This window comes from Ammodytes marinus (assembly GCF_949987685.1).
Source record: "Ammodytes marinus genome assembly, chromosome: 17".
Lineage (NCBI taxonomy): Eukaryota > Metazoa > Chordata > Actinopteri > Uranoscopiformes > Ammodytidae > Ammodytes > Ammodytes marinus.
Window position 1 is genome coordinate 24,386,636 of NC_137221.1, and position 60,528 is coordinate 24,447,163.

At 40.7% G+C, this 60,528-nt stretch overlaps 3 protein-coding genes and 1 pseudogene across 4 annotated transcripts; 1 reads left to right on the forward strand and 3 right to left on the reverse strand.

The window, feature by feature from the left end:
• Window positions 1-15,929: 15,929 nt before the first annotated feature.
• Window positions 15,930-31,235, forward strand: LOC307264284 (hippocalcin-like protein 1; the record flags this gene model as incomplete). Its single annotated transcript, XM_080045662.1, has 4 exons — window positions 15,930-16,025; window positions 26,723-27,004; window positions 29,795-29,900; window positions 31,138-31,235. The coding sequence occupies 4 exons, from the start codon at window positions 15,930-15,932 to the stop codon at window positions 31,233-31,235; spliced, it is 582 nt and encodes a 193-aa protein (XP_079901788.1).
• A 4,033-nt stretch (window positions 31,236-35,268) lies between these two features.
• On the reverse strand, window positions 35,269-43,556 carry tmem54b (transmembrane protein 54b). Its single transcript, XM_080045730.1, has 6 exons — window positions 43,435-43,556; window positions 41,701-41,897; window positions 40,617-40,676; window positions 38,647-38,838; window positions 36,409-36,555; window positions 35,269-36,121 (listed from the first exon to the last, which is right to left on the reverse strand). Exons 1-6 carry the CDS (start codon window positions 43,445-43,447, stop codon window positions 35,777-35,779), a joined length of 954 nt encoding a protein of 317 aa, XP_079901856.1. The 5' UTR covers window positions 43,448-43,556; the 3' UTR covers window positions 35,269-35,776.
• An 8,783-nt stretch (window positions 43,557-52,339) lies between these two features.
• On the reverse strand, window positions 52,340-53,065 carry LOC307264494 (gap junction beta-3 protein-like; the record flags this gene model as incomplete). Its single annotated transcript, XM_080045906.1, has 1 exon — window positions 52,340-53,065. One exon carries the CDS (start codon window positions 53,063-53,065, stop codon window positions 52,340-52,342), a length of 726 nt encoding a protein of 241 aa, XP_079902032.1.
• Window positions 53,066-55,187: 2,122 nt separating this feature from the next.
• Window positions 55,188-56,797, reverse strand: LOC307264495 (gap junction beta-3 protein-like; annotated as a pseudogene). Its single transcript has 2 exons — window positions 56,049-56,797; window positions 55,188-55,476 (listed from the first exon to the last, which is right to left on the reverse strand). The product of its transcript is annotated as a gap junction beta-3 protein-like (transcript).
• Window positions 56,798-60,528: the final 3,731 nt, after the last annotated feature.

A 60,528-nucleotide genomic window follows, 5' to 3' on the forward strand; every position in this document is an offset into this window, starting at 1 on the left:
CTATATCAGGATTCACCTTCACCTCAGCGGCAGGAATATCCACACTTGTGAACCCCGTGGGGAAATCTGTGGATGCTATAGATCTGTTTAGGGGTCAGTTTGACTGACACAATGTCAGCTAAATGACATTAATTATAACCTATGTATTATAAACCAACACATGTCCACATCACGTTTCCTGTGAAAGCAGAAACCATTGTAGCGCTGAAATAGAGATGTACGATGTATATGCTTGTTCACTATAGGCTACTTAAGAGACCCTGATCGATGACAATCTTTTTCCATTCATTAACATTATGACTAAGTACCCTATGCAGCAGTCACAGGTTAAGTTAGCTGGACTGTGGTGTGTGAAATCACCTATATCTCCAAGAGCTTTGCCCTAATCAACCAATAATCAAAGAAACACAAATAGCTAAAGCACAGTAATAATTGGATGAGTTCTCAGTTAATGTAGGACTCCACCGCTCATAGTGAAAAAGTTCTTTTGAGAGGGTTTTCAGGTCCTTTAAACTTTTTCATTTGTAGTACAAAATTGATAGAGAGCCTCTACTTCATATGCATGTCATATCAATGGTACAAACCGCTTCAATAATCCTCATATAATCCTGAGTTCATCCACAGGATTACCCTGGTAGCTGTGTGGCAGCTAAGCATTAGCATGTTAGCTATGGGAGAGGAGGGTTCTGATTATGACTCCATTGCATTTATAACTACTATACGTCTGATTGGTAATCATTTGGCGTGTTAAGCTACCACACCTTTCACTTTGTTACAGGAGATCCTTTCAGTGTAACATCTTGTATGTGTTCATTCATGTTTGTACCAATGTGAGCACTGTATTTCCTCAGTACAGCCCACTGGGGGGGGGGGGGGAAGGCATTGTTACATGGGAGTGAAGCCTGGCTGTGGAGCCTGGAGCTAAGCTGCTGAGGTCAAGTCTCCAAGAGGAAGACGAGCTAACTTGTGGCCGCATGTCCCCCCCCTGGGAGCCCTGCACGCTGCGCTCATAATAGGCTGTCTGGGTGGAGGGCCATGCACGGCCGGGCCCCGGCAGCAGCCCTGCCTCCTGGCTTGGCTTTGCTCAGCTGTGTGCGGCAGACACTATGGATTTTCATATATTGTTATGCTCAGGCTCGCTGCTAGAATTACGAACTCACTAAAGGTCATCATGGCGCTGCATGGGGCAGACACGGAGACGCAATCAGGCGGAGGAAGTGAGAGAAATATTGGCATCAGTTATCTATCAGTCTTCCTCATCTATTCTTTAATCTGTTCTTAATCTGCTCTTGTCCTCCTACCTCTGTCCTTTTTTTCTCTCTCTCTCTCAGTCCTCCATCTTTACTTAAAGGTCAGTGATTCTGGAAAACGCTTGTTGTCAGTGAATATCTCCTCACAATCTGCTACCTGTTTGTAGGCTACTGTGTGCGCGCTGGAGAAAAAAAACATTGTTGATACACAGCCTATGGCTCTGTTAACTGGTATGTTATCAAAGGGAATGTAAAAAAGGGGGTCCCAGCAATTTGCCACCAGATTAATTTTCCAGCCCACACACACAATCCGCTACCTACACGTACTGTGCAGGTAGCGGATTATTAGGCAAAATTCACTGATTTTGTCAAAAAGTGATTTTGACGACCTCCATTCTCAAGAAGAATTGGTGACTCCATCTTTACTACAACCTAACCTACCAAACATTTTCCACCCATGCTCACTCTTGGACTCGCACATTGTTTTGTTTTTAATCATCTAATGCTTTAGCTCAACTCTCCTCTGAGGCACCAACTGTGCAGGCGCTGGGCTGGTGGCCCTCTATATCCCACGCTAACACTTGGCACGCTCCAGTGGGGATGTGCCAGCTCCCCCCCCCTCCCCCCCCCCTCCCCCCCGGCCCCCCCTCTTGCTTTGACTGCAAGGACAGATGCAGCGCTGACCTCAGCCGTATGCTGCCCCAACACAAGTCTGCCTCGGAGCAACAGCTTTCAGTGTTCACAGCAGCGGACCAAATGCTTGATTTACTGCCCAACATCCAACGTGTTGTAGATTATTAAACAGCCGTGTCTTTTCCCCACTAACCGGAAGAAAGACAAAAACATATAGGGCCGCAATAGCATGTCCACGTTTTCTTTTTTCTAAGTGGATGCTCACCTAGCTCTATTACTGTGCACCTGAATTATATAAGCAGGGATTTCTCTGGTTGTGTTGTGTACGGGCATGGAACATTTGTAACAGCACATGTCTTGATTGCTTATTGCTCTTGTCTGAGCTGCACACGTTTAACTCATGTATGTGTCCATGGTCTGCATTTGCTATTATTATTATACACCAACTGTTTTGTGTTTGTTAGCATTTATTAGCAATGATAATGCTTCTAAAATGTAGAGAAGGAAACAGGGGAGCAGCTACGGGACTGAATCGGTTGAAAGAAGTGGTGTGCTGCTTCCGAATGCGTCAGAATGTGATGTGCTTCCTAGTATAAATATTTCATAAGGAATTGCAGCAGGGAGGGTTTTTCACATGTGCCTCTTTTTGAAAAATATATATAAATAAATATCATATAAATGAATGTATTTCCTTGTGGTGGTATCAGCTGGCTTACCCTGGAAAGGGTTGGAAAAAAAATATACATGTAGGTGCAGGTATTCCTGTATTTCAGCACATTTTTGCATGTGCGCCTTTTATTTCTGATTAATAATTAAACGGCTACAGAGGATTTTGTGGTGGAGAATGTACAAAGAATAAGGTTGTAATGCTTTGGATGATCTGAACGTTGTGATCGCATGTTTTCAAGAGTAAGCATGGCTTTGTGATTGAACAGGAATAGAGATGAGGGTGTCTGCGTTTACATGCACAGCATATTCTGATTAAGGTCCATATTCCGGTTAAGACAATATAGTCCAAATAAGGTGTTAACACGTGCAGCAGCTACATGTCACTCAGCATATTCTGAATAAACCAGTGACGTAAGCGCCATGATGCCTGTAGTCAGCACATTTTTTTCCCGTTCCATCCATGGAAAATGAAGTCACTTTATGTCATTATCCGTGTGTATCAGGATGTGTACACACTTTAGATAACAGCCGTAAACCAGGGCATGCGCCACAAACTGCGGCAAATGCCGAAAGATGCAGCAAAAACACTCATCGGAATATTTATTCTGATTAAAGTGTATACATGTCACAATATTGAGATTAAGATGGAAATACTCCAGGTGTCTTTACCTGTTTATGGCCTATTCTGAATATGAGCACATTCTGTTTAAGGGGAGCAAGAACTGCTATTTACATGACCATGTCTTATCCTGAATATGAGCTACAAACATCGGAGTATTACTGTGCATGTAAACATAGTCAGTGTTTCTTGAAAATAAAAATCACTGTCCAGTGTCAAGAAGGCTATTCTCTCAAGACATGGCACTATTGAGTTGTGGGGTCAGGCTCACCAGCACGATTTGATTTTCTTTTTTTAAATAGTGCCACATTTCAAAGCAGGGGAATTGATCTGTTACTTGCTTTGATCGGAGCCCAAGTAATGGGTTTCGAGGAGGCTTGAAGTTTTTCAGTCACACAAACCTGATTGCTACTTCTAGATGGAGGCCATTATTTCTTGTCTTTGTGTGACCCAGATGGAAATAGCCTTGCCCTCCAATGGACGTGTTATAAATGAGGTCAGCGCGCTCCCAGATAGGAGTGTGAGTTTCCTGAAAAGAGGCCTGCCGCTGTCACCCCGCGAGACCAGAGGGAAGTGTGTGTGTGTTAAACCTCCAAACAGAAAAGTTTGGCATGCTGGTGCTGCCGTCAGGTGGAATATACACTGTTGCCAAATCTATTAGTCATTTATATATGACATTGCGTTGGTTGACTTCTACTATCGCTTCCGCCGGTCATATAAGGCACATTTTGTTAGCTAAACTTCCACTAGGCAACGTGCTAAGTATAGCACCTACACGTCATGCAAGTAAATTCAATCTTAGGTGGTAGGATAGGAATGTTCTCTTCTATGTTGTGCTCCCTAATGTCATTTTGGACTAGTGTATTTTGTGTATTTCTACACAAATCTGTCTTTTTATACTCATGTGATATGTTGAGAAGATAAAATATATTTAACTTTGCATCTTATAATCAAAAAAAATTCTTAAAACAAGCTCAAATGATGCAGATTGAGTGGGATAGATGCACTAGTTTCAGACGTGCATTCACATTACTTTTGCTCATACTTGATAAATATGTGAATCATTGTCCATTAAAGCTGCAACCATTAAACCACAAAACTAATCTCCAACTATTTTGATCACTCACCGTTTAAGGTGTTATTTGAAAAGTGGAAAATGACAAATATTGGAAGGTTCCAGGTTCTACAAGATGAATGAGCTGAATATCATTGGGTATTTTGGTCGTTGGTCGGATAAAACAGTGGGTATATCCAGTATTCAACATGTTCATAAAATTCATATCTAGGGCAAGCCGGCAGGGTTAATCCTTTTTTGTCAGCTCTCTGAAAGAATTTGATTATGATAATATCTGGAGTGTGATATTTTTCCACAAGTCGTTATTCCACCACGAGTTCCATCACAAAAAAGATATGCGTGATTCACCTCACCTCTCATTCCTATCTATCAGTCGTTCTGTGTTGTTCTGTCCGTCTCTCATCCCCTCTCTAAAGTGAATACCACATAAGCCTTTTAAGCCTTTGCCTCCTGCACTTATGTGACCTTAAATTATACTTCATCACATTCTCCTCTCCTCTCCTGGCGTTCAGGCCTTGTCCAGTCATAGCTGGCTGTATGTTTAATACATTAGTTTTAAGGTGAGACACTGCATGAACTTATAGAAAGCATCGTGAAACTTTGTCAGCCGATTACTTACGTTAAAAAATATATTCTTTGTATTACAATAGTTTCAGAAATGTTGGAATAAATATGCAAATGTGGCAATACTTCACTTATTATTTGTAATTTTGCAACTCTTTAAACATTAAAAATCTACATGTTGGAGAAAGAGTCCAAATCTTTAGAGACAAAAAAATAAATTTTTAGAGTAGGCCTACAAAGTTTTGACAGATACAGACTTTTTTCATTTTATAAATTAAAAAAAATACTTAAAGAATAATTGTCTGTGTGTTTTTAAGATGGAAGAGTATTATCAATATGAACTAGTTCTTCGGTAATAACCTTCAGAATATAGCTAGGAATAATTATGGAAAGTTCACTTGATGCAAGTGCTTTATCAGTTGAGATTTTTTGTCCAGAGTATTGAAACAAACTAATGTTGAGATAATGGCCGTTAAAGATGGTTGTATAGGAGCAAGCAAACAGACAATGTTTAGTAGAATAGACACTTTAATTTACATGTTGGACCTTTTATTTGTACTTCTATGAAGGAAGACATGTTGTGGAAGCAAAAATACAAAAATATAACAACGCCTTGAATCATAGCGTGCTATATAGTCTTGTCTATGTGTGGCTGAAAACACGTGCATGTACTGTATGTGCTCCTTCTTAATGCGGAGGTCTTTTTATCTTGATTTGGATATGCTCTGAAAACTCTGAGTGCAGAGAGAGAGGGAGAGAGAGAGAGAGAGGAAGAGAGAGAGAGAGAGAGGAAGAGAGAGAGCTCCACACCGAGGACCAGTCCTCATTCTTATTTTTATCCACTCCATTAACTCCCTTCTTCTCCTGTCCCTGCTCTCCCTCTGCACATCAGTGTCTCCTTTTATCTGGCTGTCCCTGTAAGACATAAACACATGGCCATGGGAGACTTTGTATCGATCAGCTGCTTGTACCAGTCTGGCGCTGGCAGTGAGGACAAGGGGGTAGATGGGAAACGTAGTCTTTTAAGGATCACATCCTCCTAATCCATTATTTATACTTTGACTAACACTTAACAGCTTTTTAAAGTGAGTGTTGGGTCAATGTCTTGAAGTGAAACTGTAATCAATATTTCTGTATGAGCAGTGGCAACGGCTGCATTTCCTGTGAAAGGAGTCACGCATAGTGACAAAACCTGCAGAGACCCATCACCCCATTCTGTAGTTCCCCCCCAGCTACACAGACCCTGCGTTCCAAATCACGTACTTTTTATTTTTTCTACACTACATACTAAAGTACAGAAGAGTTTACGGGCCACGGGAGGGATCAAGAAATCAGATAAGGAAGTTTTTTTTTCATGGAGTTGGAGTTAGTGGAACATTTATGTATTTTCAGCATACTGCAATTGACGTGCATGTATTGGGACATCCTAAATCTTTTTCTATCATATTAAATAGTAGGGAAGTATGGGGATTGGAACACAGGGAGAGTCACCTCTGATTGTGGGAACTTGCGATGGACATTTAAAAGCTGTCATTAGACATTGAATTGATAACACAGATAATTGTGAGATGCAGCGTGAGTCGGCCATGTGTCGATTGATTTGATTTCCTGGAATTGCAGTTGCGTTGGGGTGGAGTGAAGATGGATCTGCAGGAGAGACATAGAGAGAGCTGGATATGATCAGCGTATAGAAGTGGAAGTGGAGGCCATGACAACACAAGATGGTTGTTGTGGTTTCCCAGAAGGAAATTGCTCAACACTTAAGAGCTTCCTGCCTGTCCCTGAATGCACCATCGCAGAACGTTTTGATCAAAATGTCTGGGAAACTACAAAGTGGACAATGCAGCCAGGGCTATATCCCATCTCGCTGGTGTCATGAAGAGAATGCTATAGGGTCACTCCAGATGGGAGGTTCCAGGGAGAAAGAAAAGCAAATTGCTGGGGACACGTTATGGGAAACTGCAGAGATGAGAACAATAAAGAGCGAGATGGGGGGGGGGGGAAATAGAGAGAAAATAAATATGGATGGAAGGTACGAGCTGCCGAGTGTCTCAGGTGGCCCCCCCTCAGATTGCAGCGCTTTGAAAGGAGGCAGAATACTCCAGTGAAGAGCAGAGAAATCAATGGTGCCTGTCAAGTTTCTTTTGATGGGTAGCTTTTTCTCACCAGGCCCCACAGCTCTGCAAGGCTTTATTCGTGTGCTACATAGCACTTGAGCAAACCCCTCCCTTTGTTGTCTAATCTTCCCCTCTTCCTCTCCTAATGACTGAGCCGTTTGGCAAGGCGACACCAAGGCGGCGTTCTCCCGTCTTACGAGCACATAAAAAAAAAAGACCGGCTCTCTGAAAATGATAAAATTGGAATCTGGACTTTCTCTTTTCTCCCTCTGTCCCCCTTTTCCTGTCCCCCTCTCCCCATCTCGTGTGTGTGTGTGTGTGTGTGTGTGTGTGTGTGTGTGTGTGTGTGTGTGTGTGTGTGTGTGTGTGTGTGTGTGTGTGTGTGTGTGTGTGTGTGTGTGTGTGTGTGTGTGTGTGTGTATGTGTGTGTGTGTGTATTTTTTAATGCATGTACGGGTACAGAGTATATATATAGTATACAGTTGTATGTGAGAAAGTATGCAAATATACTGTATAGTGACCTAGGCTATTTACTTAAAGTCTTTTTTGCTTTGGCGGTTTGTTTGTGTTTATTGGTTGTTGAAATGTTCTGATTTTCTTCCCTCTTCGGTTGCATAATGGATCATTGGGTGGATATGGTATCATTTGAGAGAGAGTATGAAATGTTTTTAAAATAGAAGTAATACATTTTTATTTAAAAGAAAACTGATATTGGCTGGCCAGCGTCACTAGCATAACCTAGCTCTGTAATGATGACAGTGCCTCCCTGACCACAGCTAGTAAGTATGCTTTTAATATGTGTAATGTCCAGGGAAATTATTCCAGACTGGTGCGGGATGATAGTCGTTAAAACCTGCAGTGAAACCTTAAGGGGGCAGCTAACCCGAATCACAGATTTCAATTACTTTTGGCATGTCCACTGATGTGTTATAACGTGCCTTTGAGGGCTTTCTGGGCAATAAAATGGCATTGTACAAAGAAATCCCAGTATAATGTTGGCCCACAATATCAAAATGAAAAAATAAAATTCACATGGGCCTTCAAAGAGCCATGGATTTGTATGAAATGTATTCATGTAAATGCCGGCAAAGTGTTTGGCAAGTTACTTGAAAAATGGAAAAGTGTAATTGTTATGTCAAAAGAATTTTGCTCAGATGAGTGCACCCAGAAGTCCCGTCCTAAAAGTCACTGGTCCAGGATTCCTACTGCTTCTAACTCAGAGTTAAGTCAGTTGTATTTGTGTTCTAGCGTTAGGAGAGAGAGATGTATGGCTTTATTTTTGAATGGACCATACCTTGGTTGTTTCTGTAACAAAGCCACATGGTTTGCAAGTCAAAGTACATGTACATATTAAGGTAAGAAACACCTCAGATATTGTGTATTTTCGGTATAACAGACCGTCGGACCATGGCCTTTCGATCGGGTGGGAAATACTGTTTGTCGGACTGTCAGAATAATGGCCATCGGAATTATGGGCGGTCCCCCTGGTCAAGACTCGAGCAAATCATTTACAGCATGTAGTGTTAAAACTATAGTGCGTATAGTCGCCATTATGTGGAATTCTGAGTAATTACAACAACACTGTCGGTGCATCTACATGAGGTAAGCCTTAGATTATGCCGCATGGATTTTATACCTTCTGCTGTACGTCCAAGGTTTTTTCTTAGCAGCAGAATCAACCACTGAAACATTTCCTGGGCGCTTCTTGGGATTTTGTTGACGCTGCCATTCTGAGAAATACAGAGAGAGTGTTGTGGAGCTGATAGGTTTAATCAACTTTGTGTCAACCTGTTCGGCAATTGCTTGAATGTAATCGAAATGTATTCATACAAAAAAAAGTTACACACTATAGCTTTAAGGCTTGTTCATTTTATATATTTTTTTTTAATCTCAACGATTTATCTTTTACATCATTATTACTTCCTTTCTTATCTTTGGCATCCTGTCGTTGGCCTGCATGTCTTTGTCTCTCCTCCTGTGTGTGAGGATCATCAGCCCATAGGCCGCTGACCTGCTTAGTAACACTGCAACAGATGTTCAAGGGTTCAAGAGTCTGAGTATGTGTGTGTGTGTGTGCGTGTGTGCGTGTGTGCGTGTGTGCGTGTGTGCCTGTGTGCCTGTGTGTGTGTGTGCGTGCGTGCGTGCGTACAGTGAGTGTGTGTGTGTTTGTGTGCGTACAGTGTATGTCGTGTGCATACAGTGTGTGAGGGCTGGACAACAATAACAACAACGACTGGCAAGCACTGGTCACTTGGACTGGAGGGCTGGATTAGTGATTGATGCTCCAGCAGGATGGAGGGATGAACGGAGGGATTGTATGGAGGGGTTTGGGTTTTTGAGGGGTTGCAAGGAGATTAAAACAACTTTTATTATTATTCTGCGATTCTCAGTACGACAGGCATTGAGCTTTCACGGGTCAGAGTCGGGGTGAAGACAGGAATAAGTAAAGGCTGGGGGGGGGAAGAGAGGGAGGGAGCGGGCACATGGGAAAGGTCAGTGTGTTACAATAGGATTGGGTGTGTAGTTGTAGAGACCGCTGCTGGAAGCTTGAATGTCAGGGCACACTTCTTACTGGATACTCATGTTTTCTTTTACTGTCTAAGTTACCAATATCGTACCTGCACTCTAAGAACAAATGCTTTGGCTCAACGCGACCATTAGCATGAATCTTTTTTGAAGTTAGGACAACTTCTTATTTTCAAGCAGTGAACTATATTGAGTTCGGGGAATAAGCTTTTCCACTATAATCAAAATGTTTAATTAACACCTTTTTAATAAGTGGTAGCATGAACACACGTTTATAAGTTGGTTACATTTTAATATTAAAATTGTTCCAACTCGTTTTTTTCACATTATTTGAATGGAATCGGTAAGTGACAGCCATTACAAATATTGAATTGCTCTAAATAGATTTGTTTTGTTAGTTCAAATAGCTTTTAAGAAATGAATGAATTCAGGCAATTCAGACCTGGCGCCAGACAAATCTATACAGGGGGCACGCAGTTTTTGTGGGAGGGCCCGCATATCAATATTATGACAGACAGGTGTAGCCTACAAAAAACTCAATTGCAACAGTCCACAGCAGCGCAAACACATCAGCATGGCCAACAGCATTGCCTTAAGACGCACGCAGCTCGCAAATAATACACATTAACACACACAAACAGCCAAATACAAAACACATTTGCATTGTGTGCACGGCGGCACATTAAATATCACAGTATGACGCTAACAGCAATATGCCGCGCCACGCAGTCCAGCAAATAAACATAAACATACAAAACATTCACAACATTGCATCATGTGCATGGCGGCACAAATACCAGTGACAGCATCACCACAAAAAAAAATTCACAACAGCTCTGCTTAGGCCTCAACGTTATACACTTGTCCAACCAAGCTGACCACAGCAAGTATACGCAACAACCCCATTCTCTGCAACACTGACTGAACAGCGTGAGACTTGATCATAATGAAAATAGTTAACTCACCGATAGATGCTAATAAAGCTGGAGTAGTGGAATAGAACCTCGTCCGCAAATGTTCCTTCCACTGCTCCCTGCATTTTTTAGTCAAAGTCATTTTCAAAACTGAGCTGATTGAATGAGGTGGGCTTTGTGTGGATACAGCATACTTTATTTGGTTTAATAGTTATTTTTTGAGATTTGACATAGTATCTGACATCATAGATCTTAGCATGAAAAAAAAAAGTAAAATACATTTTATTTTTACAAGGGCAAAGACATCCAATGGGCGGGCCAGCCGGGCATGAGGCAATTTACTTTTGTATTTGTAAACATGGTAAAGTTACCATTACAAACTTTCACATAGAAACTGTAAAGAAGGTTATGTGCATTTAGGATCAGTCTAAAGTGGAACCACATTTCCAGGTCCATAGGTCTTTAGCGTATAATTCAAACACATTTTTGATGAGCAGTGCTCAAGCAGCTGGGTCAGATCCCTACATGTTACAACAACTCGGGTTGCGTTCCAAATCGCATACTTTTTTCTATTCTACATACTACATCCGACGATAAAAATAATCTAGTTAGGATGCAGTAGGCATACTATTGGGACATACTTTACTCTCTTATTTCATCATAACAATGCGCCTTGATCTAGCCTCTTGCTTTTATATCCGTCGCATCCCCGTTTGTTTTCATATGGAGGCTTCGTTGATGTTACGTCACTTCACGTGCGCACTGGATTGTGGGTCAGAATCGCCCAAATAGGATGCACTTTTCAACACTAACAATCTTGGCCGCATGAAGTAGGACATCCAGGTACTTCTAACCATCCTAAATCTGGCCATAAGAATCGGGACATCCTAAATCTTTTTTCTACATACTATATAGTAGAAAGTATGCGATTCGGAACGCAACCTAATTGATTTCTGTGGGATCTCTAGACCAAATAATGTCTAGGAACTCTCTTACACAGTTTTAAGAGGACCCTGAATGCATCGTGTGTCCCGTATATGCAGTCAGATTTGTTGTGTATAAAATACGACTTACGTTTTTCTTTTAATTTGCTTACTGTTCACTTCTGCTGTGGTTAAAGCCAATTAAAGTGATGTCTCGCTGTGTATGTGTCTACATGTCTTCTGGAAGCATTAGTCTTTTTAATTAGCAAATCTTTTTCTCTCCAATTAAATTTCAACTTCTCATCCTCGCATACACCCACAGCCCAACCAACCCACACTTCCGCACACACACACACACACACACACACACACACACACACACACACACACACACACACACACACACACACACACACACACACACACACACACAGGTACAGACTGTGATTTGTAGCCGTGTTCTCCAAATGACATTTTGGACCGCATGGGCCGCTATTATTAATTTCTACAGGTAGTAAAAAGCCTTGGCGTGTGCTTTCTCCAGACACTCATCTCAGGCGCAGCGGTCTGGGCAGTCTGTTCCCTGTCCGCTCGACTAACACACACAAATTGCTGGTTTGTAGCGAGGCCTGCTGATTTCACATGTAGGCTTCAGCGCTGCAAAGGACACTCAATTATTCCCCCAGGAGATATTCTTTTGTGTATGCCTTTAGATGGCGGGTAGGACCAGAACACCAACTGAGCTGTGCTTGAACGGCTTTGTGGTGTGAACATAGACATAAAAAAAAGGCACTTGCAGATAGTTGAAACCAATTGTGTCACATTAGCAGTAACACATGAGGAAAATATGTCCAATTCCTTCCACTTCAGAAGAGGTAATCATTCCACAAAAAAAGACATACTCAGTGCGGTTACATGGCACAACTAGATTGGATTATCACATATATCGAACAAGACACTCGAACGGGCCGTGTCACTTGTCTGAGTATACATGGCCTTTCAGAAATCGGATAAATGTCCGATGCATGGCTGTCTCCACTATGCTAGGTGGCGCTGTAGCCCTTTCAACCATGCTTTCAACAAGTGGTTTTAGAGCCACGTCCGTTTCTCTTCCGTCAATAACCCATGGTGTAGCCTATCACGCGCAGGCACACAAGCGCAGAACGAGAAGTCCGATATGCGATGTCCGATCCCTGTATACATGCAGAGAGAAAGCCGACAATGAACGAATTATCTAGGTGTTCTTATCCGACTTCTCTTGTCCGTTATTGTGCCGATTTGTGTCCGAAGTAGATCGGATAAAGGTGTTTACATGCAGGTTAAAAGTCCTGTTGAGGTCTTATTCGTTTAGTTATCCGATTATGAGTCTGCATGTAAACGCACTGAGTGTCATACACAACGAGATACTGTGTGTGCAATCAATTTAACAGGACAGAATATATTGATAGGAACTGATATTTCCGTAGAAGAAAAACAATAGGGAAATGTCATCAATGTTTTTCTTAATTAGAGGAAGGGCGATCCTGCATATCATACCTAGACAATAAGCTGCATCTTTAAATACCAAATGGCAAAGGGCCCATTGTACTGTTTCCCTATGCTCCATACGGAGAGGAGGGAGTCGTAAACGGATGGCAACTCTCCCTTCAGTGGCCTGGGAATTGGCATCAAGCATTACTGTCAGTGTACGGGCATTTAATGCAACGCCTTCAAGATGATGGACTTAATTTGAGTCTAATTTTATTAACTGAGCGAAGGCAGCGATTACAGACCTGCAAACACCCACAGCGTCCACCTCATGTGAACCACACATACGGCTGAGCCCCCTCGGGTTCACATAAACACAAACAGACCTGTGCTTCCACTCCCTCACAAACAGATACACACACAAAGTCCAGTTTATTGGTGTCATTACCCAGCGTGACTGAGGAGAGATTGGAGGTCGGCAGGGTCATCCAAGTCTCATCGGGGGTTTTCAAGTCCCAGTGATACTGTCAGTTGAATCACCAAACACACACACACACACACACACACACACACACACACACACTCACACACACAATCACACACACAGAGACACACACACACACACACAAACATGCAGAAGAAGCTACTTTGATGGTTGGACACAGGATAATTAGCCGTCTGGTATATGGTCGCAAAGTTAGTGAGTGTTAAAGGGAACGAATAACATCGCTCACCTACAAAGAAAAAGTTGAACCTACACACCTTATTCAATTCAATACACTCAGTGGTTTACTGCTTCAGCCATAGTTGGTCTGGTTTGACCAGTAGCTTAGGCTGGCTAATGTTAGCAAACCTATACTAGGGTTGCTGACTTGTGCTTTTGCCCCAGTTACCTGTAAATTAGTTTTTACACTGCGTCACATTTCACTAGTATTAAACATTTGCCATTATCCTGTAATCCTGTCAGCATAACATGTATAGTCTAACTTTAAGATGATTTAAAAGGGGAAGAAAATTTAACTAAAGATCTTCAATTTAGGTGCAAATTGAAGCATTCACACCAAAAGTTGTTATTGTGGTATTTCGTATTTGTAACCGTTTTAAGGATTATTAAAGGGTAAAACACCTTCTTATATACTTTCAATGACAAACCCCTTAAAACCTGCTTAAGTCACAGGGAAATTGAGATGAAAAGACCTTTCCCTGAAGTTTAACCTTAAGTAAAATACAATTAAATAAATGTTATTTTTTTCATGATTTTCAATTTATAAAAAATGCATGTACTCCAGTTAAAATGACGTAATGTTTCGCCACAAAATCTGATTCCTATTAAATCATGTAAATAGGTACATTTTTTCAACCAAAAAACCATCAATGAATTTCCCCTTTAAGCAAGGCTTTCTATTATTTAACATTTAAAGGTTACCCCTATTAGTCCATCAAAATAAGTTTATATAACACACTTGCTTACCCGATTAAAATCCCACTCAAACTACTTGAATGACGTTGTGGTTAGTGGGTGAATGAATGGAATTTAAGGCTAAAAATAATTAAAGGATTTGGTTTTATAATGAAGGTTTAATTATGTAGCTGCATCACTGAAATCGTGTTTTGTCAGACAGGTTGAGCTGAGAGGAAGATTAGGACATCTGGACCACTCACACACACACACTCACACACACACACACACACACACACACACACACACACACTCACACACACACAGCTTGTTTGACCCACAAACACACAGCTGGCCAGATAAACCCAGAAATCTGATCAGTGGGTTAGCGCTTGACGTCACAGGGGTGCGTTTGGGATTATTTAATGTTTTGCGGATGTGATGCAGCAGTTTTTTCTTTGTTTTTTTTCTTGTGACGTTGTGTAACATTCTGTGTCAAGGGGATGGGGACACAGCGCCGTGACAGCACTCGCTTTGATTGCATTAAACGTTTCAAAAAGTCATTGTGTGGCTGGACAAAGTCATGCTGTCAATTTGTCAAAGTCTTGGAGGGGAAGCTGCCTTGTGTTATTTTTACATTGTCAATGTATCTGCATGAAGCTGGCTAATGGCTGCAGCATCTTCTTTTAACCAGCCTCTACTTTTAAAGGTTGACTATGTAGTATATTCCATAAAAGGCTCAAATGTAACACGCAAAGTAGCAGGGAGGAGCTAGGGTGGAGCTAAGTCAGAATCTTCTTTACAAAAACACAACCAACAATGGTTACCCATGCAGACTACAGCCATAAGGGGGGACTCCGCAGATAAACACACCACTACACATTCTAGTCGGGCATAATTGAACATTAAAGAGGACCTATGCTACTTTTCGACTTTTATGACCTATAAACGTTCTTATAATGATTTATAGTCATGTTTAACCATACTAGAGTATCAAATAATTACGTACATGCATTTCGACGTATTCCCTGCTGACCGTCTGGGGTGGCAGAGCACTAAACACTAGGGCAGCCGGTCGAGAAATAACTTGTTCAAATTTCCGGGTAGTTTCTGTCACGCTCCCGGATGTTTCCATGTATGGTAATGCTGCTCAGGCAAGCTCCGGCTGCATGCCCCCACCTTCCTGAAAATCTCCCGCTGCTGGAAGGAAGGTAACCAATCACAACGGAGTGGGGTTTGCAGCAGGGGGGGGAGGGGCGGAGAAGCTCAAAGCAGTGTGTAGAGAGAGACTGCTGTGCTCGCTAGGGTAAGAGGAAGAGTGTCCCGAAAATCTACATAGTTTTTTGTGATGTGATTCGTGTCAGGTTGCTCTATAGCAGTTTTTAACAAGAAATTAAGACCAGAAAAGTAGTATAATAGGATCTCTTTAAGAATATTTTTGTGTGACTGAAGGAATATACTGCAAAGTCAACTTTTAACAGTAGCTGACGTCACCTGCCTCTAGCCTTGCTTGCGTAATCCTTCCCATCCTTCATATATATATATATATATATTCTCTCTGTTGGCGTGCGGCCCCGGTGACGTGCCTCTGTTTGCTGACCAACTGTACTTCACTTCTCATTTGTCACAGCGAGGTCATCCTGGTGGTTCTGCCTAATTGTTGCTGACCTTTCCGTTTCTTTATGTGTGATTGACAGGTGTGAGAAGCGGGCCTGGCTAAGTGCTAGAGTCACTGTTTTCGTCCAAGGAACGCCGTAGTCCCGTCCCGTTGCCATGGGGAAACAGAACAGCAAGCTGCGACCAGAGATGCTCACCGACCTCCGGGAGAATACAGAGTTCTCCGACCACGAACTGCAGGAGTGGTACAAGGTAGGCTCATACACACACACACACACACACACACAGTAAAGAGTGGTACAAGGTAGGCTCACACACACACTGTAAAGAGTGGTACAAGGTAGGCTGATACACACACACACTGTAAAGAGTGGTACAAGGTAGGCTGATACACACACACACTGTAAAGAGTGGTACAAGGTAGGCTCATACACACACTACACTGTAAAGAGTGGTACAAGGTAAGCTGATACACACACACACACACTGTAAAGAGTGGTACAAGGTAAGCTGGTACACACACACACACACACACACACTGTAAAGAGTGGTAGAAGGTAGGCTGGTACACACACACTGTAAAGAGTGGTACAAGGTAGGCTGATACACACACTACACTGTAAAGAGTGGTACAAGGTAGGCTGATACACACACACTGTAAAGAGTGGTACAAGGTAGGCTGATACACACACACTGTAAAGAGTGGTACAAGGTAGGCTGATACACACACTGTAAAGAGTGGTACAAGGTAGGCTGATACACACACACTGTAAAGAGTGGTACAAGATAGGCTGATACACACACTGTAAAGAGTGGTACAAGGTAGGCTGATACACACACACTGTAAAGAGTTGTACAAGGTAGGCTGATACACACACACTGTAAAGAGTGGTACAAGGTAGGCTGATACACACACACTGTAAAGAGTGGTACAAGGTAGGCTGATACACACACACTGTAAAGAGTGGTACAAGGTAGGCTGATACACACACTACACTGTAAAGAGTTGTACAAGGTAGGCTGATACACACACTACACTGTAAAGAGTGGTACAAGGTAGGCTGATACACACACTACACTGTAAAGAGTGGTACAAGGTAGGCTGATACACACACACTGTAAAGAGTTGTACAAGGTAGGCTGATACACACACACTGTAAAGAGTGGTACAAGGTAGGCTGATACACACACTGTAAAGAGTGGTACAAGGTAGGCTGATACACACACACTGTAAAGAGTGGTACAAGGTAGGCTGATACACACACACTGTAAAGAGTTGTACAAGGTAGGCTGATACACACACTGTAAAGAGTGGTACAAGGTAGGCTGATACACACACACTGTAAAGAGTGGTACAAGGTAGGCTGATACACACACTACACTGTAAAGAGTTGTACAAGGTAGGCTGATACACACACTACACTGTAAAGAGTGGTACAAGGTAGGCTGATACACACACTACACTGTAAAGAGTGGTACAAGGTAGGCTGATACACACACACTGTAAAGAGTTGTACAAGGTAGGCTGATACACACACACTGTAAAGAGTGGTACAAGGTAGGCTGATACACACACACTGTAAAGAGTGGTACAAGGTAGGCTGATACACACACTACACTGTAAAGAGTTGTACAAGGTAGGCTGATACACACACTACACTGTAAAGAGTGGTACAAGGTAGGCTGATACACACTACACTGTAAAGAGTGGTACAAGGTAGGCTGATACACACACACTGTAAAGAGTGGTACAAGGTAGGCTGATACACACACACTGTAAAGAGTGGTACAAGGTAGGCTGATACACACACACTGTAAAGAGTGGTACAAGGTAGGCTGATACACACACTACACTGTAAAGAGTTGTACAAGGTAGGCTGATACACACACTACACTGTAAAGAGTGGTACAAGGTAGGCTGATACACACACTACACTGTAAAGAGTGGTAAAAGGTAGGCTGATACACACACACTGTAAAGAGTGGTACAAGGTAGGCTGATACACACACACTGTAAAGAGTTGTACAAGGTAGGCTGATACACACACACACTGTAAAGAGTGGTACAAGGTAGGCTCATACACACACACTGTAAAGAGTTGTACAAGGTAGGCTCATACACACACACTGTAAAGAGTGGTACAAGGTAGGCTCATACACACACACTGTAAAGAGTGGTACAAGGTAGGCTGATACACACACACTGTAAAGAGTGGTACAAGGTAGGCTGATACACACACACTGTAAAGAGTGGTACAAGGTAGGCTCATACACACACACTGTAAAGAGTGGTACAAGGTAGGCTGATACACACACACACTGTAAAGAATGGTACAAGGTAGGGCTGGGTATCGTCAAGGACTTCGCGATATGATACGTATCACGATACACTGGTCACGATACGATATATCACGATATTGCGTATTGTGATGTATCACGATATATTGCGATATTCCACGTACAAGTTGCCTTGTCAAACATAACAGCAAAATATATTTATAGTTGCACAGACAAATGTAGTCAAATCTATTTCATTCAACACTTCCTTTACTATTTTTGGGGGGTTTTGTCAAATGATCAAACACTGCTGCAGTTGCCATAACATCAAAATAACAAATGCAATTCACTCTTGCACTAACTGGACAGGACACACTGAAAATGAAAACACATCAGTGTGCTTTTGTGTCACTGAACATATGTAAATAAGGAGCATATGCACAACAAGTACTATTCCTTATTGTCAGTGAATACAAGGAACAGAAATGTATGAAGACACAGTGAATCTTAAGTATTCTTACACTCAAAATTAATCTAACTTCAAAAGTCAGTATCCTAGAGGCTCAGACCTGGGTTTGAATCCGACCCGTGGTTGTTCTCTGCATTTAATTCCCTTTCTGCCCGATTTCATCTCTGCCTCTTGCATATACAGCTCCGGAAAAAATTAGGAGACCACTCCAAATGTTCAGTGTCTCTTGTTTTACTCTTTAGAGGCAGATGTTTGTGTAGAATGAACATTTAGATTTTATAATATAAACTACTGACAACATTTCTGCCAAATTCACAATAAAAATATTGTAATTTTGAACATTTCCATTAAAGCGGCTACGAGTAACATTCAAATATCTTTTAAACAGCCTCATGTTTCCTCTCATAATCATAAATTACCTTTAACAGCAAACGAGACCATCAGTGCAAAGAAAGACGTTTTTATATAGTTTTTATTACTGCATTTGATCTGGTCGTACACCCAGTCCGATTTTCGGTTCGCTCGTGCATGCTCTATGGTCACATATCCGTATTGGTCGCAGATTTCAGTATGGCGCAGGAACGCGATTTGAGGAGCCTATCACTCCAGGTGAGGGAAGGGGATAGGGAGACCAGATCCCAATTCACCAGATGTGGGACAAAGACTACGTTTGTGCGGGACAAAGTGCCGTTTTTTTAGCAAAATAAACTCGTGTCACCACCGGTAATGCCAGAGACACGGCTTTCTATATTAAAAAACACTATCTTTAGATCAGCGCGCAGCAGTTAAGTTAGCTACTGTTAAACAAAGAGCATTAAGGCTGCGGCTTCACATTAAAAGCATTTCACTGGCTTCACATTAGCATTTCACTTGACAAACGTGAGTTGGCTTTTATTTTGAAGTAACAGGAAAGTGAACGCTGAAGCACTGCAGCACCTCCACAGAGCCACTGAGCCCAGCAGCCCGATACACACACACAGACAAACACACACACAGACAAACGGAGACTGCTGTCTCCTCACAGCTATCGGATAAATGCCAGATTATAAAACACGCATTTAAAAAGGGGGGCTCACTTTCAATAACAATGCGGGACAACGTCTCAATTTGCGGGACGTGTGAAAAGTAATGGAAATGCGATCTGGTCACCCTAGAAGGGGAGCGGGAGCCTTGTTTGAGACAGTTAGGCTATTTGTCGTCATAATGACTGATAACGGGGCTGAACCATCAAAGAAAAAAAAAGAAAATGCAATGAAGAAAAGCTAAATGGGAGAGTGATAGGCGGGCGGGAGGGCGTTGCCAAGCAACGTATACACAATTTCACGGAGCGAAACTAGACTGCAGTGTTTACTCCTAAATGAATGAGCGGTAGCCTACTAAAACAAAGTTTACTTTGCCTCACCAGCATCATCAGATGACCATTATTCATCTGAAATAGTCATTATTTACAACAACATAAACACATTACCTCATCGTGATCCATAACTAACTGCCGTCTCTGGTTCATTCGCTTTGTGTGGGGACACATACTCGTTCAGCTCCGTGAGAGGTGACAATGGATCAACTCATTGCAATCAGGTGTAGTTGATGCTGTGTCACTAACGACTAACCACTCTCACCGAGCCGAAAAGAGTCCGGTGCCCTCACACTTTCAACACACGGACACGCACTATATTGCTTCCTGATTATTTGAATCTTGAGGCCCTGCACGAGCTAGAAAACAGCTTCACGACAGCTGGCGTCGTAAAAATACTACCGCTTTTGTTCAAAGGTGTCGCCAACGTGCCGACTTACTCGTAGTGCCTTTAAGTAATGTAGAGATGAAGATTGAAGAAAAATCCAGACTGGTCTCACTTCCGCTGCGCACTGGATTGTAGGTCAGAGCCGCCTAAAAAGCTTGCCAATTTCAAAACTGAAAATCTCAACCGGATGTAGTAGGCATCCAGTTATTTTTTGAGCATGCCAAATCTGACCAAAATAATTGGGAGATCCGAAATCTTTTTTCTACCAAACTAAATAGCAGCAGGAAAGTATGGGTATTAGAACACATGGCCAGTTTCTCGGGGATTATTCTGTTTTTGTGTGCACTGTTTTCATGTTTAATTTGGTTGGCTCCGGAGGTAATTGGCCAGGGATTTAATATGGCCTGTGGTGCAGAGTGTGGAGCCTGGTTCCTTAATGGTAGCTCGGAGCAGCTAGGTTTATTTTTCCCTCTGGCCAATCAGGGTGTGACCAAACCCTTTTTGAAGGCATAAAAGAGGCGGGACAAGGGACACTCAGGTGGCACCATTCTGAAAATAAACCCCGTTCTGAACTGGCCAAAGTCCAGAGCAGACCTGAAAGTCACTACTCCTCGAACATTACAGAAGTAGTCTGGGGGGAAATAGCGTTGTCTACCACTGGATTTTGAGGGAGTTCAAGGTTGGGTTACCTGCTATAAGGGGACAGCTCGTTAGGTTGAGCTAGAAATCACCTGCCTCACAATCTCCAAGCACCTGCAGGCTTTATTATGTAAGCTACTTTGATTTCCCCACACAAGCATTTTCTTTTGCATCTAGGAACCTGGGGAAACATTTAATTTGGAGAAAACTATAAAGAGGCAGTTGTTTGTTAACCCTTATGCCCCGTTAAAAAAAAGTTACACTGGGACCGCTTCGTACATTTTGTGTATTTTGACCTTTAAACTGCATTAAAATGATGAAAGATCAATATTTTTTCACAATTTTTTTTTCTATTTTTTTCATGAAGGGGTTGTTATTCAATTCATGTTGTGATTTAATAAATCACAAATAAAAATTAACCCTTTAGATGCCATTTTTGATCATATACCACTAACCGCTTTTTTGAAAAATACACATAAATTCAATATTCAAATCATTTTTTTAACTTTGATTATTATTAGTATCACCGGCTCACCCATCTGAATGATAGGTGAGAAAATTATATTTGGTGCATTATTACTTTTTGTTTAATGTCAGATTTAATAAAAAAGTTACACTGGGACCGCTTCGTACATTTTGTGTATTTTGACCTTTAAACTGCATTAAAATGATGAAAGATCAATATTTTTTCACCATTTTTTTTCCCATATTTTTCATGTAGGGGTTGTTGTTCAATCTATGTCATGATTTAATTAATCACAATTAAAAATTAACCCTTTAGATGCCAGTTTCGATCATATACCACCAACAGCTTTTTTGAAAAATACACTAAAATTCAATATTCAAATATTTTTTTTAACTTTGATTATTATTAGTATCACCGGCTTACCCATCTGAACAATAGGTGAGACAATTGAATTTGGGGCATTATTACTTTTTGAATAATGTCAAATTGAATAAAAAAAGTTAGATTTCTACCATTGACTTGCATTATAAGAAAACTTTTTGGCAACCCGCCTTTAAATTAAAGTGAAACATTTTTTTTGCCTCTGATTTCCCATATTACTGCAGAAAACACAATGCAATTGGGTAAAATGAAAGAGAATAGTAAAATTTACCCATTTTATCACCTCTTTTATCATCAAAATATGAATTTTTATGATGAAAACCACTCACTAAAACTACAAAATAACAGCTTTTTTTTTTTTTTTTAGTGTGTGAGTGTGTGTGTATGTGTCTGTTTGTGTGTGTGTGTGTGCATGTGTAAGTGCATGTGTGTGTGTGAAAGTGTGCTTGTGTGTGTGTATGAGAGGAGAGAAATTACAAGGGGTACAGATTTGCAGCCCTAATATCGTATGACACATGCAAACACACACACCCCCCCACACACACACACATACACACACAATCTTATTTTGTCATGGACATGCAGACAACAGTCCCCCCCATCCATATCCAAACACATTTGACATTTTTCTTTAGATTTGTTGTTGCAGTGGCCAGTATTCCTGAAATTTTTTAAAATTATGAAAAATCCAATTTTTTTTCAGGTTTGTGTCATGAGGCAAGTTTTCCCCCAGTAATACACCATATGAAATTCATAAATCAACTAGATAATAGTTAAAACCTAAAATGTGATGCCTTACCTTCAAAATGAATGCACAACATTATATAAATTCTGATTTTATCTTGGCATGGCCAAGGAATCAAAAATACTGGTTTTATGGCTTTCTATGAGTTTACGAAATGGCATCTTTTTAGACAAGGATTTCAGTGTATTTGATTTGAGTACACACAGACACACTCCTGGATTTTTTTTTTTAACTTCAACCATTCTGACTAAAAGATGTGTTCACTAACTACACATCAAAACTATTTTATTGTATTTTTTAATTTTTTTAACTGGTTTGCAGCCATGAATTACACAAGGATGCCAATTTGTTGTAAAGGGTCACCATAGAGGTCAGGGGGGGGGGGCTAAAACGGGGCATTTTTTTTATTGACCTTATTTTTACATAACCTTATCAAGTTTACTACAGAGAAATGGGAAATTACAGTCAAAAATATTTTTCACTTTAATTTTAAGGGGGGTGTCAAAAAATGTCGTTATAATGGAAGTCAATGGTACAAATCGTGTAGTTAGCGGTCCCAGTGTAACAAAAACATCTCACACAGTCAAAATGAAGTGGAAATGGATGAAACTCAGAATATCAAAACTTCATTGTAAAACACACCTCCTTACCAAATTTTATGGATAGGGGACAATCACAGCCAAAATTATCTCAAAAATGCAACCCCAGATACACAGAATTCCACCAACGGGGCATAAGGGTTAAAAGTAAATAGGCATGTTGTCCATCCATTTATTGTTGTATTTTTATTTTTGCTGGGAAGGATTCTGGAGTCTGGAGCACCATAACACTGTGCACACAATCTGTTGGTTCCAAGTCAGAGCAATGGTGTCACTGCAACAAAAAAATACCTGAGTGTCACAATTTTATACTTTTATATGACAGATGTCAGAGGGAAATAGTCTACTTGTTCTGCCAGCAATGGTAAATAGTTACTTTGAAGATTAAAAAAACAACATGTCAACACTATTATCGTCTTATAAAATATGATCCATCATTTTAGATTTGGCTACCCACCAGTTTATAAAGTGTGTCAACATCAAGTAGGTGCTTACACATTATTGCCTCTGTATTATTGTCTAATTATAAAATATTTCAAATGATTTAAGACTGGCCATAATACGGATTACCTTTTACCTTTGATGATACAATTTGCAAATAATACCTGTACCTTTACTTACGTACATTGCACATTATTCAGGCATTAATTATTAGTCATTATTCTGTTCCCTAAACATGCATTTATTGCCTTATAAAGTTGATGGTGAACATGCTCACAAACAGTTATCCATTCAGTAGACATGGAGCAACATTCCTTTGGAGACATGTTTTTGACCGACCCTCCAGTAATGGCTCTTCTTTTAGCTCTGTTTCCAGCTAGTTGCTAACTTTGTAGGTTATCTTCTAAGGTCTCTGGCAGCATACAGAGCTTTTGTTAGAGCTTGGTTGATGGGTATATAGATGGACCAGACAAAGATGTCCATGAGCCAAGAGTGAACTTAGAAAGAAAAATATGATCCGTGCAGTTTGGAATCTTCTCTTTGTCAGTCTTCCAAAATCAGAATGTGACATTGTCTTCCAGCGCTGCATGCTCTAGGGCTACACTATATCAGATATCATTTCCAAATATTCTGACAATACACTCATTTGTATCAAAGTGATAGTCATTCACAGGACACACACAGTCATTTGGAACACATTTACACCAGTCAATAGATCTTTTAAAGTTTCGCTCACCTCTGAGCTAGGACAAATAAGAATAGAAACTACTAAGAATCGTATCGGGAATAAATTGAACACAAATGTGTCATTCCAACTTGTGTAATGTCACATAGTACAATTATATTTGAGCTTAGATTTTTTTTAGAGTAAGTGTTCCAACATGAATGAATCCTCCCAGAGAGCCTCCTCTTCTATACCGCCATGTATCAAAAGTGATCGATATAAAACTGACAGCAGCTTTGAACGAGACAAAGTCTGTCTCTGTCCAAACCGACCCAGTCTTGGAATAATGATGGACATGCCCTATTGACCTGATCCAATGACTTATCTCATTTAGTGCACATAGTGAGTGTGTGTGTGTGTGTGTGTGTGTGTGTGTGTGTGTGTGTGTGTGTGTGTGTGTGTGTGTGTGTGTGTGTGTGTGTGTGTGTGTGTGTGTGTGTGTGTGTGTGTGTGTTTGTGTGTGTGTGTGTGTGTGTGTGTGAGAGAGAGAGAGAGAGTGATGGCTATATGGCTTTAGGCATGGATTAGACCATATGGAACAGCTGTGTTGAGCTGTCCTCAATAAGAGCTGCACATGTTTAAACCGTCCAGCTCCCTGGCCCTATATGACTCTAAGCCCCCGTTGACCCCACCTGCACACTGACAGTGGGTTGAAAGGCAGTAGTGGCGAAGTGGTATAGGGTGGTCAACCCTCAACTGCAGGGTTGGTGGTTTGATACCCTGTCCCCCCACCACATGTCCAAGTTTCCCTGGGCAAAGAGACACTGAACCCTAAATTGCTCCCGATAGTCAGCTTGCACCCTGCGTGGTAGCTGCTGCTATCGGTGTATAAATGTGTGCTCCAGTTGTAAGTCGCTTTGGATAAAAGCGTCTGCTAAACGCCATGTAATGTAATGTAATGTAATGGGTTATAGCATGGTGTCTGTCTGCAGCTCTCAGCAGAAGAACAGCCTCAAGATGATGGAAGTGCCTTGTGAACAGCGTAGTATGTTCCACAGGATGTTGAGGTGCGAGGAGTATTTATACATTGTGTCGTCTTCGGTGGGATTTATTGGCGATAAATCCAAGCCTCGCCATAAATGTGTGACGCTTTCACACAGAGGAATTTCAATGATAAAGGCTTTTATTAGGAAATGAGCCATGTTGACTTTCCCACTTCCCCTTGTGAGAAAATACTTGATTTGATGGTTAAAAGGTAATTCCAGATTTCCGATATCGGGACAATGACTTTGTGACCTCGCTGTGCCCGTTCTAAAACGGCTTTTGTAAAAATAAGACTGACGTGACTTTTACTTGCCTTTTTCTTCTCAGGAGACTGTGCTGTTACTGTTCTCTCGTGGTGTAGTGGTTAGAGCGTCCCCCTAGACTCTAACCCCAAGGGCCGAGACCCGCCAGAGCTGGGTTCGAATCCGACCCGGGTCTGTTCTCTGCATGTCCTCCCCTCTTTGCCCCATTTCAACTCTGTCTCTCCAAATCTGTCTAATAAAAAAAAAAAGCCTAATTATAATCTTTAAAGAAAATGTTTTTATCTGATTCCTTGAAAATAAAATAGAACCATCCAAGACTACATGACGTGCGTGGCCTTAATTTGAAAAAGTGTTTTCTGCTAGTCGTTTCAGAACGCAAGCATTACATGACATTACATGACATTTTCTGATTTGAAGTTTTGGCACAGAAATTCATTAATTCCTGTTCTTTGTCAACTTGGGTCATCTGATGTCATACTATACACAAAGATGTATTGTAGTCCTGGAGGCTTAATGTGACATGACATGTCCTCTTTTTTTTTTAGCATAATGTGTTTATTCTGAGAATGAAAAATTCATACAATTCAATGTACTGTATATAATAGAATGAACATGTAATACGTTACTGAATATAAATAAAGCTTTTGTGTTTTGTACCCCTAAAAGATTCCCCTAAACGGTAAACAGAGACTCTACCTTTTAACCTCATTCATTCATTCATTTAACCTTTGATGCACCTCCTTATATGCCATCTTTGTTGTTGTTGCTGTCACATAGCGGTCAACCGGAAGTGGCTCTATAACCACTTGTTGAAAGGGCTACAGCGCCACCTAGCGTAACGTAGTTTAGCCATGCTCCGGCCATTTAATCTAATTTCTCTGAAAGGCCATGTATACTCAGTGGCAAAAATCTTAATATTACAGCTCCAGAAAAAATTAAGAGACCAGTCTGTATTTTTCTTCAATCTTCATCTTCACATTACTTCAATAATGACAATATTTTTCCCGGAATCTGTAAGAAATATTGTCGATAGTTTATGGAGTAAAAACCAAAATCTACATTCTACTAAAAAACATATGCCTATAAAAAGTCTAACAAGAGGCTCTGAATATTTGGAGTGGTCTCTTCATTTTTTTTCCGGGGCTGTATATATGGCTTAATCCTATCGTTGCTGTCCCATGTAAAAACACTGCACTGTGTGTCTTTGTCTTCCCCTCAGGGTTTCTTGAAGGACTGCCCCAGTGGGACCCTGAACGTGGAGGAGTTCAAGAAGATCTATGCTAACTTCTTCCCGTACGGAGACGCCTCCAAGTTCGCCGAGCACGTCTTCAGAACCTTCGACACCAACAACGACGGCACCATCGACTTCAGGGAGTTCATCATCGCCCTGAGCGTCACGTCACGGGGCAAGCTGGAGCAGAAGCTGAAATGGGCCTTCAGCATGTACGACCTGGACGGGAACGGATACATCAGCCGCGACGAGATGCTGGAGATTGTACAGGTAGGTGAGAGAGCAAAAGGGGGACCCCTGGGTAATGGAGTCTGGTGTGGAGGCAAAGTAGGGTTAAAGGCATGCGTTCCAAATCGCATTATACTCTTTATTTTTTTCCTATTCTACACACTACATCTGACCATAAAAGGAATCTAATTAGGATGCAGTAGGCATACAATGGGGACATACTTTTACTTACTTATTTCATCATAACATTGCACCTTGAGTTTCAAAAATGCATACTCACCGTAACTTTTCGTTCTTTATTATTAGCTTCATGTCCATGGTTTTATATCATTTTTTTTGTTTAGTTTACCTCCAATCCATGCATTTGTATTTTCTAGCGTTTATTTTATTTTGTGTAATCTGGGCTACACTGAAAATAAAGGGGTTACACTTAATTGTACCTCTGAGAACTAAACAAAAGGTTGATGGATTTATAAAGAGAAGGAAACTATGGTGCCATAAAGTGCACCATAGCAGCTTCTCACACATCACAGCAGTACAGGGCTTTTAGGAAAGCATCAGGAAGACATTCTAAAAGCTTTAGTAATGCCACTAAGCAATACGATCAATATAAAGACGCACATTTTCTAGGAACACGGCCCAAAATATTGGTCACCTGGGGGTTTTGAATATGACACACCCAGTATGTGTGAAGACAGAAGGCACTAGAATAGCGTCATTAATCTCCTTCGTCACCGAGTCAACAAATATGGCGCAGCTGACAACATGATACAGAACAGATTTGACTTAATTAGGATTTTCCTTCATTGACTGTGCACCTTCACATTTCTCAGAAGCCTGAATTGACAGAAATAGGGAGAGTGCTTATGAGAAATGCTCACTTTAATTATGTAAGTTAATGCAGTCGTGTAAGTAACAGTATGTGCCCCAGCACTGATATACAGTACAACGGCTGATGGGCACTTAATGTGCTGACTGCAATATTGACAGATTGCATGAATACTCTTAAGTACAGTCCTACATTAAGGCTGTATGTAATCCTGTCACTCCTGAAGAGAAGACATACATAATCTCGTGTGTGTGTGTGTGTGTGTGTGTGTGTGTGTGTGTGTGTGTGTGTGTGTGTGTGTGTGTGTGTGTGTGTGTGTGTGTGTGTGTGTGTGTGTGTGTGTGTGTGTGTGTACTATTGGGTTCTCATGGATTAGCAAATTAAATTTAACCAGAGTTTGTCCCCGAATACTGGGATTATCCTTATGATCATTGGACGAGAGCTGAATTGTGTACAGTGACACAATACAGAGAGAGAGAGAGAGAGAGAGAGAGAGAGAGAGAGAGAGAGAGAGGGAGAGGGAGAGGGAGAGAGGGAGAGAGAGGGAGAGGGAGAGAGAGAGCCAGTCAGTCATTAGTTTGACACCACATTGTCGGACAACAGATCCTATCTTCACTCTTTAAACCCTAATCAACACACATCCAACAAAAATATCTGCACAATGATTTCCTGCTTACTAAATTTTATAAAAAGGTTCCTGAGTTAATATGGCATAACGATCCGCTCATACATTTGATTGGTAATTTTATAGGAGGAAGAAAATCTGTGACATAATTGAAATAACATATGGAATCATTAATCAATCCTTGATATTTTGACCCCATTTTAGAGATCATTTCAAGGCAAGGAAAGGCAAGTGTATTTCTATAGCACAATTCAGACACAAGGCCATGTTAAGTGCTTTACAGGGGCATACAACACATCAAGATTAGACATTAGAAATTGCAAGAAATAGTTAAAACAAAGAAAATATATCCAGATTAACGATTAGCTTCCATTAGACATCATGTTGGCTGATCACATCCGTGTCTGTTCGGAAGTCTCTTTCACCAAATCCGAGTGTAGATGAGTGTTTGCAATTAAATACCATTACACTTTAAGTTTCCAACTAACAACTAACATTAGTTTCAGTTTAGAAGGCCTGATGCATATTAAAGTAAGCCTACGTTTCTTTGCGCTAAATAACTTAGACATATCAAAGTCAAACGGTGAAAAGCGATTCACCTTGTTTTTAAGTGGAATATATGAACTCTTGTTTTATCGTCCAACAGTAAAGTTTTAGAGCTGGCATATTTTGTGCAAGCTACCTTGGCCACTTGAGTGTGTTGCTGTGACGCTGATCTACAGTCAGTTTTACACCCTACACTCCCAGAGGAGACGGTTTAATGGGCGTAAGATGATTGTAGGGCCAGCTGATACCCTGGATCACTTCATGTTGGGGTTTTAAGGGACGCGAGGCGCTCGTGATGCATGGGATCAATACATAAGCTGTGTCTCTGTGGTATGAAGCTTTTGTTCTTATAGCCACACAGAGCATGGGTACTTGTAGAGAAAGAGCCTCTTGAAAGCCTCAGCACTCTTTCTTTTCTTCTGACCCCACCCAAACTCAAACCTGCCTGAATGTCCTGGAATAAACCTGTGTTGCATAGTGTGCGTCTGCTTTTGAATTGAATTGATAAAGCTTAAACTAGAGACCGTAGTTCATGGCTTCCACAGCCTTGCAAAATGTCCTCAGCTATTACAAAGTGATTTTAATGTTTCTCTCTCTCTCTCTCTCTCTCTCTCTCTCTCTCTCTCTATGCATTGTGACTGTTTAAACCTTTTGTTCATGTACATCCATGCTTTTCAATTGTTCTATCTCCCTTTTATTCATCTATTCTTTTTTTCTTTCTCCTTTAAATACTTTATGTAAAGTACTTTGAAGGGCCTCTGTGTATGAAATGTATTGCCATATAAATGAACTTGCCTCCCTCCTTCTCTCTCTCTCTCTCTCTGTCTATCAGGCCATCTACAAGATGGTGTCGTCTGTGATGAAGATGCCAGAGGATGAATCCACGCCGGAGAAGAGGACGGATAAGATCTTCAGACAAATGGATCTAAATAATGATGGTGAGAGGCAGAAATGGCAAGAAGGAGGGATGGATATGGCGGAGAGAGAGAGAGAGAGGGAGAGAGAGAAAGAGAGAGAGGGTTGGAGGAGTGAGGAATGTGACAGTTTATTGAATATAAATCTTTGAAATGTGCTCACTTAACTGGAAATATTTAAAGGACTTTAGGACTCCATTTATGAGTTTTATTCGTTCTGTGTCGTGTCAAACATTTAGGCCCATCCTTCATGGGATTATTTTTCATTATTTAAAGCTGTAGCGCGTGACTTTTCTCATATAAATCGGTCCACCGTAAAAGATTCAAAGTCCCCAAACCCCTGTCTGAATAGTTTAACACACAGGACACTCGCAAGCTGGAGAAAGTTTGGAGTATGTTTGAAAACTTCATGTTCTTAGAAGATATTTATATGAATCTGAAAAGTTACTATTGGGAATCAACATTGAAGGTGGAGTCAGAGATTCTGGACAGGCCTCGTTGTCAAAATCACTTTTTTACAGTACGGATAGGCAGTGAAGCTGTAACGGCTGGATCAGGAGGACACAGGCGCGGAGACAGTAACAGTTTTAAGAAGATTTATTTTGGAAGTAACCAGCAGGGGGTTAGGACCGTGATCCGGGGGGGAAGCTGGCTGTCATGGGGCTCCAGGGAGAGAGCAACGGGGCAAGTCCAGGGAGCTGAGTGTGAGCAGGCAGGCAGAGGGGTCCGGGAGGAAGTGCTGGCGGGCGAGGGCTGGAGCTGGTGGCTGGAGTCAGGCCGGGAGAGCTGTGGCAGAAAAAACAGGAGTTAGCCAGGAAAAATTCAAAAAGCGTAGCTGCAAACAGGTTAGCTTAGAGAGAGGACTGACTGTGTGGAAACAGAATCTACAATCTGGCAGTGTCTGAAAGGTAGGCCCGGGTATATGAAGAGCAGTTGATTGATGATTGATGGCAGCTGTGAATGCTGGTGATTGACTCCAGTACACCTGACTCCAACCCTGCAATAAGACCAGCACAAAGACAAGGGTAAAAGGGAAAAACAACACAAGGCCTAGAGGCCCAAGCAGGATCATGACAGAAGCGTATCGTGAGGAGACATTCACTGATGATTTTGATGGATAGATTTTGCCTAGAAGCAGTCCTAAAATGAATAATTTTAGCTTTCTTTCTTAATTTTTGACAGAACAGACCCCTTTTTTTCTATGTAACTATGGTCGTATTCCTTCAATATAATGTCTTCTTTTCCCCTTTCCACCCTGCAGGCAAGTTGTCCCTGGAGGAGTTCATCAAAGGTGCCAAAAGCGACCCGTCCATCGTGCGGCTACTCCAGTGTGACCCCAGCTCGGCCTCCCAGTTCTGAAGACCCCGTCCCCCCCCCCACCCCCTCCCCCTTTCCAAGCCTGCTAAGACCCTTTCCTCCTCACCCTCTCTGTTGCAATTTCAAACAGTCACTCAAATCAATGCATGATGGTTCTCGTCTCTCATATCATCTTCTTTCTTTTTTTTATAGTGCTTTTTGTGCAAAGGATGGAGGAGGAATTTTAAATAGGCTAAGAGAAGTCATTCCTATCATTTAACTTTCATTTTTATATGTGGGGGGAAAAAAATGGGCGATCGTTCGACAGTGGCGCCTCCGCTAATGTTTCCCAGTATCTCTCTCTCTCTCCGGAGTATGGGATTACCAGGGAGCTTTTTGTGACAAAGCTTGGGGTTTTTCTTTCTTTTTTTTGCAGGGGGGGGGGGGATTGCTCAGTTTTTGTTCTCCAACCCACGTGTATATCATGTATATACTTTTACGTCTGATGTATATCATAAGATGAAGCACATTTGTCTTCATGTACGGTGCACACTCTTTGGCATTGTAAAGGCAGTATTATGTAGCGTAGCTTTACTGGTCTGACCTGAACAGGTGGCGGTGGGAGTGTTATTGGGATTCTACTGCGTTGTGATCTTTTTTGCTGAGGAAAAGAAGGCCTTAGATCCCGTCATATCTGTAACGACACCTACTTTGCATTTTGGTTTTACATTTGTACATATTGTTTTCCTCTGTCGTGTTGTTTTATTTATTCATTTTTATTCTTATTACTGTGCTTTTAATTTGATAATGTTGTTACAGATGACCATATCCCAGTTTACGGTGACAGAGAGGGAGAGAGAGAGAGAGAGAGAGATAGAAAGTGGGAGTTGATCTCTTTGGGATTTGTTAATGGATTTGTGGGACATGATGTAGTTCTAGTGAAAGGAGGGGATTCCCATAATGCATTTTGATCAATGGCACCAGTAGCACATATAACGTTGGAGCCGCCATGTTGTTTCTATAAGGTACGGCCATGCATTTGGTCAGAAAGCGTGTGTGTATGTGTGGGTGCATGTGAATATGCACTGTGTGCTTGAGGCTAATTACTTTTACAGTATTACCATGTTGTGTTGTTTCTTAATTTGTAAGTATTTAAAAAAAAATAAAAAGTTCTTTAACAACAAGAAGTAAACTTAAGATAGTGGTAAACCTGTCACCATACTGCATGATCCTACCAAACCAGACCATCAAATAAAAAACACAGTTAGCACACAAGCGGTATCTTTTTGTAGCTCTGCAGCCTCCTCAGCACTGTCCCGGGCAGAAATGATTAAATACTTTTTCTTGCTTTTTGGACAAGTGCACCCCCCATCCCCAACCCCCCCCCCCCCCCCCGCCAACTCTCTTAACTCAGAGAACTCACTTAAGGGCTCGTTCATCACTCTGTTAGCTGAATGCTTTTATAACCTCCTGGATGAGTCTGCTGACAACAGAGCAGTTAGATGAAGGGACATGTTTCAGGAGATTAGGAGCAAGTATGCGCACTTGTTCCTTGATTCTGTAGTTTTCAGGGGTTCTCCAGACATAGTGTTAAGTCACAAATTGGAGACAAGTGGCTGTGTTTACATTTGCACCAATGGGAATCCTTCATTTTCTATTTGGGATACCTACTGGAACATGTCGCATTTATTATTTGAAGCAAACCAAGATAAAGAAAAACACTTGGGCTGTGTTCGGAAAGCCATACTAACATCCTAATCATACTCATTTTGACATCAATTTGAGTATGTGATGGTTGTGTATGCGAGTTTGGGTAGGCGAGAAATGCCCGGATGAGTACTAACTTCCAGGAAGATTTTGGGTATGGATCCATTGGATACTTTTCCTACTCAACCGCCCCACAATGCATTGCGTCTTTTCAAACGACAAGGAACGTTTTTTTTAAATTCTTTATTTACAATTCTGCATTTCCTGCAAAACACAGGACGAAGAAGAAGAGGAATTTTTTTATTGCTTGAGTATACTTCAGTGTGAATGTTTTGACGCACCTTGTATACACAATCAATCTTTAAGTAGACAGTATGTAGTATATAGATGTTGAGTATGTAGGAGGGAGGACGTTAGTATGGCTTTCCGAACACAGCCTTGGAGAAAAGGCACCATCATGAACTCCAATTGAAATGAAATACAAGGCTTTTGAGCCTAGACTGAATGAAACATGCTTCAGTGCACATGTAGACATAGCCACTGGTTGTAGGAACACCAGCACCGTTCTCGTGTACTCACCATTTAAGGCCTCCATTGTCAGATCACATATTTGCTATCTTTTGTTTTTCAAGGGTAAACACAACACAACTTCTGTTGATGAAGAAGCTTAGCGCTGGTGAAAAAAATATACTGTATATACATATATTTATGTAAAACTGCTAATTAGAAATACTCCTAGAACCATTTTAGGTTATTTTACACTCAGTTTAAAGCAACAACACTCTTTTCAACTCAACCTCTTTTTTTAAACATGATGTACAAGAAAGTTATAGACCATCCGAAACATTAATGGATGATTATTATCATTAAGTATATAACTCTCATATTGAAATGTCGTTACTTTTGTATGCGGACATATTAAGAAGAGGTGGCATGTGGCTATTTACTCACTGGAGCTTTTTCACTTCATGCTACTTTCTACTTGCACCTCACTACATCTCAGAGGAAAATATAGACATTTTTAATGCACTACATTCATCTGGCGACTGTAGCTACTAGCAACATTTCAGAATAATATGTGACACCCAAAATGATGTGGTGAGATGAGTTTATAAAAACATTAGAGATGACACTTACTGCATAATATGATCTTTTACTTTTGGTACTTTAAGCAGGTCTTTATTGCCAATAGCTACTGCCGGATTTTAACTTCAAATAGCAGTTTGAATATGGGACTTTTACTTGTAAATGGTCTGAGTACTTCTTACAAAACTAGCATCTAACAAGCAAAGCTGATATTCAATACCCCGAAATGTGATCATGTCCATGCTTTTACCCCTAGGACATGATCTAAACAAAAAAATACATTTAAAAATAATAAGCATGGAGAGAGGCCCAATCATATCAGACTTTACTGACAAACATCTTATTCATTTTATAAACGACCATAAGCCACCCAACGTGTGTGTGTGTGTGTGTGTGTGTGTGTGTGTGTGTGTGTGTGTGTGTGTGTGTGTGTGTGTGTGTGTGTGTGTGTTGCCCGTCATTTCACTACCTCACACGCTGAATTATTATGCGCAATGGTGGCAGAGGCAGAGAGCTGTGCTGGTGCAGCTGCAGCTGCTTCCACTTGACATTAGGACTGAGTGAGTGACCTGAGCTCAACTCCTACCAAACATTTGCACAGGAGCTTTTACTGGGGCAGCCGCAGCTCTGCTTTGGGGATTGTATAGTGTCACTGCCTTCTGCTGGCAGGATAAGGAACTACTGTTGCTAACCCTCCCCCCTCCCCCTTCTGATCTACTACCGTTTAACCCTTTTCTATTCTCACTGCCCGATCAACTGGTACCTTGTCTTGGATAATAACAGCCCTCTTTTTTCTTTCTTTCTTTCTTTCTTCCTTTCCTTCCTCCCTCCCTATTTTTCTGTTGCATGAAAACCTCAGGTGAGGATGTCATGTTTGTTTCCGTTGGACCTGAAAGCGAAATATATCTATGTGTTTCAAAAGCTGCCCGTGTGGACTGTTTCTTTATTTCTGGATTCATTCAAAGCATTAGCATTTGTACTATGGACGAGGCTAACGTCTGGTCTGACAACTGAACATTGCTGTCATACAACGAAGTGTCGCAGCATGCCAAAGTACAGTGAATGTTGTTTTAACATAGACAGGCCACAGGCATGTCAGGCTGTGGGTGAATGTTTTTGTGCGAACCTATCATGGGTGTCTGGGAGTAACCAGTCATACCTGTCAGTTCAGTAGCTGATGACATGACCACGTGAACCAATGAACTGGTTTCAGTTGCAGAGAAAGAGAAAAACAAATAATTGCATTTTCATTATGAATAAAAACTTTATTTACCCAAGAAATAAATACAAAAAAATTCCAGGACTAGTTTTTCTTGAAACCAGTTTTTCTTGACACATGTGCACGCCCACTTACTTGTCGATAATTCAAACAGGCAACACACAAGACGTTCAATCCATTACAAAAAAACACTGAACACTGTTTATGCTAAGCTTAGTTAATCATGACCTAAATCAAGCTCTGTACTTCAAAATGGGGCCAAACATTTCACTTCATAAATAACCTGGTTCAAGCTCAGGATTGGCACCAAGACCGTCCTTCAAATCTGTCTATCCTGGTCAAATTAATTTGACCCTCATAAGTACTAAAGTACAATAACAGGCAAACTCTCACTTCCAGTATTCTGCACATTGTCAGATTGACCATGGCTCCAATGATCTGCTAGATAAAACACCTCCCCTTCTTGAGTTCATACTTGAGCAGTGCTGACTTAGTACGGTTTAGAGGTTTCATGTGTTGTGGCTGGAACCCCAGTACAAACCCTCCCAGAGCCAGGCCTTTAAAGAAGCCCTGTCATGACACACACACATGGCTATATCCAGAAGCTGGACCTTTCCACGGTGCCCCTACCCAGCAGTTGGTGGTGTTGCTCCGGTGGCCTTTGCTGGCTGCCAGCCCCCGCGTCCTGCCTCTCTCTCTCTGACTTTTCTCTGTACGGCTGGGTAAGAGGCCGTCTCTCTGAGGCAGGCAGGCTGTGATGCTGTGGAGGGGCTGGGGGTCGGCGCTGCTGCTGTGGGGGAACGTCTGTGTTTCTCCTGGCAGGTTCTCGGTGTCTTCGTGGAGCTTGGGTATAGCGTGCCGGAGGTTCAGAGAAGCTTATGGGAGGCTCAGTGGAGGGAGAGGGGGCAGCTTCCTCAATCGGTCCCACCTCAGTGATCTACAGAAAACACACAGATAAAATCAGTTGTTTTTTAAAGCTGTAGTGCGTATCTTTTTTCATATAAATGGTCGGTTACATTCGAGCCATGAGTGACAAAAAGTTGATGTCGGCTCCACTAAACTCTCTCTGTATTTCTCAGTATGTCAGAGTCCCCCCCCCCCCCCCCCCCCGCACCACATATTCGACATAAGTTACACACTATAGCTTTAATACAATTTTTAATTTTAATTTTAATTTTTAATTTTTTTAAAGCAGCAGTGTGTGTGTTTGAGTCGAAATCTCACCGCTCTGCCGTGGTGTCTGCTTAGCTTGGTGTTGGGGCAGCACGGCAGACCCAGGAATGAAATGCAGACGGCAAAACATCGGGAGGAAAACACCATCTGGACCACACAAGTCACGATCAGCGCCACCCAGAGGATCACAGTGGTACTCTGGTGAGAGAGAGAGAGAGAGAGAGAGAGAGAGACAGAGAGAGAAACAGACAGAGAGAGAAACAGACAGAGACAGACAGAGACAGACAGACAGACAAGAGAGAGAGGAGTGGAGTAAGTGGCAAATCACCAGCTGGACCATGAAGAACACAATCTGAGGCAAGAGCAGCATCACATAATCACAGATGCAGTGTGGGTAATGATGTGCTAAAAAGACCTAGTTGTTGTCAGATGGCTGTGGAGGTCCTAGTATTTCAGTTCGCTAAAGGAGAGTCAGCATGTGTGAGCGTAATAAACAGCCGCAGCAACAGAATGTATCAAAGTGAACGTGCACGAGGGGAATTTAAAAGAAAAAGAGCTGTCTTTTGTTTAGCAGAGTCTACAAAGAGAATTGAAGTCGGTCGTTCTATCTCTGGAGCTGTCTTCGGAATACATGGTTAAATTATGCAGGAAGCAAGAGAAAAAGTAAACCTTGCATAACCATCATTAGGCCTACTGCCTATAAGCAACTATGACTATCTGAACCACAAGTCCAAAACACTCTTTCAGGTGAGGTATGGCTAATGCACCCTCTGGCAGCCATATTGAATGTCCCTAGCGAATAATAGGCTACAGCATGGTCTGCAGTTTCAGGCGACTACAGCAAAGTTATTAACCTATGTAGAGATTCGGAGTCAGGAATAAAGATTACATCTGGTCTGTCATGGCTTCAATCCAATCTAATGTTATAGTTTTTAGACTTTATATAGAGTGAGCAAAAAATGAAAAAGTTGAATGCTTGTAAAATAATGTAAAAAAAATCTATGAATAAAGGATGATTATTTTAATTATTATCCATCACAGAAGCATCCACTAATGGGGGCCCACAGAAGGACTTATAGACGTTGACAAATGCATTAATATACAGTTGTCTGCTTATGACCACAATAAAGTGCAATATAAACCATATTTTTAAACCGCTTACAAATACTAAATATAGGGACTTAAAGGCCTACTTCACCGGTTGGAATATGAAGGCGTATTGAACTCGGAGATCCTATGAAGTATAAATGTGCAAAAAAAAAAATTAAATCGGATCATCCCAGCCTGAGAAAAGGCAGAAAGAGTGTTTTATGGTCTCACTGTCTAACCCTACATTTCTCTTTCTGTGATGTCACAGAAAGAGAAATGTAGGGTTCATATTCCAACCGGTGAAGTAGGCCTTTAAGGTAAAGTGTTTTTGATTTAACCTTCCCTAACCATTGCTCTGTATTACAAATCCAACGGAGGCATGTAAACACTATTGCTGTCGAGGTTTGTTGGCCTACATCCCGTCTACTGCTGTGTTTGTTCTATCAGTGGGTTAATCCGACACTGAGCCATACCTCCAAACCAACGCTGTATGTACAGTCTACGGCGGGGACTGCTAGAAATCCCCTTGCATCAAGAATAAATCCAGCTTAAGACAAAGGTCGATCAGTGACATACTACTACTAGCCAGCACGCTAAAAAGCCAGAGTGCTGCTGATGTGCTGCTGCAGCTGTGAGCTTGAGCGGGCCTGACACTGGAACAGCACAGAGCATGAAGTGGACAGACTGACAGACAGGGCAGGGTCAGCTCTTCTGCCACCGAGTGTGACTGACTGAGTGACAGAAATCGCAGAAAACACACACACACACACGGCCGTGCTGCGTTCATGACGCAGTGACAATGGTTTAGCCAGCTGCTGCACAAGTGGTCACGCTTAAAAGGTGGAGTCGGTCATTCTGGAGAACGCTTGATGTCAAAATCACTTATTGTCAAAATCAGTGAATATCTCCTCATGATCCGCTTCCTGTCCGTACTGTGTGTGCGCTGAAAAAAAGAATTAATACTATTAATACACAGCCTAGGCTCTGTAGCAACATGCCCGTTTACAGAGCCTAGGCTTTGCGTTAACAACAGATTTTTGTTCAGTGCACACAAAGTACGGACAGGTAGCATATGATGAGGAGATATTCACAGATTTTGACAAAAAAAGTGATTTTGACAACAAGCGTTCTCTAGAATGACCGACTCCACCTTTAGAAGGCCCTGACTCGAGCGTCTGCCGTACAAACTGATGCACTCACGTAGATGCGCGTGGGGTCAAAGGGACACTCGTTGGTGATGCTGGAGTAGCCAATGGCATCAGGGAAGCGGCAGTAGGACAGGAGGCTCCGCCCACCGTGAATGATGGTCCTCACCACGGACACAGAGAGACCAACGGCTGACGCTGCTGCCATGAGCGCTGCAGCCAGACTGACATAGAACAGGGACAACGTCTGGGAAAGAACAAACAGACAGTCAGGAATACAGAAGTCAAATGAACAAATGTTCTTCAGGCCAAATGCCACAGACGTGATGGGGACGTATTGAGCGATGGACTAAATCATTGTTGCTTTAATTAGATTTTGTTTTGATCATATATTTAATATAAAAAGAAGAAAGACATATACAATGAAGCCAACCTTATCCAAACTCCTGTGACTAAGCATTGAAGACTAAAAGGTACCAGTTACATCCTGTAATAAGTCATATACAGTAAAGAAAAACAGTGGACCTATCCTTTAATAAGTTTACAGAAGGTGAGACAAGTACAGATATCACTTGATGAAGATGAGTGAGTGGTTAAGTCGAAACTCGATAAGAGAAAACAACAGAAAAAGTGTTGCAATTGGTCTAGAAGATAAGAAGCTGCGGTGGCCAGGGTGTGTGATGAAGGGCTGTGTGTGTTTAATATGGAAGAAAAGGAGTGTAGAGATTAAACTTATTCAGGCTCTGCGATGCCTGGACGTCTGATTGAGATAACAAAGCGGATGAGGGGGTGAAATGCTACCTTGCCCAGTCCCACTCACTAACAAAAGGAGCAGGGGAGTGGTATGACCAGGCAGGTTTTGGCCTTACTCATTTGGTCTGAGTCGCTGCCTGGTCGGTCCTGTCTGAGCAGCCCGACAGCTGCTTGAATAAACACGGAGGACAATCTATTCAACTCTGCAGGGCTGCAATCAGACCAGCAGTGGACAGTGATGAAGTTCATTTACTTTACTACTGAACTTAAAAAGGTGCACTATGCAACGTTGGGTGTGTCAGAGAAGTGATATTCTCATAACTGAATAAAACAAAACTTTCCTCACAGGAAAATGTAATCCCTGGAAAACTGTTTGAAGATAGAAAAGCTACATTTAAAAAGGGACTGTTTCTCTGTTGTTGATTACAGCAGCAGAGCCCACGGCTTTACGTTTCTGATTCCAGGTTCCTCAAAATAATTTTGTTATGAATTATGATGATAGAATTATTCAATAATTAATTATTCAAGAACTAATTCAAGAACAGTTACATGCTCTGCTAATGTAAACTAATTCCCCTCCCTTGAAACTGCATTACGTACATTTTCTGCATTTCTGTAGTTTACCGGGTATCTGCTTTTTCAAGGAAACACATCACAGTACCCCAATGTTCCAGGTGTCGGAAATGAGTAATTACTAGCAATCGTTTCAAATGTATAGATTACATTATTTCCCATGAACAATCTACATCTATGCTTTCTAGAACTCTCCGTCCAGCCTGAGAACAACACGTTGACTACATATATACACAGTAGTATATTATATAAATGTTATTTTCTCTCCAGCTAAACATTGGAGAAAGTTTAAAATAAATGAAGTTTTCGAATGTCTTCATGATTGTAAGTTTTTTGTTTGTTTGTTGTTGCATTGAACGACGATAAATATTTTAGAACATTATGAATTGATCACCTTGTGTTGCTGGAGAGAATAAAAAAGCTGAGAAGAAAGTGTGAAGGATCTTGGGAAATATCAAAGAGAAGAGGAGCATACGTGCCGTTCGGATCATAAAATGAACAGAGAGAGCCTTCAAAAGCCATGGTTATTTAATGTGCAGAGGAGGAGGAGGAGATCAATGAACAGACTGACAAGCACCGCTGACAGCACGTACCATACATACCACAGGCTCCTGTCTGAGTTGTTTGATCCTTTCTTGAGAACATTCAAAGAATAATAAAAAAAAATGAAAATATAGGGAAAAGAGAAGTGATACTAACCAGGCATCTACTCTTCTTGTTTTTGGACAAGACAATCGCCAGAATACCAACAATGATTCCCTGCAGAGACAAGATGGATGGGAATGAATTAAATATTCACAAACCCCTCTGACTCAAAAGGAAAAATTAATGACAAGATTTAAGATATTCCTAATCTAGACACTCAAGGTATGACTATTCAAAACAAGGAAGCACAACAGCAGCGCGCCACCGCTGTGCTATCACTTCAAGCATTTCAAATATGTGCTTAAGTGCCTTTGTTACAAAAGGTTGTTTGTGCAAAGCCTAAAGAATAAAACAAATATATATCACCACAGCGGCCCTTCAACTTTCAAATTCATATCAGCGATCAGAATGATCAAGTGGAGAACATCAGAAAAATCTCTGACTGATTCATAATGAATTATTTACTAGAAGGATCCAGGCATTTTGTTCCAAATCGTTCGCAGGATTTACCTCTTCCCTACGTGATCTATTTCTAAAAAGGAGGCTACATGGAGCTAGCTCAGGCACATCTGTATTACTTTTACAAAATGAGGTTTCGCAACACTTGGCGCAAGCCCAAAGAACCCTTTATTGTAATATTTATTTTTATTTAATGAAAGCCTCTACATAGAAGCGGACGGATCACCCACGGCCCTGATGAAGAAACCCATGAGCTTACATAACATTACAAGTTCTGGAGAAGAGAAATCGAGATGATGATGAAGCCTCTCCTTTATGGTTTGTTGCAAATATAAACCTCCCTTATACAGCTCTGGAAAAAATGAAGAGACCAGTCCAAATGTTCAGTGTCTCTCGTTTGACTATTTATAGGCATATGTTTGATTAGAATGAACATTTTGGTTTTATAATATAAAACTACTGACAACATTTCTACCAAATTCCAATACATTTTTTGTCATTAAGAGCATTTCCAATAAGTAGAGATGAAGATTTAAGAAAAATCCAGACTGGTCTCTTAATATTTTTCCAGAGCTGTACTTATATTATACTACATGCTGTCCCCAAAATCCCTTGTGGGACATTTTGGGAACGGCTATAGGATCAGTATGAATGGTGTGTGTGTGTCCGTGCCCCTCACCACGAGGCCGGAGGTGAGAGCCACCACGTTAGAGATGGCGTACTCCATGGCCCGGTTGTGCTTGTTGAGGTTGATGTGTCGGAGCACCACACCGTGCACCAGGGCTCCCAACAGGAAGTTAACGTGCCCAATGAGGAGCATGCTCAGACCCATCTTCATCAACACCTTGGGATCCTCCAGGCTGGAACAACACAGTCCTGAGGGAGAAGCAACTAGGGGCTGTAACGATACACCAACTCACCATTTGATTTATATCACGATTTTTGGACCCGCGATTCGATACATAGGCTATACAACAATCTTTTTAAATTTGAAAAGCAATTTATTTAAATAATATTTATAATAACATTTCACTTACTGTAACATTTGATAACAATTAACCCGAACAGATTTGAACACAAAGAACAATATAAGCAAAATTAATGAATAAATAACTAAATATATAACATTTCTCTCTTCTCTGTAACAAAATAATACTGTTGAAAAATAAAAATTAATTATTAAACTGTGCTGGAAACCAAAAATCAAGTTAGAAAAACAAATAAACACTTAACAGCTTCCTTCACCAAACCTGATTGGTTGATTTAAGACGAGAGTTATTTTTTTATTTAAAAAAAAAAGAAAAATCACGATTCTGCCTTCTCACACACACACAATACAGGACCGTGACTCTGTGTATTGCCATTTTGGTTAGAATACGCGTATCGTTACAGCCCTGAAGCAACACACTGAGATATGCAGTGATGTCAGGTATCATCCATGTTATTGATCGCTGCTCCAGAAGCCAGGTCAAAACCTCAGCAGAGATGCCCTCTGGTATTAATGATTAGCTGCTAAACACATAACTGCAGTGCAAGCTGTCCATTGTGGAGCCACCTTCAACATGTACATTACAAAAAGAGGAATGAATGTACAGTTGACATTCTTTGAAATAAAATTGAAGCTGAAGGGAAGCTGATAGACACAATTTAACAATTGCTGCAGGCCTGTGAATAGAATGGATTTGTGTGTGGATTCCTGTAGCCTTCTTATGTATGCAGGCTATACTGAAACCATGTTAGTCGCCTTAGGCAACAGTGTGCTTGCCCGTGCCAGGTTAAATGTTATAAACCTAAAACCTTTTGCAAACATATAGAAGCAGAATCCAACACTGTGAAAATGAGATGGCCCTACATGCTGCAAAATAAACATGACTTGGTTAATAAAGAGATCTATGTGATACAGAAATGAAGTAAGTTGAGTCCCAACAGTGTTGTCCACATGGTGACTACTCTATGCTACTTTTTTTTTGGTTTTACACTAGGCAACATAGGACACATTCTTACCTGGCCACTGCCCCCCATCCTAACATGACAACAAAACAATTTCACACCAGGATATTTGGGGAATTCTCACAGTCACATTCCTGCCTTCACGTGCTGAGGTGATATTTTACATTCCACACCGTTTGGTCGACCAAAGACTTGTTTGTGTGGGCCTTAAGTGTGTGAACTCAGAAGATCAGAGGTGCAGTACAAATGACTCCAATCTGCAGCTTTGTTCCTAAAGTCAGTCATACTGTCAAATGTCAGGACCCGACGCTATTATTGTGACACCTGCGTTCATATTCAGTTCATCACCTCTCGTCCCCAGCACTAACACACCCAAACAAACACTCCGAACACACTTTTTTAAACAAACAGATGTCTGCAGTTCGCACACACTGGTTTTCCCTTTTAAACGCATTTTATTTACCTGAACCAGCCATCTCTGTTTAGGTCACCATTCGGTTAAAGTGAGGGGGAGTCTTCAGCGCGCAGGATCTTATCAGCGTGTCCCCTCTTCTCTCCAAACTTATCAGCACACTCCTGTCAGTCATCACCGCGCGCAGAGAAACACACACGTCTACTGGAGCTTTTTTCAAAATAAAATAAAATTTTATCTGCGAGTGCATTACTTACAAATGTATGACATTTGATGAACACGCTGCATCGAAGTGGCTTTTTGAAAAGTTTCAATTTAAAAATAGATGTTGTAGTAGATTTTGGTGGTTTTTAGGAAATTAGCGAAAAACTAACTAGCCTAAATGAAGCAATTGTTCAACTGTATGAATACAATTACCCACATTTAGATTGTTTGAGTGAGTGATCATCTGCGGTAAATCTGGGAACGCATGCTTTTATTTTGAAACTAACTTTGCTAATTACTCGTTGCCTGTTGAATCTCGGTTACCTTGATGCAGACGAGCGCAGGTGCAACCCTTATCTATGGAAGAGTTTATTAGACTTTAATGTCTGTGAAAGCAAAACAGTTTTGTAAAAGCACAGAAGACAATTGACAAGTGTGTATCATGATTCACACGTATTTCACTATCCACAAACCTGTAATTTTTGACTTGCAAATATGTAGAACTTACTCTGAAAATACAAAGTCATATTTACGCATTTACGGATCTGTTTCTGCTTGTGAAAAGGGGTTTGCATATTTGTGGATTGCCTCCTGTGAGTTTGTGAGCCACATTACATTTTTACATAATTTTGTCCAACTTCTACCACCGAGATCTGTAGAACAAGCGTTACAAATGTGAAGTGCAATAATTTGTATGTGTGTAATTGTGTTTTGTAAAGTTATATCCACACAAAGAAAAAGCGATTTGCAAATATGTAGAATTTAGTCTGTAAATGTGTATTTTAATTTTGCATAATTTTTTAATTTTTTTTTAATGCAAATAGTTTCACCACAAAAAAAGACATGTCAACTCTTATTTACACATTTACAGAACCATTTCTACATGTGAAACTGGCTCTGCGCATTTGTGGATCGCTTCCTGTGCGCTCACAATATTCGTGCCGCAGGGATCTGCAAAACGTCACCTGTAAAATGAGACCTGTATTTTGAATTCTGTACTTTAGGTGCAGTTAGACAGGTCCACCAGCAGATGGCGCACTCGCGGCGCAGCCTTTATCTATCGGCGAACCACATGGTCCCCTTGACCAATCAAAAGAGCTTGTTTAGGGGCGGCCACCTCATTGGTTCATTTGGAGGCCTGTCACACGAACAGAGGAGGGAAAAAAAAGCTGTCCACAGCTCAAGCTCATTCTCGAGTTCGTCGGACATTATTCCTCGTTAGTGAGCAGGAAAGCAGCTGGCTGCAGACTAGCGGAGCTGAGTATCGGTGATAAGAGAGGTATGTTGTTATGCTGACCCACCATTATACTATCATACAGTAGTTTGTGCGCTGGTCACCTGCGAGGGTAATCAGCATTTCTTGCTAGGCTATTTAGCGAGCTAGCTGACATGTTACACACTAAGCATGATTATTTGAGTTTGTCGCCATCATTTTTAGCACACAGACATGCCGCGACCCGCGACAGGCAAAGCTTCTCCCTTTCATATAATATTTCAATTGTAATACAACAATATGCCAACTAATTAGATGGTCATTTAAATGCAGGCTATACATGTGTGGGGCATACCTCTAAAAAAAATTAACGTTTTACTCTTAGTAATATGTGTGTTGGTCACCTCCTGTGTATCTAGTAAATGGTGTTACAGGGTTAAAGTGATAGTATTGTGAGCTTGGTGTAGTTAAAGAATTGCAGTAACATTGCCAAAGTATTGTGATCAGATGAGTTTCATAATTATGCACTTCAGGGGAGATTGCCATTATAAGAATTTAGCATGGTAAAACATGATTAGCATCACCTTGTTTATTTTTATATTATCCATAGTTTACAACGTAACACATGCTGTCAAAGAAAGGTACTACAAGCCTCCCCCTGACTGTTATGGTGCTTTCAGCTAGACCTGATTTAAAATAAAATAATGCTAAGAATACCAAGAGCCAGTAGAAGTGTAATGAGATTGTTATTAAAACATGTATATTCGTGTCACATGATTGTGTAACCTATAAGGTTACTGTCATTCTTGTAACATATGGTATTTTTCCTCCTTTAGGAAATGCTGCTGAATCATTGACTGACTGCACTACGGACCAGCAAAGCTGTCACCATGGTGCACCTGTGGACCTAGACCATCTCCAGTTTATACTGTTACGGGACCAAACCAACTTCAGATCCCACATGCAAATCATTGGTTATGTGAAGGGTCATCTCTCTCATATCCCGGTTAAAATTACCCTATAGATATCACACTCAAGGACTAAAGGCAGTGCATTAACCCAATGCTCATTACTTGGTTACCCATGTACATTTTGCATTAGTCCATTGTATACAAGTTGGAAAATTACAGAAATAAAATAAACAAGTGAATGTATTTGAGCATATGGTTTCATGTTTTGCATGTTGATGAAGTGGGATGTTCCACTTGCTTCCACTCATGTCAGCCCTGGGAATCTCCCAGCCAATCCAGAATTTGACCATTTTAAAGCTTGTGGAAGTGCAAACGACTAAAGGACTGTACTAACAATTACCAAAGAACTGGAAACGGAGATAATTGAGTAACTGCATGCTTGACACAGACACATACGGCTAGTTTGAAAATGGTTAAGTGGTGAAAATATTGTATTTATACTGTACACATTTTATTTGTTTTAGGGGGTAATTGTTTTTTGCTGCTTGCCCTGTTCACAGGCGTTACATTGCTATGCTCGGGCACTCCTGCCTGCTTGTACAAACTGTGTGATGTCGACCACAATCTACTGCAGCTAAAACACAATGACTATGGATAACCAAATTCTGCAAATAATCTGAACTGAATCCAAACACTGTATCCTGAGGATGTATGTTTATTTGACATGTTTCTTTACTTTTTATGCATCGCTATGGACCCATTTGTGAATCTGAAATAAATTATGGATATCCCTTGAATGGCCACATAGTGTGTTGCTGTGAGTTCACTTTGTCCATGGGCCAGACCAGAAATCGGTACAATCTTGGTGCTCATGTGCACCTCTCGAATATGTATTGATGCGATATACCTTTTATATTTTAAGCTTTATGGTGGTTTTCCCCTCTTACAGCAAAAGTAAGAGCTAGTCATTGAAGGTGAGACACTGCAGGGGAATAGGATATGTTATATTTGTAGATATCATCTTGAAACTTTTCCAGTTGATTACTAGCATTGAAACAATTAGTTTTTGTGTTACCATTTGTTCAGAAATGCTTTATAAATATTCTATTCTGACTGCAGAGATGCTAATTCACGGAAAGGGGTGCATAAAGGGCAACTAGTGAGCTCTTGTAAAGCTGTTGGGAAAGTCCTAAGCCCTCAATTAATTAACATGCTGAAAATTGCTTTTAATTTAAAGGCTCTATCCATCCTGGCTTTATCCAACATCTATATTTTGGTTTGATTTTGCTTTTGCAAATGTTCACAAAATAAGTCACTGTATCCTGAGGATGGATGTTTATTTGACATGTTTCTTTACTTTTTGGCATTGCTATGGACCTATTTGTGAATCTGAAATAAAGAATGATTGGTAGGGTGAGTTGCCCTAATGTGGGACACTGCCTAATGTGGGACACCTAAGGTCTAGAGCATTTATCTTTTATTTCTAACACATGTAAATAGATAATATTGTTGTCAAATCCAAGCAGGGGTTCCCTGTGATTGAAATCACATGAATTTACAATTTTGATTTTAAAGATAAGGGAGTCAAAAAGGAAGTAAACCATGTGAAGTCCAGACAAAGGACAGTGACATGGTTTGAGAGGAACTCAATGCTAAGGCTATACATTTTTCATTAACAAAACAATGTTGCCATTTGTTATCAGATTATGTTTATGATACAACTATGCATCAAAGTATGCAATGATATTGGGAAAATGTTTTAAGTTGTTTTTCATCTTCAATCAATCTGTAGCTGTCCCACATTCGGAAAGGTGTTTCCAAGAGTGGGACAGCATGATTTGCCTAATCTGGGACAGTCATTTAAATTGGGGAAATACACATGCAGGAAAATCAAATGTGCAATATGAATTTTATTCAAGGTTTACAGGTCTAATACTCTTATAAAGAAAGCATCCCTGAAGCAAATAGAAATTAACTAAACCCTGTGCCTAGGAAATAGTAATTTTCTCATGTCCTATGTTAACTCAATGCAATTTAGCAGGTCAGGCTATAATGGCAAAGCGCAGAGTTGGGACATGAAGCCAGTGCAAGAAAAGTATTGTTCAAATTGAAACCATCAAACCTGAGTAATGTACCTAAGACCATGAGTGTTAGCAGATACGTTTGATTTGAATTAGTTAAGGGGATATTGTTTTTTTCTGCATAATACAGACTGTCCCAGATTAGAGCGACACACTGTCCCAGATTAAAGCAAACCCCTTTTCTTGAGCAATTTTGCACATGGACCACTAATATACGTGCCATCACTTCTCTGAGTATGATATCTGAATTTTTTCTTCTCTTTTAATTAGCCAACATCTTGGGGATTTCAGAATGGTATCATGTATGGGTCAAATATATTGGCTTCATATGTTAATATCGTACATAAATTGAAATTGCAAAAAGTGTCCCACATTAGGGCAACTCACCCTACCAATCATTCTTTATTTCAGATTCACAAATAGGTCCATAGCAATGCCAAAAAGTAAAGAAACATGTCAAATAAACATCCATCCTCAGGATACAGTGACTTATTTTGTGAACATTTGCAAAAGCAAAATCAAACCAAAATATAGATGTTGGATAAAGCCAGGATGGATAGAGCCTTTAAATTAAAAGCAATTTTCAGCATGTTAATTAATTGAGGGCTTAGGACTTTCCCAACAGCTTTACAAGAGCTCACTAGTTGCCCTTTATGCACCCCTTTCCGTGAATTAGCATCTCTGCAGTCAGAATAGAATATTTATAAAGCATTTCTGAACAAATGGTAACACAAAAACTAATTGTTTCAATGCTAGTAATCAACTGGAAAAGTTTCAAGATGATATCTACAAATATAACATATCCTATTCCCCTGCAGTGTCTCACCTTCAATGACTAGCTCTTACTTTTGCTGTAAGAGGGGAAAACCACCATAAAGCTTAAAATATAAAAGGTATATCGCATCAATACATATTCGAGAGGTGCACATGAGCACCAAGATTGTACCGATTTCTGGTCTGGCCCATGGACAAAGTGAACTCACAGCAACACACTATGTGGCCATTCAAGGGATATCCATAATTTATTTCAGATTCACAAATGGGTCCATAGCGATGCATAAAAAGTAAAGAAACATGTCAAATAAACATACATCCTCAGGATACAGTGTTTGGATTCAGTTCAGATTATTTGCAGAATTTGGTTATCCATAGTCATTGTGTTTTAGCTGCAGTAGATTGTGGTCGACATCACACAGTTTGTACAAGCAGGCAGGAGTGCCCGAGCATAGCAATGTAACGCCTGTGAACAGGGCAAGCAGCAAAAAACAATTACCCCCTAAAACAAATAAAATGTGTACAGTATAAATACAATATTTTCACCACTTAACCATTTTCAAACTAGCCGTATGTGTCTGTGTCAAGCATGCAGTTACTCAATTATCTCCGTTTCCAGTTCTTTGGTAATTGTTAGTACAGTCCTTTAGTCGTTTGCACTTCCACAAGCTTTAAAATGGTCAAATTCTGGATTGGCTGGGAGATTCCCAGGGCTGACATGAGTGGAAGCAAGTGGAACATCCCACTTCATCAACATGCAAAACATGAAACCATATGCTCAAATACATTCACTTGTTTATTTTATTTCTGTAATTTTCCAACTTGTATACAATGGACTAATGCAAAATGTACATGGGTAACCAAGTAATGAGCATTGGGTTAATGCACTGCCTTTAGTCCTTGAGTGTGATATCTATAGGGTAATTTTAACCGGGATATGAGAGAGATGACCCTTCACATAACCAATGATTTGCATGTGGGATCTGAAGTTGGTTTGGTCCCGTAACAGTATAAACTGGAGATGGTCTAGGTCCACAGGTGCACCATGGTGACAGCTTTGCTGGTCCGTAGTGCAGTCAGTCAATGATTCAGCAGCATTTCCTAAAGGAGGAAAAATACCATATGTTACAAGAATGACAGTAACCTTATAGGTTACACAATCATGTGACACGAATATACATGTTTTAATAACAATCTCATTACACTTCTACTGGCTCTTGGTATTCTTAGCATTATTTTATTTTAAATCAGGTCTAGCTGAAAGCACCATAACAGTCAGGGGGAGGCTTGTAGTACCTTTCTTTGACAGCATGTGTTACGTTGTAAACTATGGATAATATAAAAATAAACAAGGTGATGCTAATCATGTTTTACCATGCTAAATTCTTATAATGGCAATCTCCCCTGAAGTGCATAATTATGAAACTCATCTGATCACAATACTTTGGCAATGTTACTGCAATTCTTTAACTACACCAAGCTCACAATACTATCACTTTAACCCTGTAACACCATTTACTAGATACACAGGAGGTGACCAACACACATATTACTAAGAGTAAAACGTTAATTTTTTTTAGAGGTATGCCCCACACATGTATAGCCTGCATTTAAATGACCATCTAATTAGTTGGCATATTGTTGTATTACAATTGAAATATTATATGAAAGGGAGAAGCTTTGCCTGTCGCGGGTCGCGGCATGTCTGTGTGCTAAAAATGATGGCGACAAACTCAAATAATCATGCTTAGTGTGTAACATGTCAGCTAGCTCGCTAAATAGCCTAGCAAGAAATGCTGATTACCCTCGCAGGTGACCAGCGCACAAACTACTGTATGATAGTATAATGGTGGGTCAGCATAACAACATACCTCTCTTATCACCGATACTCAGCTCCGCTAGTCTGCAGCCAGCTGCTTTCCTGCTCACTAACGAGGAATAATGTCCGACGAACTCGAGAATGAGCTTGAGCTGTGGACAGCTTTTTTTTCCCTCCTCTGTTCGTGTGACAGGCCTCCAAATGAACCAATGAGGTGGCCGCCCCTAAACAAGCTCTTTTGATTGGTCAAGGGGACCATGTGGTTCGCCGATAGATAAAGGCTGCGCCGCGAGTGCGCCATCTGCTGGTGGACCTGTCTAACTGCACCTAAAGTACAGAATTCAAAATACAGGTCTCATTTTACAGGTGACGTTTTGCAGATCCCTGCGGCACGAATGGGACAATATTCCGTGAGCGCACAGGAAGCGATCCACAAATGCGCAGAGCCAGTTTCACATGTAGAAATGGTTCTGTAAATGTGTAAATAAGAGTTGACATGTCTTTTTTTGTGGTGAAACTATTTGCATTAAAAAAAAAATAAAAAATTATGCAAAATTAAAATACACATTTACAGACTAAATTCTACATATTTGCAAATCGCTTTTTCTTTGTGTGGATATAACTTTACAAAACACAATTACACACATACAAATTATTGCACTTCACATTTGTAACGCTTGTTCTACAGATCTCGGTGGTAGAAGTTGGACAAAATTATGTAAAAATGTAATGTGGCTCACAAACTCACAGGAGGCAATCCACAAATATGCAAACCCCTTTTCACAAGCAGAAACAGATCCGTAAATGCGTAAATATGACTTTGTATTTTCAGAGTAAGTTCTACATATTTGCAAGTCAAAAATTACAGGTTTGTGGATAGTGAAATACGTGTGAATCATGATACACACTTGTCAATTGTCTTCTGTGCTTTTACAAAACTGTTTTGCTTTCACAGACATTAAAGTCTAATAAACTCTTCCATACTTATCCCCTCCCTGTGGTTTGTGGTAAGGAGAAAGTGTATACATGAGATGAGAGTGGCTTACACTACAATCAAATGACACATTCACGAGTTATTGTTTTTTTTTTTTTGCTGTGTGTGGTGCCTTGTGGACATTAATCTATTTGCAAGTTCCTATTTCAACATCTGAAACAAAGCCTGGACAACCTGCCAGACGATTGTGCCTTGATACTGTATGTCCTGCAATGTTTAATATTAATCCATCAGCAAAACCGTAAACATTTAATTGACATAATGTATTAGGCTATTAGAAAAAATAAATTATTGAAAAAAATATACAGCTGAGCTGGCTTACTATTTGATTGACACTGTTAATAATGTTAGTGAATGTAACTAAAGAGCATAGTTCTAGCTACAGTAATAGTTTAGGAATATTGTGGAAATGCTAAATGAATTTGGAGTAAAAAGTACAAATAATGCACCAACAGAAAGTTGTTAAACTCTGGGTTTTATTTAGGCTTCACATTCTGAATGTAGTGTGCCTTTAGTGCCACCAGGTGGAGAGTCGGTGCCATTCAAGTCAGAGAAATCAGTACTTATCCACGACAAGGCGTTTGCTGTGCCTTTTATACAGGTTGAGATACAAATCTTTATTTTCAGTGCTTTCACAATATGTTGGACTACAAAACACAGGTTATGTCTTATCCTGAGATAATTGTAATGATCACAATGTCACAAATAAGCAATCCTTCAGTTCTTCATTTAATCAACCACTTCATTATGGACAAAACTATTTACCTTTCTTTTGCTGCTGAAATCCGCTATCATTTTAAAAGCATAGGATTGTTCGTGTCAAAATAAAATATATATTGATATTACATATACATTATATATAAAATGACTTTTTAATGAAATACCCACAATGGAGGAAAAGGATCATCCTATAGTTAATGAAATAGGCATGAGAAGAACATCCCTATACAAGGTCTCCAGCTATGATGGAAGAGATGACTTGGTGTGATTATCAGGGTGGAACTTTCTGGAGGAGGGGGTGCGGACGCTGCCTCGATTTTTGAGATTTACCGCCCGGAAAGCAATCAGATAGAAAATCTCACAGATGTTAAGTATCACACACAAGACGGACGCCCCCACCATGAAGTAGGTGAAAACGGTCTTCTCGGTGGGCCTGGCTATGTAGCAGTCCACCAAATTGGGACATGGCTTGACGTCGCATTGGACCTTCCTGGGCAGCTTGAAGCTATCGTAGATGTGGTGGAGCAGGTAGAGGAAGGCGATCTCAAAGGTGGTCTTGATGAAAAGACTCAACAGGTAAGTCCACCACAGGCCGCCGTGCTTCTGGCCCGGGTTGTCGTAAAGCCGAGAGTCCTCGCCGTGCTTGGCTCTGTACTTGCGTTCGCGCTCTTCCCGGTAGGCCACGTGAAGCACCACCATGAAGGAAGGGCAGGTGACGAAGATGAGCTGGAGAGCCCAGATGCGGATGTGGGAGATGGGGAAGTAGTAGTCGTAGCAGATGTTGGTGCAACCGGGCTGGCGGGTGTTGCAGTCGAAGTGTCCTTGGTCGTCGCTCCAGACACGCTCGGCGGCCACCACGAAGACCAACACCCGGAAGACGAAGACCACTGAAAGCCAGATACGTCCGAAGGCAGTGGAGTACTTGTTCACTCCACTGAGAAGACCCTGGAGAAACTTCCAATCCATGATGACACCTGAGCTACAAAGTTTTAGAACTCTGTCTTCAAATGTTGCAGGAGGGAAACTTTATAAAGCTAGAAAAGAATAAAAGAGACAAAGGCAAAGTTATACAATCATCCAGAGAAATGCACAGTTTTTAGTAAAAGAAAAGAAAATATATGTATTTAAAATCAGCTGTGATCTCACCCGAGTATTTCTTTGCATATTTTAGATGCTTCTCTTTTTTTGATCAAACTATTTCTTTGAGAACAGTAAAACATCAATCGCCTTCTCCTCCGTCTCATATATTATTCACTTACTTACAAAGTTTTAGCGCTTTAAAGAGAGAGGCCTTTAATAATTGATCGCTCAAGACACACACCCTTCAACAGTGCAAAAGAAATAAACACTCAGATTTCAGTCTTGTAGTTTCAGCTGAAGCTTAAAACTTTGCTATATTTTCATCATCCCGCCTGCAACTGTAGCAGTCCACGGTGAGATAAGCTTTTAGATTTGGTAGTCTTAAGAGTCCTAAAACTAAATATGACCTAACCAATCACACAAAATATAACAGGACATTCTTAGCTTACCATGAGAAATCAGGTCTTCCACTCGTTTGAGAAATAAGACTATTGGAATGTGTTCCGCAGGCTTTGGTCAACCTCTCGCTCCCAGTGGGTCTCTGACATTGACTGGGTACAATAATCAACTCTTGGCCATCATCTGGAGGTGTGGCCACTTTTGGCATCCACCCAGAATTGACCTTTTAAGCCTCCGACTACTCCTTGTTAACATAACTTTTCTCTTAGTTTTAAGGCAGGTGCATTTTGACAGCGTTCGCTTACTGAAATTGGGACAGCAAAAACAAAGTCCAAGAAAACAACAAAAGACACATCACTGGTTTGACCAGACAAGATGTGATTTCTGCAACTTCATAAAGTAGAAACAGCACAATGAATAACATGGAGACCTAAGTAGACCTCATTCACGTGTGTTAGTTACTCTACTCTAATCACCACGTTTCTTGGCAGGTATAACTGGGTATCAGTTCCATTAGGAATCTGTCATGGGGTGATACGGCACTTTTGAAGCTTTTGATTAATCGAGATTAAACAGGGCCACCACCTAACATTTGTTTGCATATAACACTCTATCCATTGGCATTGAAATCATTTTGAGATATGCATAATCAGATACAAGAAAGCTTTGCTTGTTCGTTTTCTCAGACGAGAAGGTGCTACAGTCACTGCCTCATGAGTAAACTAAGTTTTATGATACTGCCCTTTACAAATCCAGCCCCGATCTTTGGAAGGAATCCAGGATGTGGTCAATTGTCATCGAGTCTATCAGAAACTTAGTATAGGAGTGGTGATTTTATCAACTTTTGTCAATAACGCTGCCCCCATGAGTAACTATGTGCAGATCATGTTGTACCAAAGACGTTTGGATGCATCACATTGTGGTTTACCTGATAACTTTTAAAATGGTTGTAATCTATCATCTAGATCTCTGTTGGTTTTATTCACTCTATACTACTGCACCCTGTTTTTTCTTTATCTGCCCTGCAAGTTTGTTTGTTCATTCAAGATGTCGAAAAAAAGCCCTGACAAAGCAATTTGAAAGATTTACCCGAATCATACACATGGCATCAGTTAATTGGGAAAGATTGCTGAAATGTTTCATACAGGAGCAAAAGAAGTGTGGCAAAGCAAATTTCACCGGATGGTTGTTTGTTTTCTAAATTCTTATCCTCATTTCTTGGTCTCATGTTCGCTAAATAACGGGTGTTCATAGAGAAGTATTTTCTTCAATTCCAAACTAAAACACAGACTTCAGCTCTGACATCTCAGTATAAGTAAAGACGTTTTATTTTGTGGTCATACAGAATACAAAAAAAATATCTCACATGGCAAATAATCATATAAATAGTCAAAGTACAGTACAGTTATTTTAGATACCAAGCCTATAAAAACAATCCGCACATGTTTACATTTTGATGACAACGAAATAATTTTGTATAAAATTTTTTATTCAAAACCAATACTCTTTTACAGAAATGTGGACATGTGGCCAGCTAAAAAGTTATCTTAACATGTTGACCTTGTCCTATTTATTGCTAAGTCAAACTCTTTAACATGGTACATTTTGCTCAAGACACTGCTATGCTGTATGCTGGGGCTGAACCCTCAATGGCAGCTCCTCCATTGCCTTTGTCGGCTATCTTGGCCTTCTCCAGGAGCTTGTTGTACGTGTTGTCCTTCCCAGCCAGAGGAGTTCTGCTCATCATGAGGGAGTTTTCTCTGGCTGAATGAGTTTCTCCTTTGCAGCACTCCACAAACCTCTTCCCACACAGGTAGAAGATCTCGCAGAGGGTGAGGACGATGCACACAAAGCTGGTTACCACCATGAAGACGGTGAATATTTTCTTCTCTGTGGGCCTGTGGAACACATAGTCACAGAAGAGACAGTGTCAGATTAAGATGTATTGATTCCTTTAAATAGATTCACTTTTAAAGTTAAAGCCCCTGTAAACCAAAATCCACAAAATCCGTCTGTCATTTGGGAGTTAGTTGCATGATAGTAAGCATCTGAAAAGAGTTATGCATATTGATCTATCCAAATGAAAGACGATTTTGTCTAAGTTTAATAAACTTTACAGAAATTAAGTTTAAAAGAGGCGGGTTTAAACTCTGTACCTCTCTATACCACAAATCATGGCAGTTCTCTTACCAAATGTTCTATAAAAACAAGGACTGTTGCCATGGAGACCGTTTGATAAGGCCCACCCACACAGTCCTGTCAAACTGTCTAGATAGTAAAAAATAAGTTTTTTTTAAACTTTATTTAAAATCAGATTTTTGTAAAAGCTTACTGAGACACTCAACTTCGATATCATAAATAGATTTTTTTTACAATTTTAGACCAGGTTTCCTGAGGCTTTAAAGTTAAAGGCCAAGTTCGGCCACAGAGATTTCAGGATAACATTCTGGTACATTGGCGGTAACCTTACCTGGCAATGTAGCAGTCCACCACATTGGGACACGGCTCTATATTGCATTTCACCAGCGGTGGGAAGAAGGTGGCCTCGTAGATGTAGAACAGCAGGAAGACAAACACAGCATCCACCACTACCTTAAACAGCAGGCTCAGAAAGTAGGTCCACCAGAGACCCCCTCGCTTCTTCCCTGTGTTGTCGTAGATAGGGGTGCAGTCTTCTCCGTGCTTCGCTCGGCGTTTACGCTCACGTTCTTCGCGGTAGGACACGTGGAGTGTCACCAGAAAGGACGGACAGGTGACAAAGATCAGCTGGAGAGCCCAGAGTCGGGTGTAGGCGATGGGGTAGTAGTGGTCATAGCAGACATTTTGACAACCAGGCTGCCGGGTGTTGCAATCAAAGTCCTTTTGCTCATCACCCCAAACCTTCTCGCAGGCCACCAGGAAGACCAAGAGCCTGAAGATGAACACGATGGCCAGCCAGATGCGACCGAACGCCGTGGAGTACTTGTTAACCCCACTTAGGAGGCCCTCGAGGAAGGCCCAGTTCATGGTGATGTTTCAGATAATAGCATGCACTACCTTGAAGAAAAAAACTGCCTGAAATACCTCGAAATGTGGCAGGCACTCCGCAGAGCGCTCAAATACAAATGACTCTAACAACTGAGCATGTCAGGCACAAAGGCTGTTTAATATAGAACGTCTTACTTCTGCCTTCTTTGCACAGGTTGAAGGGGAGGGAAGAAAATGCAACAAAGCAAACATAGATTGGTCAGAGCAAACACCTTGAGTAGGAGGCAGGAGAGAGATACAGAGAGGCAGCTAGATACTGATTCACAAATGAGCACAATGCTTTGCAGGGTACCACAAGCTCCTATATGTTGAATACAAGACTTTGTATTTAACATTTTAAAAGAGAAACCAAAAAACTAATTAAAAGAGAGGGGAATGAAATGCAGAGAACGACCAAGGGCCGGATTCGAACCTGTGGTCTGCCACTTCTGAGGACTGAGCCTCTATGGGGGGCACTTTAACCACTACACCACGAGCACCCCAGGGCTGTCACTTTTTATTCTAAATTCGGACTACAGTTTGAACATGCGAAAAGAAGCTGCAGTGAACTCCAATGGAGGCAATTCCTTAAAGAAATAACACTTTAAACCATAATTGACCCTGTTGCCCTCTGTAAACTAAGCTTTTGTTTTTCTCTTTGCCAACCCAAAATGGAGAAATCTGGCAAGCCGCTCTGAACGGATAAACATGACATCGACCCATCTGAAACGTATTGGGAGAAGGCATTTTAAAAATTTGACACCATAGATCACGTGTCAAACTCAAGGCCCGCGAATCAATTCGGCCGATTTGAATCAATTCTTAAAAAAAAAAAAAAACATATATTTTTTTTTTCTTCTTCATGGAGCCTGTGCCATATCCGCACGTCGCATACGCTCCCAACTGTTAGGAAACTTACCTGGCTTACAGCTAGGAATGTCTGCTGAAAGTTCTACAGCTCAGGATTTTAAGCCATGAATTGATGAACTTGCATCTAAGAAGAGCTGTCAGTTTTCTGAGGGCTGTAAATAGGCCAATATATGAGGCCAAATAGCATGCTAATATTGATGATTGATTGTGTCAAGTGTCTAAGGCAGTGGTGTCAAACATCCGGCCCGCGACTTGTAGAGCACACATTTCTGAGCATTTAAAAAAAAAAAGTAAGTTAAATTAAAATTAAATTCAAAAGAAATTAAATTAAATTAAATTGGGAAAAACGTATTCCAAAACAACAAATAACCTCTGTATTTAAAAATAAATCAAAACAGTAGAAGTTGCACTTTTATTTAATTGTATTTTGTACTGTCTGCATGTTTGCACAAAATGTGTCCCTGTACATATAGTAAACAAAATTGGACAACTGTAAGGTCAATGCCTGTTGTATTTGTGTATTCAAATAAACAGTTGTTTATTTCATTAGTGCGTATTGGCATCTTTGAGCAAAATACCCCCAAAATTTTTGCTGCAGCGCCGCACCTCCTATTCCCATGGCTAGCAGCAACCTTTACTAAGACATTTCCTGGGGGCTACAGAGATCCCTTGTGATCTGTGATAATGTAGGTTACATATGTAGGCTGAGTTATAAGGCATAACTGAAAAACAAAGTTAAAGATTTGGATTTGACATATGTACGTTATTTTGCCATTATTTTACTGGTCCGGCCCACTTGAGATCAGAGAGGCTGTATGTGGCCCTCAAACCAAAATGAGTTTGACAGCCCTGCCATAGATGGAAGCATTGTGGATGGTTTAGGCCGTTAGCTGTGGCTTGTCACTCAGCGAGTCAGCGACCGGACCACCAGTGAGCAGAACAACATTAGCTGCTTTTCCACCACAGGAACTTTCCCCAATTCCCATCGACTCTACAATGTATTTTAGCACAAGGCTGTGTGCTGAATTCAAATTAATTACAACAAATTACATGTTATTTTGAACTACTTCAAAGGTATCTTTTGAAAAAGTGAAAGGCTTGATACAAGCAATGGTACACTTTTTTTAATGTATTTTTTAGCAGTCGGAGTCAGAAGTCTGTTACATCGGAGGCTCAGTCTCACCATTTCTGTTAACTTCCGTTACTGAATATCCGACATTAATAGCCTACCTCAGGCAGTGATTGGCCATGTGTATGAAGGTCAGAAAGATAATCTTGGTTTGAACCTTTTCCCTTTGTCATCCATTCTTTTGAAACCCTTTTGTCAAAATCAGTGAATACCTCCTTACGATCCGCTACCTGTCAGTATGTCTGCGCTGAAAAGAAATCTGGTGTTTATAGGCAAGGCTCTATAAAGGATTACGTAAACAAAGGGGGCACACATGTCCGTTTACAGAGCCTAGGCTGTGTATTAACACTGGATTTGTTTCCAGTGCACAAACAGTTGTGCACATGTAATGGATGGTGTGTATATATATATTAACTCAGGGGTTTTCAAAGTGTGAGAGAGTGAGCCCCCCCTCAGAGAACAAATTTCAGCGGAGCCCCCCCCCCCCCAAAAAAAAATAATGTTTTTCTAAATAAGTGTGTTTTGAAAGATCTTTGAATTATTTTACAAATTTAAACATATTTTTGAAACATTCTAAAAAAAATTGTGCGTTTTTAAACACATTGTTTAATACATTTTAACATCTTAATCCAGTGTTTTAATCCTGCTTCCTTTAAGCATAGATAGTAGTGACTGAGTGTGCAGCGGAGTGAGAAAGATGGGCAGACAGGCTTGCCCAAATTATTGACTAGTTAAATGTCATTCACACACCCAGTGTCTTTTCGCTAGTGCTCCAATGTCCTGCTGGAGGAAAATAGTAGCCAGTGGAGAACCAGACCCTCGGGAGGAATTTTGTGTGAACAAATACTTTGGAGACACTGGGTCTGATTAATTAGAAGCTATTGAAGAAGGACACATGGATTTTCCATAAAAATATTAATTTAAAATAAAAAAATGTATGCAGGGTCCTCTGGGTTGGGCTTGTTGCTCTTTTTCTTTAAAGAGACCTATTTCTCTGTAATATAATGAATGCATGAATGGGGGGGGGGGCGCCCCACAGTTTGAAAACCACTGTATTAACTGATTTAGACAAAAAGTACTTTGGATTACAATGACTGACTATATGCCTTTATGGCACCCTCTCAGCGCTTTGATATTACTGAAAATGTGTGCAATAATCTCCATATTAGAACCATCATCGTATTTCTGCCCTATCTTTAAAGATCAGCAGTTCACAAACACCCACTAACAAGTGTTATGACACTGTTATAGCAGTAAGGTCTTGGCCCTATTGAAATGAACACAGTTGGTAAATTTGTTGGATGGGAAGATAGTGAGGGATTGTTGTTGTAGAGTAACTTAGTTTGTTTGTGTTCCCTCTCTCGGTTCAATGCTTTAGGGGACAGGACACTGCTTTGTTTAGACGTACAGAACACGTTTGGCACGTGAAAGCACTTTAGAGGCAGACACGGAAGGGGTAAAGAAATGACGTGATATACAAGGGTGCTACTCAACGACAAGTTCTGGGTGTGCAGCCACTTTGGCACTGCACAGGTAGTGTAAATCAGTTGGTGTTCAATACATACTTTAACTGATGGACTGTTGAATCAAACACTGAGCTTAAAGAGGCTGATTGCATCATAGTGATGGAGATGTTGATTCCCGGTGGTTTCAACAGTAAACTACTACAACCCCTTCAAATTAAAATGTAAATAGGCCTAGATATGAAGTCCAAAATCCGTGCATATTTTAAAAACTGATGGTAGGCAATTTGTGGGTTAGTACAATATCCTTTCTTTCTTATTAGCATAATTGTTGTCCCCCCCCCCCCCTTTAAAAAACGTTCATAAATGCTTGGAAATGACAATGGCAGAAACACACAAAAGTAATTTTTGGGGTGGTGCTGCGTCAAGGCCATAACTGTATCAAAGACAGATTAAGTGACATTTCTTTCTTGCTAACCAAA

Coding starts and splice junctions, on each gene's coding strand:
- tmem54b (XM_080045730.1), bottom strand. Junction 36,556..38,646: donor TTGACCCCACGCGCATCTAC/GTGAGTGCATCA, acceptor CTCTCTCACCAG/AGTACCACTGTGATCCTCTG. Junction 36,122..36,408: donor GCAGACACCACGGCAGAGCG/GTGAGATTTCGA, acceptor TGTTTTCTGTAG/ATCACTGAGGTGGGACCGAT.